At 49.8% G+C, this 70,655-nt stretch overlaps 4 protein-coding genes, 1 long non-coding RNA gene and 1 pseudogene across 13 annotated transcripts; 2 read left to right on the forward strand and 4 right to left on the reverse strand.

Moving 5' to 3' along the window:
- Positions 1 to 23,303: 23,303 nt before the first annotated feature.
- LOC103637439 (serine/arginine repetitive matrix protein 1-like) lies at positions 23,304 to 24,461 on the forward strand (annotated as a pseudogene).
- Positions 24,462 to 29,387: 4,926 nt separating this feature from the next.
- LOC100276636 (uncharacterized) lies at positions 29,388 to 29,934 on the reverse strand. The gene has a single exon (NM_001360441.1). It carries the CDS (start codon positions 29,835 to 29,837, stop codon positions 29,622 to 29,624), a length of 216 nt encoding a protein of 71 aa, NP_001347370.1. The 5' UTR covers positions 29,838 to 29,934; the 3' UTR covers positions 29,388 to 29,621.
- Positions 29,935 to 31,901: 1,967 nt separating this feature from the next.
- On the forward strand, positions 31,902 to 37,317 carry LOC100273772 (uncharacterized). Of its 9 annotated transcripts, none has more exons than XR_002263920.3 (9): positions 31,902 to 32,284; positions 32,382 to 32,479; positions 32,835 to 32,939; positions 33,174 to 33,395; positions 33,561 to 34,058; positions 34,123 to 34,566; positions 34,656 to 34,721; positions 35,810 to 35,896; positions 36,999 to 37,317. XR_002263920.3 is itself a non-coding variant. In NM_001360442.1 (6 exons), the coding sequence occupies exons 1-6, from the start codon at positions 32,059 to 32,061 to the stop codon at positions 37,047 to 37,049; spliced, it is 633 nt and encodes a 210-aa protein (NP_001347371.1). In that variant the 5' UTR covers positions 31,973 to 32,058; the 3' UTR covers positions 37,050 to 37,304. The 9 variants fall into 9 exon arrangements, 1 of the variants encoding a protein (NP_001347371.1); XR_002263919.3 differs by having other exon boundaries at positions 34,135 to 34,566; XR_004851753.1 differs by lacking the exon at positions 34,123 to 34,566 and having other exon boundaries at positions 33,561 to 33,860; positions 33,952 to 34,058.
- Positions 36,263 to 37,015, reverse strand: LOC103636264 (uncharacterized). Its single transcript, XR_557895.2, has 2 exons — positions 36,874 to 37,015; positions 36,263 to 36,729 (listed from the first exon to the last, which is right to left on the reverse strand). It is a non-coding gene; the product is annotated as an uncharacterized lncRNA (long non-coding RNA).
- On the reverse strand, positions 37,299 to 38,210 carry LOC100276807 (uncharacterized). Its single transcript, NM_001150517.1, has 3 exons — positions 37,985 to 38,210; positions 37,544 to 37,882; positions 37,299 to 37,468 (listed from the first exon to the last, which is right to left on the reverse strand). Exons 1-3 carry the CDS (start codon positions 38,093 to 38,095, stop codon positions 37,352 to 37,354), a joined length of 567 nt encoding a protein of 188 aa, NP_001143989.1. The 5' UTR covers positions 38,096 to 38,210; the 3' UTR covers positions 37,299 to 37,351.
- Positions 38,211 to 40,044: 1,834 nt separating this feature from the next.
- On the reverse strand, positions 40,045 to 40,981 carry LOC100285704 (uncharacterized). Its single transcript, NM_001158595.2, has 2 exons — positions 40,600 to 40,981; positions 40,045 to 40,503 (listed from the first exon to the last, which is right to left on the reverse strand). The coding sequence occupies exons 1-2, from the start codon at positions 40,930 to 40,932 to the stop codon at positions 40,291 to 40,293; spliced, it is 546 nt and encodes a 181-aa protein (NP_001152067.2). The 5' UTR covers positions 40,933 to 40,981; the 3' UTR covers positions 40,045 to 40,290.
- Positions 40,982 to 70,655: the final 29,674 nt, after the last annotated feature.

Raw genomic sequence — 70,655 nt, forward strand, 5'->3', positions numbered from 1 at the left:
CTTACGCCTATAAAGGAAGGACCAGGGCCCTCTTACAGAGGGTTGGCCGCGCGGGGAAGAGGACGGGGCAGGCGCTCGCGTGAGGCCGCTCGCTCCCCCTCCCGCGTGGACGCTTGTAACCCCCTACTGCAAGCGCACTCGACCTGGGCGCGGGACGAACACGAAGGCCGCGGGATCTCCACCTCTCTCACGCCCGTCTCCGGACGCCTTTTCCCCCCTTCGCGCTCGGCCTCGCGCCGACCCATCTGGGCTGGGGCACGCGGCGACATTTCACTCGTCGGCCCAGGGACCCCCCCGATCTCGAAACGCCGACAGTTGGCGCGCCAGGTAGGGGCCTGCTGCGTGTTGACGAACAGCTTCCCGTCAAGCTCCAGATGGGCAGTCTCCAGCAACCTTTCCAGCCCGGGACGGTGCTCCATTTCGGGAGCCTTGAGTTAATGTCCCTCGACGGCAGCTACGACATGATACTCCTTCCCCCGCCGTGCGACAGCAACCATGGCGGCCGACAGCCCGCCCGTCGGCGGCGGAATCGACGACGTCTTCCCCGCATGGTGGAAGAACGACATTCGAGCTCACCCCGCCCTCTCCCCCGCCGATGGAGGAGGAGGCGGGGCAACCAAGGCAAAGCAGGAGGCGGCACCTCGTCGGCTGTCGAGCGAGTCGACGGCGCCGGCGTCCCAACGGGGGGCACGTCAGGCATCGACCTCGCGTTTGAGACGAAGACAAGCATCGTCTCCCTGCAACACGCCAATTCCGAGCAAACGGACGACGCTAGCACGCTCGCGAAAGGCTTGCTCGGCGTCACCCTCGTACCTGAGACAACGGTGCAGTCAGTCTCTGACGTGACTTCGTCACCGCCCGTCGACCAAGAGGTACCCACCGGTTCCCATCTCACGCCCTTTGGATTCAGCCTCGACCCGCCAAGCGACTTTGCTTTGGCGGACGCTCTCGTAGAGGTGAGTCCAAACCCTCTGGGGTTTCATATGCGGTCACCCTGGGACCGGCTCGCGGGCGTCTCGACCTACGGGCCCTCGGGGTCCGAGGAAGATGACGAGCCCGACTTCTGTTGGGATTTCTCTGGACTTAGCAACCCCAGTGCCATGCGGGACTTCATGACCGCATGTGACTACTGCCTTTCCGACTGTTCCGACGGTAGCCGTAGCCTCGGCGACGAGAACTGCGGCCCAAGTCGTGAATGTTTCTACGTCGATCTAGGGGGTCCCTCCGAAGGCAACCATCTCGGTATGCCAGAGAACGGTGATCTCCCTAGGCCTGTGCCACGCGTTGACATCCTACGGGAGCTAGTTGTGGTCCCCGTTCCGGCGGGGGTCATGACCCACAGCTCGAGCAAATCCGCGGGGTGCCGGCCAGGCTCGACGAGGGAGCAGGAGCACTTGAGCCGATCCGCCGGGACGTCGGGCAGGAATGGGCGGGCCAACCTCCGGCCGGAGAAGTGCGCCATCTACCCCAGGGTATCCAGCACCGCATCGCTGACGATGTCAGGGTGAGGCCGCCACCCGCTTCCAGTGGGGTCGGCCAGAACCTGGCTGCAGCAGCAATGCTTCTCCGCGCGATGCCGGAGCCATCAACCACCGAGGGGCGGCGAATCCAGGGAGAGCTCAAGAATCTCCTGGAGGGTGCCGCGGTCCGACGGGCCGAGAGCTCCACCTCCCGAAGGCAGGGGTACCCCTCGGAACATCGCGCCGCGACTTCCCGATTCATGCGGGAAGCCTCGGTCCACACCGGGCGCACGCGCAACACAGCGCCTGCGGCCCCGGGTCGCCTCGGCAACGAGCACCATCACCGCGACCGTCAGGCCCACCTCGACGAGAGGGTGCGCCGAGGCTACCACCCCAGGCGTGGGGGACGCTACGACAGCGGGGAGGATCGGAGTCCCTCGCCCGAACCACCCGGTCCGCAGGCTTTCAGCTGCGCCATACGACGGGCGCCGTTCCCGACCCGGTTCCGACCCCGACTACTATCACAAAGTACTCGGGGGAGAAGAGACCGGAACTATGGCTCGCAGACTACCGGCTGGCCTACCAACTGGGCGGAACGGACGATGACAACCTCATCATCCGCAACCTCCCCCTGTTTCTCTCCGACACCGCTCGCGCCTGGTTGGAGCACCTGCCTCCGGGGCAGATCTCCAACTGTGACGACCTGGTCCAAGCCTTCACCGGCAATTTCCAGGGCACGTACGTGCACCCTGGAAACTCCTGGGACATCCGAAGCTGTCGGCAGCAGCCGGGAGAGTCTCTCCGGGACTACATCCGGCGATTCTCGAAGCAGCGCACCGAGTTGCCCAACATCACCGATTCAGATGTCATCGGCGCGTTCCTCGCCGGCACCACTTGTCGTGACCTGGTCAGCAAGCTGGGTCGCAAGACCCCCACCAGGGCAAGCGAGCTGATGGACATCGCCACCAAGTTTGCCTCTGGCCAGGAGGCGGTTGAGGCTATCTTCCGGAAGGACAAGCAGCCCCAGGGCCGCCCACCGGAAGATGCCCTCGAGGTGTCAACTCAGCGCGGCGCCAAGAAGAAGGGCAAGAAGAAGTCGCAAGCGAAACGCGACGCCGCCGACGCGGACCTTGTCGCCGCCGCCGAGTACAAGAACCCTCGGAAACCCCCCGGAGGTGCCAACCTCTTCGACAAAATGCTCAAGGAGCTGTGCCCCTATCATCAGGGGCCCGTCAAGCACACCCTTGAGGAGTGCGCTATGCTTCGACGCCACTTCCACAGGGTCGGGCCACCCGCGGAGGGTGGCAGGGCTCGCGACGACGACAAGAAGGAAGATCACCAGGCAGGAGAGTTCCCCGAGGTCCGCGACTGCTTCATGATCTACGGTGGGCAAGCGGCAAACGCCTCGGCTCGGCACCGCAAGCAAGAGCGTCGGGAGGTCTGTTTGGTGAAGGTGGCGGCGCCAGTCTACCTAGACTGGTCCGACAAACCCATCACCTTCGACCAAGCCGACCACCCCGACCACGTGCCGAGCCCGGGGAAATACCCGCTCGTTGTCGACCCCGTCATCGGCGACGTCAGGCTCACCAAGGTCCTCATGGACGTAGGCAGCAGCCTCAACATCATCTACGCCGAGACCCTCGGGCTCCTGCGTGTTGATCTGTCCTCGGTCCGGGCAGGCGTTGCGCCTTTCCATGGGATCATCCCCAGGGAGCGCGTCCAGCCCCTCGGACAACTCGACCTTCCCGTCTGCCTCGGAACGCCCTCCAACTTCCGAAGGGAGACCCTCACGTTCGAGGTGGTCGGGTTCTGAGGAACCTACCACGCGGTACTGGGGAGGCCATGCTACGCGAAGTTCATGACCGTCCCCAACTACACCTACCTCAAGCTCAAGATGTCGGGCCCCAACAGGGTCATCACCGTCGGCCCCACGTACAAACACGCGTTCGAATGCGATGTGGAGTGCGTGGAGTACGCCGAGGCCCTCGCCGAATCCGAGGCCCTCATCGCCGACCTGGAGAGCCTCTCTAAGGAGGTGCCAGACGTGAAGCGTCACGCCGGCAACTTCGAGCCAGCGGAGACGGTTAAGTCCGTCCCCCTCGACCTCAGCAGCGACGCCTCCAAGCAGATCCGAATCGGCTCCGAGCTCGATCCCAAATAGAAAGCAGTGCTCGTCGACTTTCTCCGCGCGAACGCCGACATTTTCGCGTGGAGTCCCTCGGACATGTCCGACATACCGAGGGATGTCGCCGAGCACTCATTGGATATCCGAGCTGGAGCCCGACCCGTGAAGCAGCCTCTGCGCCGATTCGACGAGGAAAAGCGCAGAGCCATAGGCGAGGAGATCCACAAGCTAATGGCGGTAGGGTTCATCAAAGAGGTATTCCATCCCGAATGGCTTGCCAACCCTGTGCTTGTGAGAAAGAAAGGAGGGAAATGGCGGATGTGTATAGACTACACTGGTCTAAACAAAGCATGTCCGAAGGTTCCCTACCCTCTGCCTCGCATCGATCAAATCGTGGATTCCACTGCTGGGTGCGAAACCCTGTCTTTCCTCGATGCCTACTCAGGGTATCACCAAATCAGGATGAAGGAGTCCAACCAGCTCGCGACTTCTTTCATCACGCTCTTCGGCATGTACTGCTATGTCACCATGCCGTTCGGCTTGAGGAATGCGGGTGCGACGTACCAGCGGTGCATGAACCATGTGTTCGGCCAACACATTGGCCGGACGGTCGAGGCCTACGTCGATGACATCATAGTCAAGATGAGGAAAGCCTCCGACCTCCTTTCCGACCTTGAAGTGACATTCCGATGTCTCAAGGCGAAAGGCGTGAAGCTCAATCCCGAAAAGTGTGTCTTCGGGGTGCCCCGAGGCATGCTCTTGCGGTTCATCGTCTCCGAGCGGGGCATCGAAGCCAACCCGGAGAAGATCGCAGCCATCACCAGCATGGGGCCCATCAAGGACTTGAAAGGCATACAGAGAGTCATGGGATGTCTTGCGGCTCTGAGCAGCTTCATCTCACGCCTCGGCGTAAGAGGCCTGCCTCTGTACCGCCTCTTAAGGAAGGCCGAGTGCTTCACTTGGACCCCCGAGGCCGAGGAAGCCCTCGGGAACCTGAAGGCGCTCCTCACGAATGCGCCTATCTTGGTGCCCCCCGCTGCCGGAGAAGCCCTCTTGATCTACGTCGCCGCGACCACTTAGGTGGTTAGCGCCGCGATCGTGGTTGAGAGACGAGAAGAGGGGCATGCATTGCCCGTTCAGAGGCCAGTCTACTTCATCAGCGAGGTACTGTCCGAAACCAAGATCCGCTACCCACAAGTTCAGAAGCTGCTATACGCGGTGATCCTGACGCGGCGGAAGTTGCGACACTACTTCGAGTCTCATCCGGTAACTGTGGTGTCATCCTTCCCCCTGGGGGAGATCATCCAGTGCCGAAAGGCCTTGGGTAGAATCACAAAGTGGGCGGTGGAAATCATGGGCGAAACAATCTCGTTCGCCCCTTGGAAGGCCATCAAGTCCTAGGTCTTGGTGGACTTCGTGGCTGAATGGGTCGACACCCAGCTCCCAACGGTTCCGATCCAGCCGGAACTCTGGACCATGTTCTTCGACGGATCGCTGATGAAGACAGGGGCCGGCGCAGGCCTACTCTTCATCTCACCCCTCGGAAAGCATCTACGCTACGTGCTACGCCTCCACTTCCCGGCGTCCAACAATGTGGCTGAGTACGAGGCTCTGGTCAACGGGTTGCGCATCGCCATCGAGCTAGGGGTCCGACGCCTCGACGCTCGCGGTGACTCGCAGCTCGTCATCGACCAAGTCATGAAGAACTCCCACTGCCGCGACCCGAAGATGGAAGCCTACTGCGACAAGGTTCGGCGCCTGGAAGACAAGTTCTATGGACTCGAGCTCAACCACATCGCCCGACGCTACAACGAGACTACGGACGAGCTGGCTAAAATAGCCTTGGGGCGAACAACGGTTCCCCCGGACGTCTTCTCTCGAGACCTGCATCAACCCTCCGTCAAGATCGACGACACGCCCGAGCCCGAGGTACCCTCGGCTCAGTCTGAGGCACCCTCGGCTCGACCCGAGGCACCCTTAGCTCGGCCCGAGGCACCCTCGGTTCAGCCCGAGGTACCCTCGGCCCCCGAGGGTGAGGCACTGCGCGTCGAGGAGGAGCGAAGCGGGGTCACGCCTAATCGAAACTGGCAGACCCCGTACCTGCAATATCTCCACCGAGGAGAGCTACCCCTCGACCGAGCCAAAGCTCGGCGGTTGGCGCGGCGCGCCAAGTCATTTGTCTTGGTGGGGGACGGGAAGGAGCTCTACCACCGTAGCCCCTCAGGCATCCTCCAGCGATGCATTTCCATCGCCGAAGGCCAGGAGCTCCTACGAGAGATACACTCGGGGGCTTGCGGCCATCACGCAGCACCTCGAGCCCTCGTCGGAAACGCCTTCTGACAAGGTTTCTACTGGCCGACGGCGGTGGCCGACGCCACTAGAATTGTCTGCACCTGCGAAGGGTGTCAATTCTACGCGAGGCAGACCCACCTGCCCGCTCAGGCTCTGCAGACGATACCCATCACCTGGCCTTTCGCTGCGTGGGGTCTGGACCTCGTCGGCCCCTTGCAGAAGGCACCCGGGGGCTACACGCACCTGTTGGTCGCCATCGACAAATTCTCCAAGTGGATCGAGGTTCGGTCCCTAAACAACATCAGGTCCGAACAAGCGGTGGCGTTCTTCACCAACATCATCCATCGCTTTGGGGTCCCAAACTCCATCATCACCGACAACGGCACCTAGTTCACCGGTAGAAAGTTCCTGGACTTCTGCGAGGATCACCACATCCGGGTGGACTGGGTAGCCGTGGCTCACCCCATGACGAATGGGCAAGTAGAGCGTGCCAACGGCATGATTCTACAAGGGCTCAAACCTCGGATCTACAACGACCTCAACAAGTTCGGCAACCGATGGATGAAGGAACTCCCCTCGGTGGTCTGGAGCCTGAGGACAACGCCGAGCCGAGCCACGAGCTTCACGCTGTTCTTTCTAGTCTATGGGGCCGAGGCCATCTTGCCCACAGACTTAGAATACGGTTCCCCGAGGACGAGGGCCTACGCCGACCAAAGCAACCAAGCTAGTCGAGAAGACTCGCTGGACCAGCTGGAAGAGGCTCGGGGCATGGCCTTACTACACTCGACGCGGTACCAGCAGTCCCTGCGACGCTACCACGCCCGAGGGGTCTGGTCCCGAGACCTCCAGGTGGGTGACCTGGTGCTTCGGCTGCGATAGGACGCCCGAGGGCGGCACAAGCTCACACCTCCCTGGGAAGGGCCGTTCGTCATCGCCAAAGTTCTGAAGCCCGGAACGTACAAGCTGGCCAACAGTCAAGGCGAGATCTACAGCAACGCTTGGAACATCCAACAACTACGTCGCTTCTACCCTTAAGATGCTTTCAAGTTGTTCATATACCTCGCTCCCACGCAAAGTTTAGTCATCAAGGAAGGGTCAGCCTTGCCTCGGCAAAGCCCGACCCTCCCTCGGGGGCTAAAAGGGGGGAACCCCCTCTGCGTCGAAATTTTCCTCGAAAAAAGATCCTTTCTCCCAGAATGTCTTTCGTGCTTTTCGACTACTTCGAAAGTGGATCCTGAAAACGACGGAGTACACATAAGCAGCCAAGGCTGACCGAGCCGAGGGACTCCTACGCCTCCGGGATATGGATACCTCACTCATCACCTTCTGCGATAAGTAACTCACGTTCGGATAAGTGATTCCGCGGACCGAACAAGTCTTCACGTTCGAAAGCTCCTCTGCTGAAGCGATTCTTCGAGCCTTCTCGACCGCGTCGGTGACAGAACCCTATGGATGGGCAAGAGTGCGCGTAAGCGGCAAGGCCGACCGAGCCGAGGGATTCCTACGCCTTCGGGATATGGATACCTCACTCATCACCTTCCGTGAAAAGCAACTCTCGCTCGCACAGACAATTCTGTTACCGACGAAAAAGTCCAGATACTCGAAACGAGAGGAAAAGAAGCGCAGCTTTACAACACGGCGAGGGTGTGTTTGGGCCTCAGCGGCCACAGAAAACACACGCTACAAGATAATCCGATCCTGCAGGCTCGGATCTTGATGGCTGAAGGGAGCAACAGCACCCTCGGCGTCGACTACACCTTCGGCGAGGTCCGACCTAGCCTCGGACGGCGACGCGGTCCGAGGATCTCCACTCTGAAGGATGACATCATCATCTCGCCCGGGCCATCGCCGCCAGGGTCTACTCCAAGAATCCGGCTCGAGCAGGCGGCTCGGCTGGTCACCCCGAGGCCTCGGCCAGTTGTCCCCCGAAGACATCAGCCCGGCCCGAGGCCTCGGCAGATCAACTCCGGCGTCGGTCTCACTAACAGACGACCCAGCCAGGCTCCGACCGACCAAGTCTTCCTTTCGAGCCAACTCTGCCTCTGTCCGTGCTGACATCGCTACCCGTGGCTTCGGCTCATCGAAGAGCGGCCGAGGGGTTCCTTTAACTAAGCAGGAGAAGCCTCGGACAGCAAGGCCGACCGAGCTGAGGGACTCCTACGCCTCCGCGACTCGAGGCAACCCCGCGTACGACCCAGCAGTGCCAGCCAGGCGCGACGGTCGATACGGCCAAAAATGGGCCGGTAGTGATGACGGTGGCAGGCGGGCGGGAGCAGCGGTCACGTCGTCACCCAAGCTTACGCCCCATCTCGGGGCAGTGAGAAAACCCTCTCTCACGGCGCGAAGACGGCGCGCCCGTGTTCCGTTCCTCGAACGGCTCGCGCACGCGCAACGGCCGCCCCGCGAACCGTAAGCCCCGTGGCATTAACTCCGCGGCGGGAAAGGCGGCGCCTCTGGCAGGGGAAGTGAGCAACGCTTCGCCTTCGCCATAATGACCGCATCAAAAAAGGTATGCCACGTCATTCGATTTCGTATCCTTTTCCTTTTTCCTCTTTCTCTCTCTTACAACAGGGACCGGGAAAGGGGGATACCCCGAAAAGGATCCTTCTCCGTGAAGGAAACAGGCTCCGAGCCTCCCTACTGATCAGGGGTTCGAAGGCTGGCCCCTCGGAGGGGTTCGACAGCCGCCTCAGAGCGCGTGGGCTCCACACCCACTACTGGTCAGAGGTTCGAAGGCCAGCCCCTCGGAAGGGTTCAACGGCTGCCTTAGGCCACTCGGGCTCCGCGCCCACTACTGATCAGGGGTTCGTAGGTTGGCCCTCGAAGGGTTCACAGCCGCCTCAGACACAGAGCGAGGGATGACCATGGGTACGTTTGATACATAACCAAGGCTCGGGCTACGCTCCCGAGGTACCCTGGACATTTCCAAGACCAGCGGGAACGATCTTGTAACGAAATCCCATCAGAGGGAGGCATCGAGCCCTCGGACCCCGTCGACAGGGGACCAGGTCCGGCAGATCACCCGCAGGTACTTTTGGGCGCGCCACTGGGCCTCTAGCCGACCCCTAGCAAATGGGGCACGGGCGTCCACTCGGACTACCCGCCAGCAGCTCACCGGAGACACCATGTTCGGCGCCCTCCGAGGGCAACATGGCGCTTTCCCCCCCTCCTCCTTGCGGAAAGGCGACGCAGGGGCGTATGTAAAAAAGTCGAGTCTGTCCCTGATCGTCCTCTCGCCCTGTGCAGAGGCTCGGGGGCTGCTCTCGCAAACTCGGCTCCGGCCAAACCGTTGACAGCGTCAACATACCAGCCCGAGAACTTGGAACCCGACCGTGCACCCGGGCTACGGCCAGCTCGCATGAGGGAACGACCAGACCAGCCGAAGCATTGCGCGAGGCATTAAGACCTCGGAGGAGTCAAACCACTCCTCCGAGGCCTCGGGGGCTACACCCGGCGGGTGCGCTCGCGCGCACCCACCGGAACAAAACGCAACCGAGAAAGGCTGGTCCCCTTGCAAAAAAGTGCGACAAAAGCCTCCAAGCGAGTGTTAACACTCCCTTCGAGGCTCGGGGGCTACTGTCGGGGACCATAATTAGGGGTACCCTCAAGGCTCCTAATTCTCAGCTGGTAACCCCCATCAGCACAAAGCTGCAAAGGCCTGATGGGTGCGACTAAGTCAGGGACCGGTCCATTCGACGGACTCGATCACGCCTCGCCCGAGCCCAGCCTCGGGCAAGGGCAGCCGACCCCGGAGGATCTCCGTCTCGCCCGAGGCCCCCCCAGCGACGAACATACTTCCGGCTCGCCCGAGGCCCAGTCTTCGCCAAGAAGCAACCCTGGCCAAATCGCCACGCCAACCGACCAAATCGCAGAGGCATTTAATGCAAAGGTGGCCTGACACCTTTATCCTGACGTGCGTCCTCCAGTCGACAGAGCCGAAGTGACCGCAGTCACTTCGCCGCTCCACTGACCGGCCTGACAGAAGGACAGCGCCGCCTGCGCCGCTCCGACTGCTGTGCCGCTCGACAGAGTGAGGCTGACAGGCAGTCAGGCCCGGCCTCAGGCACCATAGGAAACTCCGCTTTGCCCGACCCAGGGCTCGGACTCGGGCTCAGCTCCGGAAGACGGCGAACTTCGCTCCGCCCGACCCAGGGCTCGGACTCGGGCTAAGCCCCGGAAGACGGCGAACTCCGCTCCGCCCGACCTAGGGCTCGGACTCGGGCTAAGCCCCGGAAGACGGCGAACTCCGCTCCGTCCGACCCAGGGCTCGGACTCGGGCTAAGCCCCGGAAGACGGCGAACTCCGCTCCGTCCGACCCAGGGCTCGGACTCGGGCTAAGCCCCGGAAGACGGCGAACTCCGCTCTGCCCGACCCAAGGCTCGGACTCGGGCTCAGCCCCGGAAGACGACGAACTCCGCTTCGCTCGACCCCAGGGCTCGGACTCAGCCCTAGCCTCAGCCGACGGTCTCCGCCTCGCCCGACCCAGGGGCTCGGACTCGACCTCGGCCACAGAAGACAGACTCGACCTCAACCTCGGAGGAGCCTCCACATCGCCCAACCTAGGGCGCGGACCGACCACGTCAACGAGAGGCGCCATCATTTCCCTACCCCAAGCTGACTCAGGCTACGGGGAACAAGACCGGCGTCCCATCTGGCTCGCTCCGCCACAAAGTAATGATGACGCCCCGCACGCTCTATGACGATGGCGGCTCTCGGCCCCCTTACGGAAGCAAGAGGACGTCAGCAAGGACTCGATAGCCCCGACAGCTGTCCTTCCGCCAGGCTTCAGCGCTCCTCCGACGGCCACGACACCACACGAACCGGGTGTCAAAACCTCTCCGGCTGCCACGATGGCATGTACTTAGGGCGCTAGCTCTCCTCCGCTAGACACGTTAGCACTCTGCTACACCCCCATTGTACACCTGGATCCTCTCCTTACGCCTATAAAGGAAGGACCAGGGCCCTCTTACAGAGGGTTGGCCGCGCGGGGAAGAGGACGCTTGTAACCCCCTACTGCAAGCGCACCCAACCTAGGCGCAGGACGAACACGAAGGCCGCGGGATCTCCACCTCTCTCACGCCCGTCTCCGGCCGCCTTTTCCCCCCTTCGCGCTCGGCCTCGCGCCGACCCATCTGGGCTGGGCACGCGGCGACATTTCACTCGTCGGCCCAGGGACCCCCCGGTCTCGAAACGTCGACAAGATTAATTGTAGTTGGTTAGTTAATTGGTTAACAGCCAGTCCACGATTTATCTAACAAATTAGGCGTCGTTTGGTTCATAAAATGTAATGCAAATGGTTATGATAATGATTCATGATCAAGTACCAACGATAATAAGTTTGAATAGAACGGTATCACTTTCTAGTGTGGTATCCGATTACAGTTGGACTTAAACAAACACGGTGTATCAGTTACCCATTATGTTACAAATATGCGAACCAAACAACACCTTAGTGCATTTATCGATTCTTTTGTTTGGATGCGACCGAGCTAGTTTAGAAAGTTTTGTTTGGAAACTTTAGAGCTAATAGTTAGATGCTAAAATTAACTATAGTGTCTTCAAAAACTCTATACTAATACTTTAGCTAACTATTAGTTAATCCTAACTAATAGTTAGTTCATTAACCGGTCTAACTCATCTTAAACTTTACAAAAGATCTCCCCAACAGTCTCTTTCAGCTCTGGTTCATTCAAGAGGTGTTTGGTTTATAAAGATTATATTTTAGTCCTTTTATTTTATTTTATTTTAGTCCACAAATTACCGAATATAAAAACAATAACTTTATTTTAGTTTTTATATTTAACTTAAATAGAATAACTAGAAACCAAACACCTCCTCTGTCGTCCGTATACGGCGACGAATTATGTGGCCGCCGTCCTTTTCTTGCGAGGAGCTACCAGTAAACAATTACATCGTGTCGCGCAGATGTCTCCCGTGTGCCGGCATATCACACTATCACCTTGCTTCAATAGCTTTTGATTTGAAGTAGTTGTGTTTGTGTCTGCCTACTATACCTAATATGCTAGTATTATTTATTCCAACAACTCGGCGCAGGTACATGTTTTTTTAATTCCTATACACTTCTTATACAGGTACACGCAGTACAGTATATGCTGTGATGTACATCCTCTGTTCGAATCAAAATCATTAGTATTATAAGCGATCAATCAGATTGTTGTTCAAAGATGGATCTATATTTTGCTCTCTCTCTCTCTCTCTCTCTCTCTCTATATATATATATATATATATATATATATATATATATATATATATATATATATATATATATATATATATATATATATATATATATATATATATATATATATATATATATATATATATATATATATATATATATGGAAGAGGTAATGGGAGCCCTGGGCTTCCGTTAGTGGGGGAAGCCCCAGCCAGGACGCTAACCAGGTCGCGGTCGGCCCACTGTACGTCAGCATGCGTCATCCATGCATATGATAGCCACGAATCCTAGATGAGATGTGACAGGCAATATACGCATGCATAAATATATGTAGAAATGTGCATAAATCATGCATAGAAGGAATCTTTCGGGCCACGAATCACGGGAACGAATATTACCATGTGTACACCGCTTATGACTGCATAACGCTGTGTAACATGATAGCGTAAACCATGCAACATTTAAATATCCACCGGTTTGAGATAAGGAAAGACGTGCCCCACGTTCGCGTAAATAAAGGCACAGTTACGGGAGGATTTTTTTTTCATTTACAGCCGCTCGTCCACGTTCGTATCTGTGATATTGGCGGCGGTTAACAACTGCATAACGATGCATAAATAAACCGTTTACGACTGCATAACGATGTGTAACATGATAGCATAAACCATGCATTATATAAATCTTGACCGGTTTGATATAAGGAAAGACGTGCTGCATAATCGCGTAAATAAAGGGACAGTTACGGTTTGAGAGCATTAGTAGAAGGAAACAAATTTTAATTTATAGCCGCAGTTCGCGGGTTCTGCTCGGGCGGATTCTAGCGTAAAACGTGAGCTAAAACAGCGTAAATGAGTACGAAATTTAGCGTAAATCATATATCTGTTTTGTAACAGCGAATGGGGTCCGAAAATTACGGCGTGAAAATTGATCACGTTCGATCATGCACGGATTTTGGCTTGCTCAAATTTCAGCGTAAAACGTGAACCAAACAGCGTAAATGGGTACAAATTTTATCGTACATCATCAATCTATTTCGTAACCACGAATGTGGCCTAAATTACGGCGTGAAAATCGCGCTCCAATCGTGCTCGGGTTCTAGGTCAGGTGGATTTAAGCATAAGTCGTGGTCCGAAACAGCGTAAATGGATACAAATTTTAGCGTAAATCAATGATCTGTTTTAAAACGACGAATGTGGTACTTGCTTTTTAGTGGAAGCGTAAAATGCAATAAGAAAGAACCCAAAGACAAAATCTTTTTTTTGCCGACCTATACATGCGACATGGGGGTGAATTAATAACTGAACGAACCCAGGACAAGAAAGAAAACGATGAAGCCATTTGCTGTTCCTGAATCTTAATCTGTCACGTTCACGCCCGGCCATGGAACTGAGGTCAGAAGAGTAGCCACTAGACAATACAGAGGGCACGGCGGTCAGAAAAACAAGAGCTTGGACTTGGAGCTGCATCTGAAGGGGAGCACGGTGCCGTTGGGCCAGAAGAAGCGGAGCTGGCACGCCAGGCGCGTCCACTGGTCGACGCCCGACGATCCCCGCGACCTTCCATCGCGTCCGGGCCTCCCCCTCCACCCGGAACGACACCACGCCGTCGCGGAGCGCGGCCTCCATGGCGGCGCTGCCGGCGGCGCCCAGCGGGGCGCCCTGCGCGCGCCCCACGTACGCCAGCGGGAGGACGCCCCTGGCGGGCACGCAGAACGGGTAGGACCGTGACCTGCACGTCGTCCAGTGCCCCTGTCTGCCCGTACACCAGCGCGTACAGGCTCGCCGCCTGCACCGCCACGTACGGTGCGCGGGGCTGCAGCAGCAGCACCACCACAAGGACGGCCACGACGCCCAGCAGCACCACGACCGCCAGCACCATGAACAACACCACCACCGCCTACTCCGCCGCGCCCGATCGGTGCCTCCTGAAGCTGTACCGCCGCGGACGCTGAGGCTCCTCCTCCTCGCGCCCCTCCACGTCCGCCAATCCGCCGGCTGGAGAGCGCCGCGGCGGCTGGGGCTCTCCTGCTCACGGGCGCCTGCTCGCACGCCCGAGGGAACCGCCGCCGCCGCTAAAACCTAATCTCTGACGGCGTGGGGGTGTTTTTATAGTGACGGCGTGGGACTGGATAATCGTGAGCGTGTGGGCAGGATCGTGGGCCCGATTCACGTAATATGCGCAGACTATATTTGCATAAACTGATACACACATCAGCATAATTCGTATTATAATTTAGCGTAAGCACAGGTAGGTACAATAAGCCAAAAAGGGTCCGGTGCGGTCTGCACACCTGGTCGGGGCTTCCTGTAGTTAAATAGAGTCCAGAGCTCTAAATACTACATCTATATATATATATTCTTCACTATGTCTAACACATATAGTTCGAAATATTTTACAAGTTTAGAATGGAGAGGTCGTAATAATTGGAGAGAATGAGCTAGAATTCCACTGCAGCAGCTTGTGCACGCAACGTAATAATTATGCTCCCAGCACCTAACGATATGTGTATGCGTGCGCGCGTTACGTTTGCATCAGCATAATCGTACAGTACGGTGCTGCCACTTGAACAAAAAAAACTTCATTTAGCAACCGATCGTGTTAGATTAACGTGGACTTGGTCCAAATTAATATTTAATAATAATCAATACTAAAGGGATACTTTAATACTATTGTTGGAACTTGCTATCAGTCGCAAGGAGGCCAACAGGGGTGAACAGTGTAGACAGTAGGGTTACGCGTGAGATGACAAATAGCTCTGTTAACCAGGCCTCTCACAGGCACTGTGCGGGGGTATTTATAGGTACCTGAACGCCCAGCGCCTTGTGCTAAGGACACATGTGCCCATCGCGGGTGGTTTTGTCGTAGCACGAACGGTGGGCGCCAAATGTTGGAACTTGCTATCAGTCGCAAGGAGGCCAACAGGGGTGAACAGTGTAGACAGTAGGGTTACGCGTGAGATGGCAAATAGCTCTGTTAACCAGGCCTCTCACGGGCACTGTGCGGGGGTATTTATAGGTACCTGAACGCCCAGCGCCTTGTGTTAAGGACGCATGTGCCCTCAGCTACCTAGGTTATCCCCAGAATATTCCCATAAAGCAGGGTTACAGACTGTAATTACAGGGATGCCTTTACAAATTAGGCCCGTAACACGCGGCGGCCACGCAGGGCCTGTTACAATGGGCCGGATCGCACGTGGGCCTATGAGCTGGACGAGGCCGCACTGTGGGATGCCTTCGTCGCCGGTCTTCGTCTGGTGTCGATCAAGCGAAGGGTGTCCCTGCCTGCTTTGTCTCTGTCAGAGCAGCGACTATGGAGCGGAGACTTCGAGCGAAGGGTGGCGTTTCTGCCTTCGCTCCAACAACTATGTTATACTAATATTTTAGTATTATATCGAAGGTTCAAGAAATAAAACAATCAACTTAAATAAATGGACTATTGGTGCATCTATTGAGAAGTTGAGAAAATTATGAAGGACTGTCACACGCACGTGCCGCCGACCGGGCAAGCCCGAGGTTCGTGTTCTGAATATTATTTTCTAACGGTTGCGCATTTTGTCTAGAGTGATGATCGTCCGTTACTGTTCGTTCTATGTCTTATGGCTAGTAACAAACGAGCTCTAATGACTGTCATTTTCTGGTTCTTATGGCGACCGTCACTGTCCGTTCTCCTCCCTCTGTACGTGTATAAATACGGAAGGGTGGACGCTCTTTTGATTACGCGAACATCTCTCAGACGCGTTGCACTCAACTCATCCTCGTTCCACCTCTTGCGAGCACAGACATAGTAGGAGAGCAGACTTCTGAAATTGTCGTCTGCAAAGCTACACTTGCACGGATGTGTGGGCGATCAGTTTTTTGGGGAGCGTACTCGCGACTGCTCGCTTTATCTGCGCGACCAACGCTGGTCCGGTTCCTCGGCGTCGACGCCGTTCGAGGGACTGCATTGCGTACGACTACATCGAACATACACACGAGATGCCTCGTGTGAATGGAGCCACTGATACCTTGAACATCGGTCCCTCCACATGGTACATTATTATGTTCTTAGTAATTGTGCATGTTTTACCGTTGTTTACTGCTTATGCGAGTAGTCATACACACATGCACATAAATGTCGTCACATATATCACACTGGTTTTCTGCATTAAATTAAAACTGATAATGCCTAATTCTCTAATAGATCGAAGATTTTTCTATAGTTTTATGAGTGGTTTAGTTTTTTCCGATGAGTTTTTTCTAAGGATCTGGCTATGAAGAAAATCTAAGTATCGTAGAGATTACATACGGAGAAAGATAACAGACTATGTAGAAAAGTGATGGGTTCCTACTATCACAACGATTCGACCGATTTTGTGTTAATGCTAATTTTAAACGGTTTTGACTAAAGTTATTCTCATAGAAACGAACCGAAAAACTAGGTACTTGGCAGTCTGATCAGAAGCTGAAAAGGTCTTAGTTGGTTGGTTGGTGGGTTGTTGAACTGATGCTTTCTTCTAGTTATAGTGACACAAAATTAATTTGGTATCGGACAAAGGTTTCTTGGCGGCAAATGATGGTTTTGGTTATCCATCGGATATAATTTTTTTTAATAATTCAATATCATAATTAATCAAATTTCTTCGTAATTCACCATCATACACAATTGAAAACTAAAAAAAATATTTTTATGGGCTTGTGGGCTACGTACAGGGGCACTGGAGTCTAGAAGAGATAGCCGCCAGCTGTACTGTAGCGGTAAGAAATTCAAAGCGTTACGCGTGGGGTACCGTGCGGGATGAGGAGCGTCATCCTGATGCTAGAATGGCTCGTGATCCCCATTCCCGTCCGGATGCACGTGTAGGATTAGAGCTGAAAGTTGGGTCGTATCGTTGCTAGTATGGCCCGGACCTACCGTGCTTCAAGCTATTTGTTTTGGCCAGCACGATACGAAATAATTTTGGCTGCGCCGTATCGTGCCTAGATACTAAGGGGGTGTTTGGGAACAAAGTTTTTCTGCAGTTTTGTAAGAATATTGCAGTATTCTCAAATACTGTAGTATTATATACAGAATGGTGTTTGACAAGTTGGCTAAAATCTCTGTTTTCAAAACTGAAGTATTGCAAATACTATAGTTGTTTTAAGGTATTCTAAACTTAGGTCTGGACCTCAGTTTCCAAAACTGTGGTATTGTAAACTGGGGTATTGTCATGACTAAAGTATACTGTAGTATTTGAAAAACTGTGGTTTTCAAAAACTTTGTTTCCAAACAGGGCCTAAAAGTTAGGCTCGGCCTGAAGCACAGTGGGTTGATGATCGTGCCTTGTCGGCCCAACCACGACACGGATAAAAAACCTATATATATCCTCAAAATATTTATAACTTTGCTATAGACTAAAAATCACATAAGAAAGAGAAATCAATGTTTTCTATAACTTTTGTAAATAGATAAAAAATATTGTAGCATAAAACAACCATTTAAATGTCACACCCGGATTTTAGGGGCACCAAGACCCGGGCGCGAACATAATCACCAGGTGTGCTGGGACCAAGTCTCACACATATGATGATTCATGGCACAGGATCGAATGTCACATCTTTACTACATAACGGGAGTTCTGTACAAAATAAATAAATAATTACATTATAAGGAGACAACGGTCCAGCAACCCAAAGTTGACTGGGAGACGACGACCTAGACCTCTCACGAACTCGTCACAGCATCCTCCATGCGCCTCCTCCTGTGGTACCTGTTCTTGACCTGGGGGGTGTGAGACAGCAAGAGTGAGCTCACATACGTTCATCGCTCAACAAGTTGTGGGGAATAATGTGCATGAACTCGCCAAAGGTGGGAGCTCACGTGAAGTGTAAGGCTTACCAAAGAGGATGGTTAGAGCTGAGCATTGCTTTTAAAGTTGGTCAAAATTTTATTAGCAGTTACTAAGTATAAGTAAATACCAACCCAATTAAGTAGTAGAACAAAGTAACAACATCACCTGCAATGCAATGCATATGACAAATTGAATTTAATTCCATAAATTAATCATCAGAGAGTCCTGAGCTGCTCATGACCGTGAGCTCGGCTAGTATACCAGTTTTACACTCTGCAGAGGTGGTACCCTTTACCCACAAGTCATGTTACCCATCTGCCAAGGGATCGCGACTTCCCATACACCTCTACCGAGGAGGCGAGGCAGGGTAACACTACGAGGCCTTTACAAAGTTCCACTAGCTTCAGAAAACCCGCTACAGTTTATAGGAAGCTCCAATGCAGGGTTCTTGCCTGACCACCATCGCAGCAAAATCAAGCAAGGACCTCCCTACACTGACCACTCCCCTACTGCCCTTGCCCCTTTCGGGTAAGGTAGTCCTCCACTAGCTTTCCTAATTAATCAGCCAAGGGCGTCCATAAACCCTTGTGGTGGCACGTGTTTCTCAAGTTAAGCTCTATGTTCCAATTAACATTTAATGATCTTGTTATGAACATAAATAGAATAACAAAATAACTGGAACATAGATATAATGAAATATTAACCCAAAACCATGTAAAGCAGTAGCAGAACTACCCAAGTGATTCAAGGGTAAACAAGGTATTCAGGATAAACAAACTAGGGTGACCTATTGGGTCCCATCAAAATTAAACCTATGCATGGTAAATGATTATAAAGAACATTATTGGGTACAAAGTGGACAAGGGCACAACTTGCCTGAGACTTGAGATTCCAGGTACCAACTTGCTCTTCGGGTGGCTCGTAACCTCTCGCTAGTCGTAGTAATACAAACAAACACGGCATAGGCAAAATTAACATTGCACCAAACATAAGAATAACTGCGTAATAATAATCTGCGTGTCGCTACGAGATCGCGGGGACAAGAATCACTAAATTCGGAGCTACGATTCAAAAGATACGGTTTTATGAGGTTTTAGGTGTTTAGTACAAAATTAATTAGGATATCATTTTTAATATGGCTTTCATGTCAAAACATTGAGAGAAAATGATAAACAATAGTATTACAAAATTATAGAAACTGGAATGAATCAATTTGGACTTAATATGAATTTTCTATGAATTATACAAGTTTCTAGCATTTATTTTCTCATTAAAAATCATTTTCTAAATTAATTTCTCCTATTTTCCTGAGTTCTGGGTTGTGCACACAATAACAGAGAATCCGGGGTCTAACTCATAAAATTTCTTAAGACTCATTTTCCCCCCGCACTGGACGGCGGGTTTATTTTATAAAAGCGCAGGGACTCTTTTGAAAAGTTGCAGCCGCGAAGGGGTACGGTTAACTCTCGGCCGTCCGATCAAATATCGAAGGCCAGGATTAGATCGACATTAAGTCGAACCCGCACGTGATACAGACCATCGGATCGAGATCTGATGGCCCCGAGGCCTCCACGACCAAATACTATCTCGATCGCACATCATGCGATCGACGACTCAGATGCAATCGACAAAGGGACATTCTAATTCTAATATGAGCCATTCATTACCGATCCGAAGGCCGGAGTTCGTTTCTACGTGAGTTAATCTCGGCCCTTAGCTACGAGATCCACGGTGGAGACGCCTTCTTCTACCCCTCGACCCCCAGAGCGGCGACGCAACAAAGTTCTGCGGCGGAGCTCCACCGGTACATTGCATGGCCGCGATTCCAAGCCCCATGGTTAACTTCCTCGATACTACACCCAGGCATCGTACGAAGATCGAGATGAATGGTTCCTTACCATCAACATGACAACGGACAACGCGGTCATGGGCGTTTGGCGGATGCGCCATGGAGTGCGATGGCGACGAGCAATTGCTCGGCCGCGGCCTGGCAGCAACGAGGGCGCGCACCCAGGAATCACTTTGAGTCACACCGGACGCTGGTCGTCCAACGGCGGGCCGAGGTCGAAGTAACCCCACGACGGATGGCTCTCGGACTCAGTTCACGCCACACCCGAACTCTCTCTCCTTTGCACAATCGGGGGTGGCTCACAGTGAAGGGAGGGAGAGACAGCAACCTCGGCGTCCTGCCTTATAGCCCGAGGCAGACCGAATCTAGGAGGCCGAGTCCGCGGGAGCGCGTGTTTTGGAGCAGCGTCAGGGAGCGCCCGCCATGGATCTCACGGAGGCGAAATTAGATGGAATCCCACGACAACTTGTTGGATGGGCAACGGCGTAGGCGTTCTGTATTTATCCCAAGCGAGGAAGATCCAGAATCCGACGATCACGGCGTTCAACCGCGGATTCCGCACACGATTGCCACAGTTCGATCCGAACCTCACGGACGTGAGCGAGAGACGAGAGATTTGCGGCGTCAGTTGGAGGAGGATGAGTCCGACTAGGTGGTCCCAGGCGCGGAGCGATTTCCTCGGCTCTCTCTCACTCCGTGCTCTCGAGTTCGTGCTATCACTGCATGGCGGCGGTGGTTTCGCGCGGCAGATGGGAGCTTCGTACTACCCGGCGTCTGATACGGCACGAAGCGCCCGAGATCCCTGGATTCGTTTGATACGCAGAGTCCGCGTCCGCTCTGGCCGCGAGGTAGAAGACCCAGCCGCATGGTGGGCCCACCCGCTGGCTGTAGAGAGGTTGAAAGGAGGGTCCCAGAAGTCAGAGCGGGGCACAGGAGAGCCAAGCGCGCGATGCAGAGCGAGGGCGCGGAGCGGCTGTAGGAATTCGTGAGGACTGGGGAGGAAGAGGAATAGTGGAGGCGCGGGTCCCACACGCAGAGAAGGTAGGGTGCGGCTGGGTGGAGGGAGTATGGGCCACGCAGGAGTGAATGAGTGAATGGGCCGAAAACGACGTCTACAACCCATGACGCCATTCCTCCCTTTTTTTGATTTTAATTTCTGTTTTTCTCTACTCATCATTCATTTGAATTTAATTTTTGAATTCAACTTTAAGTGTAAATTCAATTTCATATTAACTATGCAATTTGGTCACACCATCATGTGGTGGAGTTAATTAATAATATTATTTTATATCGAATAACATTTCTCTCCTACCTTCTCTATTTTTATTATATTTTAATTCATTTTATTGTTATTCTTATTAAGTGCACAAACAAACAAAACTCATCATGATGCACAATTTAATGGCATGTCCTTTATTAAGTATTTTTTTAAATGAGGTGTTCACATGAGATAATAAATAGGGACAACACACATATATAAAGGAATATAATTTCTCCTTTTAGACTTTTCTTACAAAGTGGGTATTACATTAAATCTAAACGTTAATTTTCTAATTTGTGCCTTCTTTCGTGTTGTATCGATTATCGTGCCAAAGTTTAAAGCGCGGCACGACACGATCATTCGAGCCGTACGAGATCAATCTATTTTTCTTCGTATTTTAGACTCTTGTTTTCGTGTATTTATCAATTCTTTTGTTTGGAAACAACACCTTAGTGCATTTATCAATTCTTTTGTTTGGATGCGACCGAGCTAGTTTAGAAAGTTCTGTTTGGAAACTTTAGAGCTAGTAGTTAGATGCTGACATTAATTATAGTGTCTTCAAAAACTCTATACTAATACTTTAGCTAACTATTAGTTAAACCTAACTAATAGTTAGTTCATTAACTGGTCTAACTCATCTTAAACTTTACAAAAGATCTCCCCACCGGCCTCTTTCAGCTCCTGATTCATTCAAGAGGTGTTTTTGGTTTATAAAGATTAATTTTTAGTCTTTTTATTTTATTTTATTTTAGTCCTTAAATTATCAAATAAAAAACAATAATTTTATTTTAGTTTCTATATTTAACTAAAATAGAATAACTAGAAACCAAACACCTCCTCCGTCGTCCGTATACGGCGGCGAATTGCGTGGCCGCCGTCCTTTTCTTGCGAGGAGCTACTAGTAAACAATTACACCGTGTCGCGCAGATGTCTCCCGTGTGCCGGCATATCACACTATCACCTTGCTTCAATAGCTTTTGATTTGAAGACGAAGTAGTTGTGTTTGTGCCTGCCTAGTATACCTAGTATGCTAGTATTATTTATTCCAACAACTCGGCACAGGTACATGTTTTTAATAAATTTCCTATACACTTCTTATACAGGTACACGCAGTACAGTATATGTTGTGATGTACTTCCTCTGTTCGAATCAAAATCATTAGTATTATTAGCGATCAATTAGATTGCTCTTCAAAGATGGATCTATATTTTGCTCTCTATATATAGTCTTCCTCACTATGTCTAACACATATAGTTCGAAATATTTTATAAGTTTAGAATAGAGAGGTCGTAATAATCGGAGGGAATGAGCTAGAATTCCACTGCGGCAGCTTGTGCACGCAACGCAATAATTATGCTCCCAGCACCTAACGATATGTGTATGCGTGCGCGCGTTACGTTTGCATCAGCATAATCGTACGGTACGGTGCTGCCACTCGAACAAAAAAATTCTTCATTTAGCAACCGATCGAAGTTCTTTCTATAGATTTCTGAGTGGTATAGCTTAATTCTGAGGAGTTTTTCTAAAAATCTAACTATAAAGAAAATCTGATTATTTTAGAAATTACATACGGATAAAGATAAAAGACGATAAAAGACTTTATAGGTTAATACGTAGAAAGTGACGGTTTCTTATTATCACAATAATTTGAACGAGTTTGTGTTAACGTTAATTTTAAATGCTTTTGATTAAAGTAATTCTCATATAAGAAAACCAAAAAATTAAGCAGAAGCTGAAAAAGGTCTTAGTTGGTTGGTGGGTGGGTTGTTCAACTGATGCTTTCTTCTAGTTATATCAAACGAAGTGACACAAAATTAATTTGGTATGATGGTATCGGGCAAAGGTTTCTTAACGGCAAATGATGATTTCGGTTATCGGATATGACAGATACAATCATTTCAATAATTTAGTAGCACAATTAATCAAATTTCTTCCTAACTTATCATAATACACGATTGAAATCTAAATAAATCTCTACTACATAAGTATGTAGTGTAGACGTCCACAACCGGTGGTGCACAGTTCTGCCACCCTCCTCCCCACCGCCGCCGCGGTTTCCTTGCATCCTGCCCGCGGCGCTCCTTTCCATCCTCGAGCAGTCGCAGCTTCCTTCTATGGCGCTCCTTTCCATCCTCGACCGCGGTTTCCTCGCCACTGCGCTCCATCTCTCTCGCCCTTTCCGGATCACTGCCCCCTGCCATCTCTCTCGCTTCCTCTTCTCCCAAGATCCCATCGCTGAGAGCACGCAAGCACAAGCAGGGGGCCCTTCCATCCATGGCTCGCCCCGCAGAGGCAGGGGGCCCTTCCAACGATGGAGCACCTCGCCCCGCACTGGCAGGGGGCCCTTCCATCCATGAGAGCACCGAGGAGCCGTGGAGCCGCGCCCGAGGAGGACCGCCGAGGCCGGGCGGCCGGGCACACGCCGCGCCGGGATGCACGGGTGCTGGGGCCAGACCGCGCCCGCCCCTGCGCCGGATCCGAGGCCGAGGCCGCGCCCTTGCCTGGAGGACCGCCGAGGAGCCAGTTGTGGAGCCGCGCCCGAGGAGGACCGCCGAGGCCGGGCGGCCGGGCACGCACCGCGCCGGGATGCACGGGTGCTGGGACCAGACCGCGCCCGCCCCTGCGCCGGATCCGAGGCCGAGGCCGCGCCCTTGCCTGGAGGACCGCCGAGGAGCCAGCCATGGAGCCGCGCCCGAGGAGGACCGCCGATTTGGGGCCAGATTTGGGGGAAGAGGAGAGGAGAACAGGGTAGTATGGCAATGCCGTCGTCCCCGCCGGCAATGTCGTCGTCCCCGCCGCTGCGGACGAGCGGAAAGCGGAGAAGGCGAAGAAGCAGGACAGCGTCGATGCCGCGGCGAGCGATGTCGGCAGCTGCGTGTCGCTCTCACTCGCCACCGACGAACGGTCCGAGGCGGCGTCGGAGTCGTCGGTCGCGACCAGCTCGGTGGCCGGGCCGGAGCGCTCACCAAGGACGAAACCGGCCAGGAGGCGCCCAACGTCCGCCGATCTGGGGTCAGCGCGGCACGAGCGCGACCGCGACCGCGCCGTCGCGGCCTCCTACGGCGTCCGCTCCCGCAGCGCGCGGGCATCGGCGTCCCCGCCGCCGAGGCACGTGCCGCGGGACCGCTCCGTCCGGCGTTCGCCCTCGCCGGCAGCGAAGCGGCGGGCGTTGTCTGAGCCCCGCCGCGCTGCCAGCCCAACTCCGTCCGTACAGTGCAAGCCACCTGTCCCGGCAAGGCCGGCCGGCCGTGTCTCGCCGCGGCGGCGGGCACAAGAAGCGACTCCTCCTCGTCTCGCCTCCTCGCCGCCGCCCTCGTAGCTGGAAGACGACGCCGTCACCGTGGCAAGTGAGTCCAGCATCCCCGACGGTAGCGACGGTGGCGATGTTCAAGGTGGTCGCGGCGGCGACGACGGCAAAGAGTCGTTGGACAACCCGCTGGTGTCATTGGAATGTTTCATCTTTCTGTAGCGCTGTGCTGATGCAGTAATGCTAAACTGCATGTTCTCTTATCTCTTTTTTCTCATCTTATTCCTAATTTTCATTTTGCAAAGATTTGCATGTTCATTTATTTGTTTGATAGGCCCTCAAATGCATATTTGGTACCATTTGGTTGCTTCAAAGACTAATTTTCATTTTGCTTAGATTATTCTTTTGTTTTCTTACATTTTTATTGTTATGTCCCACTGCAAGCTAATGGTAGTAATTGATGCACAATATTTTGAAAATCAGGAGCCAGGGTGTCAAGCATGGTTCTGGTAATACTAAACAACAGGTTCTCTTAACTCTTTTTTCTCATTTTATTCCTATTTTTCATTTTCCAAAGATTAGCATGTACATTTATTTGTATGATAGCCCTGAATTGCATATTTGGTATCATTTGGTTGCTTCAAAGAGGTGCATCACCGGCCAAGGCTTTCATTGCCGAGAGAAAGTTTGCTGTTGATCCTGTTTATAATTGTTGCCTCCTCTCCTATTGCTTTGCTCTTTCACATTTTGTTGATGGGCTAGCTTTTGTTCATGACAGCGCACAAGAGTTTAGGTATTGTTGTAGGTGTGAATTCAAATTTTGAAGTAGATAGTGGGCACCCAGTTCTGATATGAGGTTTCAATATGGAATATTCCATAATTTTATTGTGTGTGTTTGGCTGAAGTAGGGCACATGATTGGAATATGAATTGAAAAACAGCTTGGGCATTTTGCAGCTATAATACGTCATGCTAACAAAACTTCGTACAATTGTTTTCCAGCTATAATACGTCATAACCAGCCTGAAGTTTGGGCATTTTGCTTGGGAAATGGCTATGCTGGATTGAAGGATGCTCTTGGTTCAAATGATTCCAGACTTCAAAGGTATGACATGATAATAGCACATTTAGCATTCTGCAACACATGTTATGCAATCAGGTTATTTTCTTAAAATGGTGTCATAGACTATAGACATGGGGTAGATGGAGTGATTCGTTCGTCGCTGCCACAAAAAAAACTAACAATGTACGTCACACCGTTTCCTTTTTATACTGTAAGCACTAGCTGGTACATAAAGAATAAATGGCACCCAGAATTTTGCTAAATAAAAGGCACCCAGGACTTTACTGAAAGAACATGATGTGATATTGTGATGTTACACTTTAGCTTGAAATCTTGCAGAAATGCAGCAGCAATGAGTCCATGTATTTTAGTTTTCACCAATATCTTACTAAAGATGACTTGCCAAAAATATTCTCCATTTATGGAGCTTACCCATGAATATTGAGATTCAAGACTGAAGAGTAACAAATGGCTATTATGCTAGCTATTTCACTGCTTACAGTATGAATCTTCACTCTTATGATGTTTTTTCTATATTTTTGTAGAATTTGCTAAAGTGTAGGGCATTCATAAAATGCAGGTATAGAAAATAGATTGGAGCTCAATATACATAATTACTACAAAAATGCTGAAAATGAGTAGCTTCTAGAAACATTAGACCGATTACTCTGACTAAGGTCCTAAAAGTCGTGCTAGCAGAATTTATGGTCCCATTTACAAGACATTAAAAAGGAAAAACTGGAATACCTGTTTACACATGCATCGAGTTCCTCAACTATGAGTAGGAAAAATGTTTGTTTCTTCTAATAAATGTGCATGTTGGCTTCAATTATCTACCTGGAATGAATTGTGTCCTTAAAACTGACACATGCCTGTTAGATGACCTTTGTTTGGGTTACCTGCTACACTTTCTTAGCTATGTTGTGGAATCATTTTTGTGGATCTTTTTAATCAGTTCTATCAGATTTGTTTATGGATTGGGAAAATTGTTTCTTGGTGTATCATGAAATGACTTACAAATGCATTTTAAAGAGTTTTGGCACTACTACACGAAGCCTTGATATGTTGTGCACTTGCATACAAACACTATCCAGTTAACTGATCATAGATTTTTTTTTCTTTAATTGATCTGCTGCACTTTACTGATCACACTTGCTCTTATATATTTTTTGCTTGAGTAATGATGCTTACTTGCTTAGTACTCTTTCAGTTCCAAATTATATTTCACATGCATGTCGCTAGCCGGGATGCTACTTCAGTGAGACATTGAAGCCCATATCAGAAGAGGTGCGCAATCTCGATGTTGTACTATCTAGATTTCATTTCAAGGAGCACCAGTACAGTAGTTCCAAAATTTAATTTCTGCATGAATCTGATGGTTTGTTTGAATTGCAATTTGGACCGAGGCGAAATCTACTATCTCATGCCAAGGTGACACTGGTGTTTGAGGTTCAGTAACTTGAGTTATTGCTAAAGGTCATGTGATTATGATTGTCCCAGATTACTAATTGCAAATAGTATACCATATGTACATGATAGGGATTAGATTTACAGAGAATGATAGAAAATTTTCTAGCTGTTAATTTTTTTACTTGTGCCAATTTGTATATACGTAGAATTTACAGACTGATTAAAAATTACAGGTTACTAGACTATGAAATAAAAACCTACAGAACCTTTAGTCAAATATATATGAAAAAAAACTTTAGTACAAATATATATATGAAAAAATGGGATAGAGAAACTGGTAATTCGAGTTACTGAACTCTTTGTTGTTTTGGAATAGCAGCACCAGGCAAGAGTTGGAGAACTAGGAGTCTTCGGTTGTCGCTACGGCCTTCGGATTGCTCCTGTATTCTTCAATGGACAATCCTTGACACGGTCACATAAGCACAACAAGAGGAGAACCCCAACCACAGTTCCCAGTCCAAGGGCGACGATGGCGGATTTGCTTTTATTGCTGAACAATGGGAACCCTCTGTGGGTGACCGCTTGCTCGAGCCATTATTTGAATTCAAGCTCCTCATCTGTGTGAAGCTAACAGGTAGCTTACCGCTGAAAGAATTGTTTGAGAGATCAATGTTGAAGCAGTTGTCTAGCTTCCCCAGCCATGGCAGGATATTCCCATCTAACTTGTTACATGAAATTTCCAGCACATTGAGGCTTCCCAAGCTCTGCAGCCACGGGGGAATTACGCCGATGAGTAGATAGTTTGTCAGGATGAGCACCTGCATTGTCTCACCACCGCGGAAATTCCTGGTCAGCACCAAGCTTGTCAGGTTGGGCAGGTGTTGCAAGACCTGCAATGTCTATGCCAGGTTGTGAAACTATTCCTGGTCAGCGAGAGGTACGACAGGGATCTCAACTCCTTGAAGCTCTCCGGTATCCCCCACGAGCTTGTTCCTTGTAAGATTTAGTGTCCTCAACTTGGTGCACACACTGATGCCAGGAGCTATAGCACCACTCAGATAGTTGGTTCCAACATCAAAAGTATTAAGCTTCGGCAGCAAGCTGGAGTCGATAGCAATCTCACTAGAGAGCGAGTTGTTCCTCAAGCTGATTACCCTCAGCAGTGGAGAACTTTACAGGGAAGCGGGCAACTCACCATCCAGCCTATTGGTGGCCAGGTTTACGGACTCTAGCCTCCTCATCTCTCCAAAGACATCAGGGATGGAGCCTGTGAACTTGTTATAGGACAAGTCAAGTTGCATGATCTGAGAGAGGTTACCAAGGTCACTGCCGAGGTTGTCAGTGAACTGATTTTCATGTAAGCTCACTCTCCTCAGGTTGGGCAACGTGTACAGGTCGTCGGGATCCCGGTGAAATAGTTGTCGTCGAGGGAGAGCTCTGTGAGCACCCTGCACCGACATCAGAGATGCAGGATGTACATCGATACATGTGTGTTGGTTTTTTGTTTAACCTTCTTTATAATATTTGCAAGTTGCTTTAAAATTGAGTGCTCATAAGATGCATCAAAATGTTTCGTATCCAAAGCTCGTATACTATAATTGTTTCATGAACTTAATTTGTTGACACATGACTACTATAAAGTTCTAGATACAACTTAATTTTGGTTAATACTACAACACAGGATCATATATATATTATTGTTGCAATATTTTTTCCCGTCGCAACGCACGGGCATTCACCTAGTTTATTATTATGGGTCTTGGGGCTACGTAAAGAGACACTGGAGCTTGAAAGGGTAACCACCCATCATCCGCCAGTTGTAATGTAGCGGTGAGGATTTCAAAGCGTTAGGCGTGGGGCACCGCGCGCGTAGGATGAGGAGCGTCATCCGATGCTAGAATGGCTCGTGGTCCCCATTCCTGTCCGGATACACGAGTACTGGGAATTAGAGCTAAAAGTTGTGTTGCGTTTTGCCGGTCTGGGTTGGATCATCGTGCTTCGAGCTAACTTTTTTTTAACCAGCAGGACACAAAATATTTTTGGGCTGGGTTGTGTTGTGCCTAGATACTAAAAGTTAGGCCCAGCCCGACGAAGCACAGCAGGGCGATGATCGTGTTGTGTCGGACCAAACACGATATGAACAAAAAACTTATATATATCTGAAAAATACATCCTCAAAATATTTATAACTTTACTATAGCCTAAAAATCATATAAGAAAGAGAAATCAATTTTTTTATAACTTTTGTAAAGAGATAAAAATATTGTAGAATAAAATAACCATTTAAACGTTAGTTTTATAATTCGCGCCTTTTTCGTGTCATGCCGACTATCGTGCCTAAGTTTGAGACGCGGTATGACACGACCGTTCGGGCCGTGCCAGCCCACCCATTTTTCTTCGTGTTTTAGACTCTTATTTTCGTGACGTGTCGTGCCGGTTTTAAATGACCCAGTCCAAACTCTATGGGATGCATGCGCGGGCGGCATCTTTCTTTTATTTATTTATTTATTTCTTTTTTCTCTCTCTCCATCAGAGATTGACATAAATTTAGTAGACTAGTAGTACTAACGGATTGACAGAATGTATGTGGTAATAATATATAGTTATATACAATACATCCAGAAAAATGAAAATCAGATCGAGGCACAACACAATAACAATTTTTTTAAAAAAAACTGAATCATGCATATATAGAGAGGTCATCTCACTTAATGGTAGTAGGAATTACAAAAAAGGATGAGTGGATCGATGTATGAGAACGAAGACCTGCAACAAAGAGATACTATAGTAGAAGGAGAAGATTCAATGGGCCGGGTCGAGAGATTATGCATGGGCTGACGTGAGCGACGGAGCAGCGATTGTATATGATGATATCGAGCTGAGCCCGCGCGCCGATGAAGCCCGGGTCGATCAAGCCGGCGCGCCGGCGGCGGCGCCCTTGTCGGTGCTGCCGCACGCCTGGTTGCACATCTTGGTGCAGGCGGGGTCGTCCTTCTTGCCGTTGGCGCACCGCTCGTAGCAGTCGTCGTAGCAGCCGTACGCGGTGGCCGTGGGCACCAACGCCGTCGCCGCCACCAGGAGGACCACCAGGGCCAGCGCCACCATCCTCGTGCTCTGGGCCGCCATTGTATATCACAGGGCTAGGGTGGCGTTGACACGGGCGGATGGGATGATGGTGTTTTTTGTTCTTGTTACTAGCTGGCTAGCTTTCGTCGTTGTGTCCGTCCTGGCTTGCATCGAGACGTTGCATGCATGTGTATATATAGGACGAGAGAAGAGAAGAGAGGGTGGACGTGCGAGCTTCACGGCCGGCCGGCACATCGATCAATGGTCGCATGTTCCAGCTGCCATGCAGGAGGAGTTGGTGTCAAGCACAAGCCACACACGTGGCGCCGCCCGCGTTCAGCAGGAGAAGGGAGCTCCATTAAATTAAAGTTTGTTCTTCATGGAAGACAACGCAACCGAAGGTTTCGAATCAGCACGTCTTCATTTAATTTGAAGAATAAACAGGCCAGCTCGTGATAATGTTCCAATTGTTTGTCATCCTCCTCACTCCAGGCCTCTAGCCAAATGATTTTAGGGCAGCAGCTGTGTGTGTGTTTGGTAGGGTGTGTCTTAGGGTTAACGTGGCCTGGCGTAGCAGGGAGGCAGGCTGGCCGGCCTAGGGATTACATTTTCATTTTGTAATTTTAGAAAACCGATTTGTTGACTAAAGTTTAACTTTTATATTTTTAAAATTAAAACTATAATATATCAAAAACTTGATCGGTTTTTTATCTCGAACTACCCAAAAACGATAAATTTTACCGGGTTTTGGCGGTTCCCGACCGAGACCTTGATCACCGGGGAAAACACAGGTAATATAGTTTGATACAGTATAAAAGGAAAGGGCCTATTTCAAATCATGTATTCATGTTATCTAGAAATGTCAATGGGAATTTTTCGATTGAATTTGGGCACACTATCGCGACCCCATGAAGCCATGTCTATTCCTATCCCTAAATCCATACCTATCATGGGTGATCATATTCCCATCTCAATTCAGGTATTGGATCTTTGATATATCCCCATCCCCACGAGAAAAACATGGTCACATTATATTTTATAGGACATTAACAACCACATGACACACAACAACAATACATCACAAATAGATCTAACTTTTAACAAACAAAAACATTGTTTAGCCATATAAAAACAACAAAACTTTAGAAATAGTAACTTATTGCACATTGGATGTATTGTCTATTGGGCTGCACATCTAGATGAATATTATTTAAGGTTAATCGGGTTCAGATTCTTTTTTCCAATACCATACCCACCATACCCAATGGATTAATAATTTCTCTTAAATCTGTAGCCATGAGAATCAAAATCTCCCCATATACACTCTAAGGAATTTCCCATATGTTCTCGTGTCTCCATTGACACCTCTAAGGCTGTCTCCAGCAGGAGACTGTAAAGGGTCCTGTACTTTAAATGTAGGGGACAGTCAGATCCTTTATCCCTCCAGCAAGGAACTCTAAAGCGTCCTCTAAAATTTAGAGGATGACATGCGTCCCCTATCTGTAGAGGGTGCTCTATACACTGTACACCTTTTTGTGTCTGTACGCTCACATGGTGACAAGTAGTAAAAAATAATATAGAATGTCAAATCTAGTACACTGTTGATATAGAGGATGAAATTTAGGGGATATTGCTGGAGATGAAGAAGATATAGAGTACAGAATCTTTTAGAGAGTGTTGTAAAGGACAAAGAATATTCTTTTAAGGAATCAAATTTAGGGGACGTTGCTGAAGATAGCCTAAGATTATTCGCACGGGTTGCCACGCGAGCTCCCCATCCCCTTACATGCAGGCTACAGGAGCTCCCTACGCGTGCATCGCTTGCCCCTACAATGCCTCTAACGAGTGGACCACTTCTCTCCCTCCGTTCTTGGCGTGCCATTGCTCACCCGTGCTATCACTGTTTGGTACTGTAGTCGTGGGCCCGTGAGTAATTATTAGTAGATGAAAAAAATGATATTGGATGAAAAGTAAGTAAAAAATTGATATTTTATTGTTGTAGTGAGATATAGGAAAAATATTTAAGGAAACTGTTGTGAGAGATAAAAAAAAATATGAGATAAAATATTGATAATGTGAGATATTATTATTGTGCCCTTTATCCTTCCTTCCCCCACAAAGAAATTAGCGGCATCAAAACGCACCGCATTCGTATTCGCCGCTTCAGAATTCGCTACTCCCCCCCGCACGCCACGCCACCGCCGTCGCCCCGTGGACCCAATTCGCCTCCCTTCCTCCTCCGCCGCCGCCCCGACCCAACCCTCGCGGCCCGGATTCTGCGATGAAGATCACGGCGCTGCTGGTACTCAAGTCCCCGGGCGATTCCTCCACCTCCGCCTCTGGCGTCGGGGAGCAGCAGGAGGAGGCCGTGGTGCTGGCCAACTCGTCGGACGTCAGCCACTTCGGCTACTTCCAGCGCGCCGCCGCCCGCGAGTTCATCCTCTTCGTCGCCCGCACCGCCGCCCTCCGCACCCCCGCCGGCACCCGCCAGAACGTCCAGCACGAAGGCACGTTACGCGCCTCATGCTCACGTCTGCCTCCTTCTCAGCCGTAGATTGCGCTGAACCGACCTCGATCGCTCACCCCTCACCCCCTGCACTGCAGAGTACACGGTGCATTGCTACAACCAGAATGGACTCTGCGCCATCGCCTTCACCGACGCCCACTATCCCGTCAGGAGCGCCTTCTCCCTCCTCAACATCGTACGCTACCGCCCTTCTCCCATCCTGATCCTACCTCTATCAACTTCCCTGTCACGCGGAATGCTGACGATTTAACCTGTGGCCAGTTAGCCCTCATCATCTATATTTCTGCCAATTGGTTTTCCTCTCTGATATGTCTATCGTTACTTTCCAACCTTGTACTGTTGTCATCATGCTATTGATTGTTACTGTTGTTATCATACTATTGATTGTTGTAATGCCGCCCCTTTGTGACTGTGTTTTTGCTGCAGTGGTTGTGGTAACCTGATAATCCATGACCTCCCTCGTTATTGTCATATGAGTAAGACGACGCATCAGTCTCACACAGGTTATCCATGTCCAATATCTTCTACAGGTGCTGGAAGAGTACCAGAGAACTTTTGGGGAGTCATGGAGGACAACCAAAACTGATGTGACCCAACCTTGGCAATACTTGGATGATGCCTTAACCAAATACCAGGTTTGGTTCGTTTGGACCCATACACATGTGTGACGGGTTTTTTTTTGTTCTAAATCGGCACTTCTAGTTAGGGAGTAAAGATTTTTTAAGAGAAAAACACGAAGCTCTGCTGTCTACCTGAGCACGCTGAGTCGCTGACTTTCACACGTCCAGGACCTATTCGAGGGTAAATAGCAAAATAACACACGCTCTTCCTCCAACCCGTACATATCACTTGCCAATTGCCATGCTCAGGCTGGTTCCAGTGCGGGCGGAGCACGGGCGGGCGTGAGGGAGCCGCTGCCGCCCGGACGTGGGCGAGAATGCCCCCCGGCCACGGCGCTCGCGCTCGGCGAGAGCGGGCGGTATCGCCCCACTCTCGTCCGCGCTGGAGCGCGCGCCCGGGTGAGAGGTGGCGAGAGTGAGGCATTGGCCAGGCGCGTGGACGTGCGAGAGCAAGCTGACGCGAGCTGATTGGTAAGTGTGCTAGCCGTTGTAACTAGTCGTTTTTAACCATTTAGAGTAAAAAATCACAATTTTTGCAAAAAATCACAAATTTTATCTCCAATCCCTCTATAAATACCTCTATCCGGCTCATTCCACACGCCATTTCATCTCATTTTTCTCTTCACACAATGTCAGGTTGGTCCCCATTTGAACACCTTCACAGATCTCTTGTAGTCCGATGGGTCACCTACAACCCTTCCGTTTGATGAGTCTTCTCCACTACATCGTCGCTCCGATGTTTCAGCCTCAGTATCCCGTGCAATATTTCCGGCTGCGCGTCCACCACCATACCCTTATCCCTATCATTTGTATCAATATCCACCGTCTTCATATGGTCAACCTCCAACTTCCGAAGCTGGAATTCAAGCTTCATTCCCGATACGTCTGTATGCCCCTCCCCCACCTGCTACCGATGGAAGTCAAGCTTCTTTCCAGGTACCTCCGTACGCCCCTCCTCCATATGCTCCACCTCCGCATGAAGCACCTCATCTATATGCTCCACCTCCATATGGAGCACCTCCTCCAGTTGCACCTTTATTTGTTGGATCTGAAAACCAAGCTGAGGAAAATCTTGTGCCGAAGGAAAATCGTCCAAAAAGGCTAGAGTGGACGACTGCCGACGAGAAAAAGCGGGTGAGTGAATCATTTCTCATTTATTTAATCTTGATTTGTTAGTTTACTTTTATATATATTATAGGTTTTATTGTAGGTTAATGCTTGGATTCTGCATTCTAACGATCCCATCTCCGGCAACAATAAGAGCAGATCAAGTTTCTTGGGCCAAATAGCGGCAACATATAACTCCACCTCCGAGCAGTCTATGCACTTAATTAAAAAATATTATGTTGTGCACTTAATTCAATAAAAAATATTATGTTGTGTGATTTCTGAGCATTGAAATAAATCCACGTCAATTACTTAATTTTGAAATAGAAAATCTGATGTGGCTATAGGCTGAGGCTGTAGCCTGCTGCAGTCTGTGCACTGTAGCAGCAGAGGTGAGAGTGGAGTCGGGAGATGACGTGGCAGGGGCGATATGGAGGCTGTGAACTGGAACCAGCCTCAGGCTGTTATATATTGAAAATGTAGCTTATCCAGGAATCAGATCTTTGTATGCAACGAAATCGGGAACTCTATGCGTGTACTTTCTTTCCCCTTGTTGAGCACATTATTGTGCACTGACTAATAAAGCTTGATTTGTTTGTCTTCTAATTCCTTCTTTTCTTGTAGGATCCTGCAGAGGCTGACAAGTTGTTGAAAATTCAGAGGGACTTGGATGAAACCAAGATTATTCTTGTAAGTAACTTCATGTTTGTTGAATCCTCAGGAGCATGACTAACTAACTTACCAAATTCCAAATGATGTTAGGCAAAGCTAAAATTACGTGAACGGGTGTTTTCTTTTACCCTGTTTGGTGTTCCGAGCGAAGGGGCGTGATGTTATTACTAGGGATGGCAACGGGTGTATACCCGTCGGGTAATACGATTCGGTACTCGTACCCATCAACAAAAATTGTACCCATCGGGTTGTCCATATACGCTCGCGGGTAAAAAATCTTACGCATACTCGTGCGGGTAATTTTACCCGTCGGGGAACCCGTACCCGCTAGGAAGGTCTCAAATTATAATATTCCAATCACTTAAAATGCCAAATAAACATACAAATATAAGTTCTAATTTTAAATATAGCAAACCATATGATTTCATAACTTAATAGTTAAACAAATAATAGTCAGGAAGGATTTTCTTTTAGCTAACATATGCTTTATTATTGATAATAATGGTATAATGCGGATATATTTTACCAACGGGTACACAGGTATGGGTAGTACCCACCCATACCCATACCCCTTTATCCAAAGGGTAGAGATCTTTACACACTAACATACCCGCGGGTATAGAAATCATCACATACTCGCTTTCATATCGAGTAAAACCCATCGGGTTTTTGGGTACCCATTGACATCTCTTTATTACACTACAGAACTGGTGCTAGACTGTGTTTATAGAACAGTAGTGTCTGTCTTATTCTCTTTCTCTATGGTTCATTCTTTACTTTTTGCCCATAAAGTTTGATGCTCTTCTCCTGCTTGCTGTTCAAAACTAGTAGCTGATAGAATGTGTGGAACCAGTGTCGGCTGTATGCTCAGTAATAATATTACAAATTCTTGTGGAATAGCGCAATATCTGGATTCTTTATTGTTTGCTGGCACTTCGACCAAGTGCCCTCCACATGTGCTTGGATAATCTTTCAGCCAACTGCCTTTTGAGCTATTTGCTATTGGTATGGCTGATGAAAGGTGTCATGAGTTACTACTGCCGAGGTTAAGGCTAGTCAAGGCTACTTTCTTCTTTCGCAAACTTTAATTTATGTTCTTGATGCAGCACAAAACCATCGATAGCATGCTTGCCAGAGGTGAAAGGTTGGACAGCCTAGTGGCGAAGAGTTCGGATCTAAGTATTTCTTCACAGGTACGGAAATTTCTGCTGTATGTTATTTTGTCCAAACACATACGATAAGTTATGGCATGTGGGCAATTGGTCAAAATGATTCTTCTGTCCAGTTGCATTCCCTTGTGTTAAATACTGATCGAAAGACAAGTTCTGAAGTCGTGGAGTACTGTAGTGTCTAGGGTGCGTTTGGTTGCAAGACAGAACGGGACGGGATGAGACGATCCCTCCAACAAGATTGTTTGGTTCAAGATTAAGGATTTGGACAGAACTATACCAGTGTTGTCCCCAGTTGTTCCTCAAAATTGGAGGGACAAAAGAGAACGACATGGGACGTCCCTGTCCTGGCTGAATCTGTATAAACCTTCACAATCGAAAATCGAAAAATGAGATCTATGACGCCACAGGCTGCAGCCTTAAATATTAATACCACCAAAACATGCCATAGTTTGGGATTTTGATCACCCACGCTTGTGTTTTTGTTATGCTTTGCACTGTTCCCATTTTTCTTTCTACAATTTTTGGGGCCATATTTGCGCTGGGTTTGGGTCGATATTATCACTTGAGGGGGCCCGTTTATTCAGAACGAGTTGAGCAGAGGGGCATGGTGTGTTGCCCCTCTCATCAGTATGTGTCGCTGTTCTTCCAAAGCTGCCACAACACACGAGATCCGTCTGCCCCTGCTCCAGATCAACACCACGGACCAGGTAACTGGAGCCAAAACTCTGCACCTGGGACCGATGCCCCATGGGATAAAGGGGACCATGTTTCGGCGTAGATCGACTCAGGAGGGCTGGGGCAAAATGGTTAACAGTTCCGCCATAAATGCCTAATTTGGACATACCTCCTTGTGTCTAAGAAAGAAAATGGTGTCAGTGTGTCACTGATAAACTTATCCTTGCAAGTTTGAGCATATATAGGACCAAATCTTTTGGTCTACCTCCTTGTGTCGAGGAAAGAAAAAAGGTGGGATGCAAAACAGAACGAAATCCCCATACCTGTAGAATCAGTTATAGCTGTTCCATTGTTTGCCTGGATAACTTGCTATCCTAGGAAATGATAGCAGCAGTGTGTGGAGTCCAGGCAGCAGCATGAGGCTGACATTCCCTTAACTTGTATGCAGATGTTCTACAAGCAAGCGAAGAAAACCAACTCTTGCTGTACCATCCTGTAGAGGAAGCTGTGCATCCTTGTAGGCAGTGATGCCAGACAGACGTGTATGTATTTCATGCCATGCCCTTCACTTTGCTCTCGTAACTGAAGAATGGATGGGATGAGCCGGCCTGATCGATCGTTCGTTCTTCTTTTCTTTTAATATTTGTAACGTTGTGTGTGGCTGTGGCCTGTGGGAGTCGAAAGGGATAATGCGGCCTGCTGGTTTTGTTCGCCAAGGCAGAACAATGAATTCACTGGAAGATGAAAGTTGAAAGGAACTGGTAGCAGATCTCTAGATTAGTTCATGCCAAGAGCTCAAGGCTAGTACAAGTGTATTATATGATTAGATGTTGCACACAGGAACAGGGTGGCGAGGAAAACCCCAAGCCCAATCATGGAGGAGACGGGAGCACGAACGGACGCTGCCAACCCCACCGCCTGCAGCGAAGCGAAAGCATGAGCAATAACGTGACGAGCGAAAGGAAAGAAAGCACAAACCAATTATAAAAGCACCTTGGTGGTGGCGTCCCCGGTCCCCGTGTCCGGCAGCGGCAGCACGGTGGAGGTGTCGGTCATGCCGGTGGGCAGCGGCACCGTCGGGTTGCTGCCGATAAACGGGTACCCCTCGCTTCCGGACGGGGCCGCCGCGGACGCGTCGCCCGGCTGCAGAGGGAAGCCGAAGTGCGGGGCGGCCTTCTGCACGGGCGCGCGGCTCGGCGGCGGCAGCAAGTCGTCGTCGGCTCCCGCGGTGGGCGGCGGTGCCGAGAGCGGCGAGAGGCCGGCCGCGTGTTCGTGGGGCGCGGGGGCACCGTGGCCGACGGCGCCGGCGACCGGATGGGCATGGGCGTGCCACTGCCAAATTCAAATTGTTTGCAGCGTAGGACACGAGCAGAACAGTTGGCCAAGAGACAAGAGGCAGCCGAGAAGCGGAGAGGAGAGGGTGCCGGAGATTACCTTGGCGTCGTTGGCAGCTCCGGCGGACCGCGGCAGCAGGAACGCCATGGCGGCGGCGGTGCCGAGGAGGTGGAGCAGGGTGCAACCTCCGCCGCCGTGTCGCTTCTCCATTTCCTCCTCTTGTTGCTCGCTCTCACTCCGAGTCCGAGACTGCCGAGCACACAATGTCGCCAGATGCGGGGAGTGTGGACTGTGTGAGTCTGGATAGTGGGAGCGAATGACCAATGTGGCCTGCGACTGCCCTGGGTTTATTTATTAAAAATCGGGCCTGTCTGGTGAAGTGAATGGTGAATGAGGGGTGATGACGACGCTACAGTGGCTGGAGGAGGGAGAAGGAACAGGAGGACACGCACTGCTACTGGCTACTGGCTACTGCTACGGCAACACAGCAAAGCAAAAGGCTCTCTCTGTTTCCGTGTGGTGGGTGGGGTTGGCAAGGGCCAAGGACGGGGCGGGGCGGGACGGCTGCAGTAACGTAACGAAACGAGGCAGCAGGTAGGCATTGGAACGGAGGAATCCAATGCCGCCTTGCCATGTCAAGTTTTGAGGCTTCGACAAACATTCCATCGTCGAACACAGGAGGCGGACATGGTCGCCGTGACAGAAATTTAGAAATGTCCTTTCCAGGAAACCGAGACCGATGTTGGGAGAAAGAATCATATTTTTTTTTCGTTGCATCTATCTTTGAACTTGCAGTTGCTAAAGCTAGGCGTAGAAGCATCGCCGGCGCGTGGTTCCTAAACAAACACTGTACAACTTTGTAGAGATGTTACTCCTGCTGTGAACGAAGCCTTCCTGGGGTGCGTGCATGTCGTTGAACGGGAGCACCGACCGATGGCTCCTACCGTTACGTCTTTTCTTTTTCTTTCTACACATTTTTAATTTGCAACAACCAAGACACAAGGATAGGGTGGGATGACCTTTTTAATTTTTCCACCCAAAATAACCTTCCCATCTCCCCTGGATATTTTTAAAAAGACCCTCCTATCCCACCCAGCCACCCTTGTGTCTTGGTTGCACCGGTTATTAATGAATAACATAGTCTAAAATTTCAAATATATATATGAAGTTTGTCAAACTGATAAAAGGTTCGATTCATGACCCATAAAGAGGAACGATCACTGATCGACACGGGCGAACAAGGTCAAGAACTAGGGCTCTGATTCACAACAATCGATCTTGGTGATAGAAATGCTATAAAATACATATTTCATGAGGAAAGAAAAAAACACAATAAAACCCTAACCCTAATGAGTGTGGTAACGGCTAATTATAAAGTCTTGAGCGTGCAAACCCCTGGACGCACTCCCTAATAGGTTCTAGGACGATATAAGGGGTACGAAAGTCGACCAGCTGAAGGTGATATGTCCTAGCTAGCACCTTCTGGCAGATTCTAGATGTTGACTCGTTTTCGACAATTTTTGATGACTCTACTAGATAAATTTTGACATAAACTCAAACCCACTGGTTAGCTTATAGAATTAGCTTTTCATGAGTACATGGATCATTGAAATAAAGCGGAGTTCGTATGACGTCTGTTTTACCTGCTAGCTAGGAGCCTAGGAATGCTTAAGTTGGAGGATAAGCCTTCGTCACAACTTGGAAGACTTAGTTAGATGCCCATGCATGTTAGTACAGATGATTATAGAATTTTTTTAGGAAACAGTATATTCGTTTAGTTTTCTGATAGCGATTAGCTATCATCAACGGTTTAGGAAGTCGCTCGACGAAATAAATTCCCCAAAAAAAGGTGCATGTCTTCGTAGCATGCAATGCAACCATGTGGAATTTGGTATATATATATATATATCATGAAAGCATATTTTTTCATTAAAGCGATTTTATATTCTGAATTTGTTTAAAAGTTTATATATAGTTTTATTATATAAATTTGGGCAATCCTTGAAAAAACTGAACCGGATGGTGAAGCTGTAGAATATATCATATATTTTTTCCCCGGACGATAGATAGAGATATATACTACCTAGCTAGCTAGTTGTATAGAGTAGCTTTGTGAGATTACGTTTGACATTATTAACACGCATAGAAGAATACATATATAGCTTAATTGCATGCATGCATCATTAGATATAGTAACAGTGATGGATCGTTACACGCTGCAGAAGCATGCGCTTAGTCGTTATTTGCAGACGATAATAAGTAGATCGATGGAGTAGTGATCGAGCAACACACACGTGACGACGTTTGCTCTTATTTACTTACACGCACGCACGTGTACGGCGCTAGGGGCCGTATATATATCGAGTTCTGCATGCATATCTCGATCGATGGGATGATCAGTCGTTTCAGTCGCAGTAGTAGGAGTAGCCGTGCCCGTGCCCGTGCCCGTGCGGCACCCTGTGCTCCTGCTGCCTGCTCTCGTAGTGGGCCTCCTTCTGCTCGCGGTGCTCGTGGTACGCGTAGCCGCCGGCGCCCAGCGCCGCCGCCGTTGCCACGCCGGCCTCGATCTTGTGCCTCTGCGCGTTCGCCGGGTCCTTCTTCGCACGGTGCCCCTCGTACTAATTTCCACATATTATATTCCATCAACAACACATCACCACATATATAGATCGTGCATGCACATATATATATGGTAACTGTATTATATATATTACCAGAGCAAAGGCGCCGCCCGCGAGGGCGCCCACCTCGCCGAGGCGCTCCTTGTGCTTATGCTCCTTCTCCTCCCTCTTGAAGTGCTCCTGCTCGACGCCGTAGCCTTCGTAGCGGCCGCCGCGGGAGTACTCGTCGGCGTACACGGCGGTCTGCCTGCCGCCGTAGCCGCAGTCGTCGGCGCCGTACGCGGGCCTCCTCATGCGGTCGTCCACGTTGTCGTAGTACTCGTCGGTGCGCGAGTACGCCCTCACGCTGCCGCCGTGCCTGCCGGCGTCATAGCACTCGTCAGTGTTGGAGTACATGGCCCTGCCGCCGTGGTAGTAGTCGGCCATCGTCTCAGGCTCTCAGCTACGCTACTAGTGTTGGGCCGGGCCGGATTTTGCTTTGCTTGCAAGGATGGAGCGCACCTATTTATAGCCCGCGATGACGGCCGACCCACGCCGCGCGCACAGGTGGGCAGGTGATGGACGGTCAGGATTATATTGCCGGACAAACTAGAACAATTTCATGATATATATGGACGAGGCCTTTAATTTATTCCCTCATGTTGATTGATGCCCTTCAAACGAGCCTTTAATTTATTGGAATGTTACATCAACTCGAATATATATAATATATTGTTGGAAATGAAAGAAAGCCCTAATTAATTAATAAGCGGTTTGGTTAAGATTATTGTGACATTACTCGAACCTGATGCATGCGCAAGCTCCTCTTATATTACAACAGCCAGTTCTAATTTAAGAACTATAATGTGAAAAAGGCCCAAAATTCTGTCGTCAGAAAGTTTAACAAATTCATCAGCAGGCTTTACATCTCCGAGAATGTAAAATTTAAATGGTATTCTGAAATCCAGCTTATTAACAAGTTTTGGTATACGATAAACCATGAACGACGCTACAAAAGATATATTATATACGTACATAATAAGATTTTCATGTTCATCGCAATTCGCACCATGTTTTGGAAGGACAAATTAAGAAATAGCTCACACTAAAAGCTAAATCTACTACTAAAGGCATGTTTGTTTTAGCTTATAGATTATATAATCTGGATTATAATCTAAATTATATAATCCAGATCTAGATAGATTATAATTTATATGTAGCTGTTTGGTAGTATAAATTATACAAATGTAGATTATTCATAAAGACAACAATACTCTTGTTTGTTTATTTAAGGTGAGGAAAGTATGACATATATTGTAATTTTTATTTACATAACCATGGGCAGTGAGTGTTTTGCCAAAAATAATCTCAAAATAAGCTACCTTTGAGAAGATTATGGGATTATCATAATCTGGACTTTAGATTATATAATATGTACCTATAATCTAGGTGTTTGTTTAACTGCTGGATTATATAATCTAGAGAGATTATAATCTGAAACAAACAGGTCTAAGAAGAATCAAGATAGATGAAGATTACATAGATGATATGCACAATTGAAGGCGTCAAGATTCCAATGCGCGTTGTTTTCTCTCTTTCTGAAAAGGGAATGCGATATTTAATATATCAACTGGCTAGGAGCATTTTGTTTTTTTCTAGCATTCATGTAAAGTTATTCTTCTTTCAGGGAATAGTTTTGCTGTCAAGAAATGACGACATCAATTCCATTTCTACTTCTTTCAGCCTCAGAGATAAGTGTACTACACCCTTTGCTTCTTTAAACAAACAAAAATAAAGAAATGTAAAAACTATCCGGCCTATCTCTACAGATTTCATTTTTTTGGCGGCATTTCTCTCTACTTTAGGTTGTTCTTGCCTTGTAGAGGCGGTTTTTCGATCATGTCTTCTAGAGATGACTTGGAAGAGATGAGCTGTCTCTAGAAATAAGTTTATATTTCCAAAAAAAATATATATGCCGCTGGCTTGAGAACCGCTGACCTCTACCGGTCTAGCTACCCTCACATGTTTCATTGAGCAACCCCACTAGTTCTCTAAAGAAGCTCTCTTAACTCATGTTTAGCAAGTTGCTAAATAGCTATTGTAAGTAATTAATAGTTTGGTCACCAACAATTCTTAATATTTGGGGGAGTAGTTCAATTTGAACCTAGTTTTGTTGGCCTATTTTATTTTTTTCTAAAGTTGCATGCGCTAGTGAAGGATCGGATCAAGACTCCGTCTCCTTGACGTCATACCTCCCCTAGCTAGTAGCATCGTGAGCGCCGACAATCTTCAATAACTTCATCGGATATAACAAGGTGGAACTAATCACAGCTTCATCTAATGCTAGTAATCAGCTTGGTGTCGGGTCATGGGTGGAGAAGCAGACCTGCTCCTGTCACACTTGGCTACGGGGTCATGGGCAAAGGACATAAGGGGTGGAGAGAAGATTGGTTGACACGACCTATAGAGGAACGGTGGTATAACGACGGATGAGAAGCTTGTGTCACATACGTCGGACCTAGTCGATGTGCAGAAAAGGAGAAAAAAGAGCACGTCAGACCTATCTACCTCACTGCGTGGGAAAGGGAAAAAATAAGCACTTGGTGTGATGAAATCAGCGTCAACTGTGTTCAGAGAGTGTCTATGGAGTTGCCAAATCCAAAGAGAAAATGGATTTGGATAGCAAGTAACTATATTTAACAAGTTTATTTAGAGAACTATTGGAGAGACATTTTTCTATTCGCTTCTTAAATTTAAGATTCAAGGAGTTGTTTAGAGAATTATTAGAGTTGATCATCAATAAGATACTTGTGTCCATTCAAGATATTTACTCTTCTTATTTTATGTTCACCTAGTTTTAAAATGAATGTTTGAGACCTTCAACAATTTCAAATGAAAAATTACTACAAAAGGTTTTATTACTTTTCGAGATCTTAAACTTTTGATTTTGGTTGTTTCTCAATCCAAGATCATTTTAAACTTTTGAATTTTAATTATTTGCATCGATGATTTCAAGTTTTAAAATTATTAACTACAAAGTTAAATAAATTTTGAAGGTCTAAAGCTTTTCCATTGGTCATTCCTCCATTAGACGTCATTTAAAATTTTGAATTTGAAATATGGCAAATTCAAACATATGTTTTCCATGTATGGATGATATTAAATGAAAGGTTGTCAACTACTAAGTCACATAAATTTTCAAGATCTAAAACTCTTATTTTGTCCATTCTTCTATTCAAGGTCGTTTGAAAAATTCTGATTTTAAATGTGACAAATTCAAACATATGTTTTTCATACATAGATGATATCAAATAGAAAAAGTTGTCAACTAAAAAGATGCATAACGTTTCAATGAATCAACTAGTTATAAGTGTCAATGAAGTTCTTGGACACTTAGAGTAGTGATAGGACCTTTATTTTCCTTTAGCCGCACTACAAAGAAGGGTATGAGATGGGTAACTTGACCTAGGTGAGTCTAGTGTGGTGGTGCACACTCGTAAAAACTAGTGCTCGGTAAAACCAAGAGAGCCCAAAACAAGTTTGGAAGAAAAAGAAATCAAAAAATACTTGAAAAATACAAGTTGGATAGTCTCCAGTAGCACTGGACGTGTTCGGTGCTTCACCGAATACCGTATTGGATAGAACTTGTGTGCTATGCAACTTCATACATGCAAGGATGTGTGTAATGTGCATCAGGTATTGTGCATTGGACAGGGCACCCAAAGAGCCTGTAAATAAGTCTAGAAATAGTTTACGCTCACCGACGTGCCATTAGATGTGGCAATGGACAGGGCATCTAGGGAGCATGTAAACTATGTAAGATTAGACAAGTACTCACCTCATATGTCTAATGTGTCACCTCAACATTGGACTGGGTACTCAGAGAGCATGTTTATTGTGCTAATTCGATTTATACTCAATGGATGTGTCTCATGTGGCACTAGTTCTCACACTGGATGTGAGACATAGTAATGGATAGTTTGGGAAACTAGCCATTAGAGTGGCACGATGTGTTCGATGTAGTGGGAAAGTTGGAAATCTTGCACCATGGGAGGCTTGCCCTTAACAAAGTTGTAAATCTTGTTTCCATGGGCATTGACTTTGATGTTGGAAACCAATGCCATCCTTAATGCCAGGGCGTCTCCCATTGTAAAGCATACTACGAGCAAATTTAAATTTCTCATTTTCAAGCTCATGCTCGGCAACTTTGGCATTCAACTTATCAATGTGATCATTTTGTTCTTTAATCGTAGCAAGGTGATCATTCACAACATTAACATCGACATCTCCACATCTAGTGCAAATAGTAACATGCTCAACGGTAGATGTAGAGACATGACGAGCATTTAATTCATCAATATTGGCAATTAAACTAGCATTTTTAGTTTTAAGACAAGAAATTGAATCATTGCTTATTTTTAGCTCTTTATTCAAGTACTTGAATTTTCAACTTCAAGAGCAAAATCATATTTTAGCTTAACAAATTTTTTATTATCCTTAACGAGTAGATCTTCTTTGCATTCCAAGACTTCATCCTTCTCGTTAATGGATTTTATCAATTCATTGATTTTCTCATTTTATTCTATGGTAAGGTTTGCAAAAAGAGAAGACAAACCATCATTCTTTTCAATAGAGCTACCTTCATCATCGGAAGTAGTATATTTGGGGGTGTCTCTAGAGTATACCTTCTTATTTTTGCCCTCCTTGGTCATAAGACACTTGTGGCCCACGTTGGGGAAGAGGAGATCCTTGTTGATGGCAATGTTGGTGAGAGCACCTAGAGAGGGGGGTGAATAGGTGATCCTGTAAAAATCAAACACTAATAGCCACAAAACTTAGTTATAAGTGTTAGTACAGCTAAGTAGCTTAAAGCGAGTTCTTGTGAACACAACAATCACAGAGAAAGCAACACAAGACACACGATTCTTATCCCATGGTTCGGCCAAGTAGCACTTGCCTACTTCCATGTTGTGGCGTTCCAATGGACGAGGGTTGCACTCAACCCCTTTCAAGTGATCCGATGATCAACTTGAATACCACGATTTTTCCTTTAGAGTATTGTTCCCGTTTGCGAGGAATCCCCACAACTTGGAGCCTCTTGCCCTTACAATAAAGATCTCAAAGAATGCACAAGAGTAAGGCTAGGAGAGCAACACACACAACACACAAATCCGCAGCACACACGCACACAAGCCAAGACTTGAGCTCTAAACGTAGCACAAAGAGTTCACAACTCGAACGGAGCTCAAATCACTAACACAATTGATCAAATACGTGGAGACGGAGTGTGGAAGTCTTAGAATGCTTAGTGAATGCTTGGATGACTCCTCCATGCGCCTAGGGGTCCCTTTTATAGCCCTAAGGCAGCTAGGAGCCGTTGGAGGCCAACTTGGAAGGCCAAACTTGCCTTCTGTGGGTGGTGCACCGGACAGTCCGATGCACCACCGGACAATCACTGTAGTTGTCCGATGCGCGATCGCCTTCCAAATCAGGTGCATCCGACCGTTGGTCCTCGGGGTCGGTTGGCGCACCGGACACTGTCCGGTGCACACCGGACAGTCCAGTGTGCCCAACCGACCGTTGCTGCAGGCCACGCGTTGCCCGCGGATTGCGCGGCCGACCATTGCGCTAGCGATCGTTGGCTCACGGGACAGTCCGATGCACCACCGGACAGTCCGGTGAATTATAGTCGTATGCCATCGTCGAATCCCGAGAGCGGCGAGTTCACCGCGGACCATCCTGGCGCACCGGACACTGTCCGGTGCACCACCGGACAGTCCGGTGTGCCAAGCCGAGCTGGAGTTTGCTGCACATAGCCAACTCTTTTTCCAATTCTTTTCTCACTATTTCTAGCACTTAGACAAAACACATTAGTACTCAAAACAATGTACTAAGTCTAGAAACGTACCTTTTTCTTTGATTTGCACTTCTCACTTTACTTGGCATATAAGAACTTAATTAACCGTGTTGGGCACTTAATCACCAAAACATTATTGAAATTGCCCAAGGGCACATTTCCCTTTCAATCTCCCCCTTTTTGGTGATTTATGCCAACACATCCAAAAGCAACCAAAAGAAGTGCAACATCAATGCAACTGAGGACCAAATCATTTTTGCACAAGATTTGACATATTTGGATCATTCTTTGCCACCACTTGGTTTGTTTTTGCAAATCAAATTCATTTTCCTATCTCTAAGTCAAACACGCTTGTATGGGCACAAAGAGAGATAATCCAAGAGTGAAATTGATCAAGTGCCAAAAACTCCCCCTTTTCCCATAATCAAAATTCTCCCCCACGAGAGACCAAACTTTGCAATAAGAGTATTTTGGACAAATCAAAAGTTCTAACTCTATTGTTTTCAAAATTCACAAGTGGTAGCTGATCCATTTGCTTTGGCCTTAATTTCTCCCCCCTTTGGTATTAAGCACCAAAACGGGATCATTTTTGGCCCTCTAACCTCATTGCCTCACCAAAATGTCAATTAAGAGCAAAAAGGCAAATAGAGCATAAGAATGAACTTGGAATTAATTACACTAATACCGGAGTGAAGTGGAAGTCTTTGCATCGTCCAAGTCCACATTTCCCTTTCAATGCACTTTTGAGACTACATCAAGTATACTCAAACACAAAGGTTAGTCTCAAAGGGTCAAATTGTAGCATATCTTCCCCTAAATATGTGCACCATTTGCATATGGACTTGTGAGGTCCGGGGAGGTCTTGTACAACTTGAGCACCACAAATATACAACGAGTAATGTAAATGCTTCGAAGTATCATGATCAAAGGGCATATAACATATGTATGCTATAGATCAATCCAAGTTACGCTAATCTAAGACATTTAACTCACTACACAACTTGCAAAAAGTTTTCTCATCCAACGGCTTGGTAAAGATATCGGCTAGCTGGTTCTCGGTGCTAATATGGTACACCTCGATATCTCCCTTTTGCTGGTGGTCTCTCAGGAAGTGATACCGGATGTCTATGTGCTTAGTGCGGTTGTGTTCAACAGGATTATCCGTCATGCGGATTGCACTCACATTGTCACATAGGAGTGGGACTTTGCTCAGATTGTAGTCAAATTCCCAGAGGGTTTGCCTCATCCAAAGTAGTTGCGCGCAACACTGTCCTACGACAACATACTCGGCCTCAGCGGTGGATAGGGCAACAAATTTTTGTTTCTTGGAACTCCAGGACACCAGGGACCTTCCTAGAAATTGGCACGTCCCTGATGTGCTCTTCCTATCAACCTTGCACCCGGCATAATCGGAGTCTAAGTATCCAATCAAGTCAAAGGTAGACCCCTTTGGATACCAGATCCCGAAGCAAGGCATAGAAACTAAATATCTAAGAATTCGCTTAACGACCACAAGGTGACATTCCTTGGGGTCGAATTGATATCTAGCACACATGCATACACTTAGCATAATGTCCGGTCTACTAGCACATAAATAAAGCAAGGAACCTATCATAGACCAGTATGCCTTTTGATCAACGGACTTACCTCCTTTGTTGAGGTCGACATGCCCGTCGGTTCCCATCGGTGTCTTCGTGGGCTTGGCGTCCTTCATCCCAAACCTCTTGAGAAGATCTTGAGTGTACTTCGTTTGGGAGAGGAAGGTGTCGTCCTTGAGTTGCTTCACTTGGAACCCAAGGAAGTAGGTCAATTCGCCCATCATCGATATCTCGAACTTTTGTGTCATTACCCTGCTAAACTCCTCACAAAACTTTTGATTAGTAGAACCAAATATTATATCAACATAAATTTGGCACACAAAGAGATCACCATCACTAGTCTTTGTAAAAAGAGTGGGATCGGCTTTCCCAACCTTGAAGGCATTAGCAATTAAGAAATCTCTAAGGCATTCATACCATGCTCTTGGGGCTTGCTGAGAGCACCTAGAGGGGGGTGAATAGGTGATCCTATAAAAATCAAACACTAATAGCCACAAAACTTAGTTATGAGTGTTAGTACGACTAAGTAGCTTGAAGCGAGTTCTTGTGAACACAAAAAATCACAGAGAGATCAATACAAGACACGCGATTTTTATCCCATGGTTCGGCCAAGTAACACTTGCCTACTTCCACGTTGTGGCGTCCCAATGGACGAGGGTTGCACTCAACCCCTTTCAAGTGATCCGATGATCAACTTGAATACCACGGTATTTTCCTTAGAGTATTTTCCCGATTGCGAGGAATCTCCACAACTTGGAGTCTCTCGCCCTTACAACAAGGATCACAATGAAGGCACATAGTAAGGTTGGGAGAAGCAACACACGCAAGACTCAAATACGCAGCACACCCACGCACACAAGTGAATACTCGAGCTCAAATGACAACACAGGGAGTTCACGACTCGAATGGAGCTCAATTCTCTAATACAATAAAGCGAATGCGCGTGAGCAGAGTCTGGATGCCTTAGAATACTTAGTGAATGCTTGGGTGACTCCTCCATGCGCCTAGGGGTCCCTTTTATAGCCCCAAGGCAGCTAGGAGCTGTTGAAGATCAACATGGAAGGCTATCCTTGCCTTCTGTCGAGTGGCGCACCGGACAGGTCCTGTAGACTGTCTGGTGCACGATCTCCTTCCAAATTTGGCATATCCGACCGTTGCTCCTCTAGGCTGATTGGCGCACCGAACAGTCCGGTGCACACCGGACAGTCCGGTGCACCAGCTGACCGTTGGAGCAGTCCACGTGTCGCGTGAAGATTGCGTGGCCGACCGTTGGCTCACCGGACAGTCCGGTGAATTATAGCCATACACCATCGTCGAATCCCGAGAGCGGCGAGTTCACCGCGGACCAGCCTGGCGCACCGGACACTGTCCGGTGCACCACCGGACAGTCCGGTGTGCCAAGCCAAGCTAGAGTTTGCTGCACATAGCCAACTCTTTTTCCAATTCTTTTCTTACTGTTTCTAGCACTTAGACAAAACACATTAGTACTCAAAACAATGTACTAAGTCCAGAAACGTACCTTTTTCTTTGATTTGAACTTCTCACTTTACTTGGCACATAAGAACTTAATTAACCGTGTTGGGCACTTAATCACAAAAACATTATTGAAATTGCCCAAGGACACATTTCCCTTTCAATCTCCCCCTTTTTGGTGATTTATGCCAACACATCTGTCAGGAACCATAATTAGGGGTACCCCCAAGACTCCTAAACTTGGCTGGTAACCACCATCAGCACAAGCTGCAAAGGCCTGATGGACGCAATACAGATCAAGGCTCCGTCCACTCAAGGGACACGATCTCGCCTCGCCCGAACTCAGCCTCGGGCAGGTACAATAGACCCAGGTGGATTCACGCCTCGCCCGAAGGCCTCCTCAAGCAACGGGTGCACCTTCGACTCGCCCGAGGCCCAGCTCGGGCAGGCTTCGCGGAGAAGCAACCTTGGCCAGATCGCCTCGCCAACCGACTGTATCGCAGGAGCATTCAATGCAAGGATCGCCTAACACCTTATCCTGATGCGCGTTCCTCAGTCGACAGGGCTGAAGTGACCGCAGTCATTTCGCCCCTCCACTGACTGACCTGACGGGAAAACAACGCCGCCTGCCCTGCTCCGACTGCTGTGCCACCCGCCAGGGTGAGGCTGACAACAGCCGAGTCCAGCCTCAGGCGCCATAGGAAGCTCCGCCTCGCCCGACCCCAGGGCTCGGACTCAGCCTCGACCTCGGAAGACGGTCTCCGCCTCGCCTGACCCCAGGGCTCGGACTCAGCCTCGACCTCGGAAGACGGTCTCCGCCTCGCCCGACCCTAGGGCTCGGACTCAGCCTCGACCTCGGAGGAGTCTCCGCCTCGCCCGACCTTGGGCTCGGACCGACCATGTTACAGAGGGGCCCATCATTACCCTACCCCTAGCTAGCTCAGGCTACGGGGAACAAGACCGGCATCCCATCTGGCTCGCCCCGGTGAACAGGTAACGATGGCACCCCGCGTGCTCCCATGACGACGGCAATTCTCAGCCCCTTACGGAAGCAAGGAGATGTCAGCAAGGACCCGACAGCCCCGACAGCTGTGCTTCTACAGGGCTCAAGCGCTCTTCCGACGACCACGACATCACATGAACAGGGCTCTAGCACCTCTCCGACTGCCACGATGGCATGTACATAGGGCTCTGGCTCCTCTCTGCTAGACACGTTAGCACATCGCTACACTCCCCATTGTACACCTGGACCCTCTCCTTACATCTATAAAAGGAAGGTCCAGGGCCCTCGTACGAAAAAGGTGGCCGCGCGGGAGGACGAGCTGACGAACAGGCTCTCTCTCTCTCTCCCTCGCGAACGCTTGTAACCCCCTACTGCAAGCGCATCCGCCCTGGACGCAGGATAACACGAGCCGCGGCTTTTCCCCCCTTGTGTTCCATCTCGCGCCGACCCATCTGGGCTGGGACACGCAGCGACAATTTACTCGTCGGTCCAGGGACCCTCCGGGGTCGAAACGCCGACAGTTGGCGCGCCAGGTAGGGGCCTGCTGCGTGTTGACGAACAGCTTCCCGTCAAGCTCCAGATGGGTAGTCTCCAGCAACCTCTCCAGCCCGGGACGTTGCTCCGTTTTGGGAGTCTCGAGTTCATGTCCCTCGACGGCAGCTACGACATGGTACTCCTTCCTCCGCCGCGCGACAACGACAATGGCGGCCGTCAGCCCTCCCGCCGGCGGCGGAATCGACGACGTCTTCCCCGCGTGGCGGAAGAGCAGCATCCAGGTCTGTCCCGTCACCTTCCCCGCCGATGGAGAAGGAGGCGGAGAAACCATGGCCAAGCAGGAGGCGGCACCTCGTCGACTGTCGAGCGAGTCGATGATGCCGACGTCCCAGCGGGGGACACGTCGGGCGTTGACCTCGCGTCTGAGACGAAGACGAGCGTCGTTTCCCCGCAACACGCCAACCCCAAGCGGACGGATGACGCCAGCACGCTCGCGAAGGACTTGCTGGGCATTAGCCTCGTACCTGAGATAACGGTGCAGTCCGTCCCTGACGCGACTTCATCACCATCCGTTGATCAAGAGGTACCATACGTTTTCCACCCTGTGCCTTTTAGATTCAGCTTCGACCCACCAAGCGACCCCGCTTCGGTGGACGCTTTCATAAAGGCATATCCTAACCTTCCAGGGTACCATATGTGATCAACCTGGGACCGACTGATGGCCGTCTCGACCTACGGGCCCCCAGGTTCCGAGGAAGATGACGAGCCCGACTCTGGTTGGGATTTCTCCGGGCTCGATAACCCCAGTGCCATGCGAGACTTCATGGTCGCATGTGACTACTGCCTCTCCGATTACTCCGATGATGGCCACAACCTTGACGATGAGGACTGTGGCCCAAGTCGCGAATGTTTCCACGTCAATCTAGGGGGTCTCGACGAAGGCAACCATCTTGGTATGCCGGAGGACGGCGATCCCCCTAGGCCTGTGCCTCGCGTTGACATCCTTCGGGAGCTAGCTGTGGTCCCAGTCCCTGCGGGGGGTCAGGACGCACAGCTCGAGCAAATCCACGAGATGCAGGCCAGGCTCGACGAGGAAGCAGGACAACTTGTGCAGCTCCGGCTGAACATCGGGCAGGAGTGGGCAGGCCGAGCACCAGCCGGAGAAGCGCATCATCTGGCCCAGGACGTCCAGCACCACATCGCCGACGATGCCAGGGCAAGGCTGCCCCTGGCTTCCAGTGGGGTCGGCCAGAACCTGGCTGCAGCGGCAATACTACTCCGAGCAATGCCGGAGCCATCCACCACCGAGGGACGGCGTATCTAGGGAGAGCTCAAGAATCTCCTAGAGGATGCAGCGGTTCGGCGGGCCGAAAGCTCTGCCTCCCGAAGGCAGGGGTACCCCCGGAGCATCGTGCCGCGACTTCCCGATTCATGGGGGAAGCCTCGGTCCACACCGGGTGCACGTGGGACACAATGCCCGTAGCCCCAGGTCGCCTCGGCAACGAGCACCACCGTCGCGACCGTCGAGCCCACCTCGACGAGAAGGTGCGCCGAGGCTACCACCCCAGGCGTGGGGGACACTACGACAGCGGGGAGGATCGGAGTCCCTCGCCCGAACCACCCGGTCCGCAAGCTTTCAGCCGGGCCATACGACGGGCGCCGTTCCCGACCCGGTTCCGAACCCCGACTACCATCACCAAGTATTCGGGGGAAACAAGGCTGGAACTGTGGCTCGCGGACTATCGGCTGGCCTGCCAGCTAGGTGGAACGGACGATGACAATCTCATCATCCGCAACCTCCCCCTGTTCCTCTCCGACGCCGCCCGAGCCTGGCTGGAGCATCTGCCTTCTGCGCAGATCTCCAACTGGGACGACCTGGTCAAAGCCTTCGCCGGCAACTTCCGGGGCACATATGTGTGCCCTGGGAACTCCTGGGATCTCTGAAGCTGCCGCCAGCAGCCGGGAGAATCCCTGTGGGACTACATCCGGCGATTTTCGAAGCAGCACACCGAGCTGCCCAACATCACCGACTCAGATGTCATCGGCGCGTTCCTCGCCGGCACCACTTGCCGCGACCTGGTGAGCAAGCTGGGTCGCAAGACTCCCACCAGGGCGAGCGAGCTGATGGACATCGCCACCAAGTTCGCCTCTGGTCAGGAGGCGGTCGAGGCCATCTTTCGGAAGGACAAGCAGCCTCAGGGGCGCCAGCAGGAAGACATCCCCGAGGCATCCGCTCAGCACGGCACCAAGAAGAAGGGCAAGAAGAAGTCACAAGCGAAACGCGACGCCGCCGACGCAGACCTTGTCGCCGCCGCCGAGCACAGGAACCCTCGGAAGCCTCCCGGAGGCACCAACCTGTTCGACAAGATGCTCAAGGAGTCGTGCCCCTATCATTAGGGTCTTGTCAAGCACACCCTTGAGGAGTGCGTCATGCTTCGGCGCTACTTCCACAAGGCCGGGCCCCCGGCGGAGAGTGGCAGAGGCCATGACAACGACAAGAAGGAGGGCCACAAAGCAGAGAAGTTCCCCGAGGTCCACGACTGCTTCATGATCTACGGTGGGCAAGTGGCAAACGCCTCGGCTCGGCACCGCAAGCAAGAGCGCCGAGAGGTCTGCTCGGTGAAGGTGGCGGCACCAGTCTACCTAGACTGGTCTGACAAGCCCATCACCTTCGACCAAGGCGACCACCCCGACCGCGTGCCGAGCCCGGGGAAGTACCCGCTTGTTGTCGATCCTGTCATCGGCAACGTCAGGCTTACCAAGGTCCTCATGAACGGAGGCAGCAGCCTCAACATCATCTACACCGTGACCCTCGGGCTCTTGCGGATCGATCTGTCCACGATCCGGGCCGGTGCGGTGCCCTTTCACGAAATCATCCCCGGGAAGCGCGTCCTACCCCTTGGGCAACTCGATCTGCTTGTCTGCTTCGGGACTCCGTCCAACTTCCGAAAGGAAACCCTCACGTTCGAGGTGGTCGGGTTCCGAGGAACCTACCACGCAGTGTTGGGGAGACCATGCTATGCCAAGTTCATGGTCGTCCCCAACTACACCTACCTCAAGCTCAAGATGCCGGGCCCCAACGGGGTCATCACCGTCGGATCCACGTACCGACACGCGTACGAATGCAACGTGGAGTGCGTGGAGTACGCTGAGGCCCTCGCTGAATCCAAGGCCCTCATCGCCGACCTGGAGAGCCTCTCCAAGGAAGTGCCAGACGTGAAGCGCCACACCGGCAACTTCGAGCCAGCAGAGGCGGTTAAGTCTGTCCCTCTCGACCCCAGCAACGACGCCTCCAAGCAAGTCCGTATCGGCTCCGAGCTCGACCCCAAATAGGAAGCAGTGCTCGTCGACTTTCTCCGCGCGAACGCCGAGGTTTTTGCGTGGAGTCCCTTGGACATGCTTGACATACCGAGGGATGTCGCCGAGCACTCGCTGGATATCCGAGCTGGAGCCCGACCCGTGAAGCAGCCTCTGCGCCGATTCGACGAAGAAAAGCACAGAGCCATAGGCGAGGAGATCCACAAGCTGATGGCTGCAGGGTTCATCAAAGAAGTATTCCATCCTGAATGGCTAGCCAACCCTGTGCTTGTGAAAAAGAAAGGTGGGAAATGGAGGATGTGTGTAGACTACACTGGTCTAAACAAAGCATGTCCGAAAGTTCCCTACCCTCTGCCTCGCATCGATCAAATCGTGGATTCCACTGCTGGGTGCGAAACCCTGTCGTTCCTCGATGCCTACTCAGGGTATCACCAAATCAGGATGAAAGAGTCCGACCAGCTCGCGACTTCTTTCATCACACCCTTTGGCATGTACTGCTATATTACTATGCCATTCGGTTTGAGGAATGCAGGTGCGACATACCAAAGGTGCATGAACCACGTGTTCGGAGAGCACATTGGTCGAACGGTCGAGGCTTACGTCGATGACATCGTAGTCAAGACGAGGAAAGCCTCCGACCTCCTCGCTGACCTTGAAACGACATTCAAGTGTCTCAAGGCAAAAGGCGTAAAACTCAATCCCAAGAAGTGTGTCTTCGGAGTCCCCCGAGGCATGCTCCTGGGGTTCATCGTCTCCGAGCGGGGCATCGAGGCCAACCCGGAGAAAATCGTGGCCATCACCAACATGGTGCCCATCAAGGACTTGAAAGGAGTTCAGAGGGTCATGGGATGCCTTGCGGCTCTGAGCCACTTCATCTTGCGCCTCGGCGAAAGAGGCCTACCCCTGTACTGCCTCTTAAGGAAGACCGAGCGCTTCACTTGGACCCCCGAGGCCGAGGAAGCCCTTGGGAACCTAAAGGCGCTCCTTACAAGCGTGCCCATCCTGGTGCCCCCTGCTGCCGGAGAAGCCCTCTTGATCTACGTAGCCGCAACCACTTAGGTGGTCAGCGCCGCGATCGTAGTCGAGAGACGAGAAGAAGGGCATACATTGCCCGTCTAGAGGCCGGTCTACTTCATCAGTGAGGTACTGTCCGAGACCAAAATCCACTACCCGTAAATTCAGAAGCTACTGTACGCGGTAATTCTGACACGACGAAAGTTGCGACACTACTTCGAGTCTCATCCGGTGACTGTGGTGTCATCCTTCCCCCTGGGGGAGATCATCCAGTGCTGAGAGGCCTCGGGTAGGATTGCGAAGTGGGCGGCGGAGATCATGGGCGAGACAATCTCGTTCGCTTCTCGGAAGGCCATCAAGTCCCAAGTCTTGGCGGACTTTGTGGCTGAATGGGTCGACACCCAGCTTCCAGCAGCTCCGATCCAACCGGAACTCTGGACCATGTTTTTCGATGGGTCGCTGATGAAAACAGGAGCGGGTGCAGGCCTGCTCTTCATCTCACCCCTCGGGAAGCACCTCCGCTACGTGTTGCGCCTCCATTTCTCGGCGTCAAACAACGTGGCCGAGTACGAGGCTCTGGTTAACGGGTTGCCCATCGCCATCGAGCTAGGGGTTCGGCGCCTCGACGCTCGTGGCGACTCGCAACTCGTCATCGACCAATTCATGAAGAACTCCCATTGTCGTGATTCGAAGATGGAAGCCTACTGCGACGAGGTTCGGTGCCTGGAAGACGAGTTCTACGGGCTCGAGCTCAACCACGTCGCTCGACGATACAACGAGACTGTGGACGAGCTGGCTAAAATAGCCTCGGGGCGGACAACGATTCCCCGGGCGTCTTCTCCCGAGACCTACATCAACCCTCCGTCAAGATCGACGACACGCCCGAGCCCGAGGAGGCCTCGGCCCAGCCAGAGGTGCCCTCGGCTCAGCCCAAGGCACCCTCGGCCGCCGAGGGTGAGGCATTGCGCGTCGAGGAAGAGCGGAGTGGGGTCACGCCTAATCAAAACTGGTAGACCCCGTACCTGCAATATCTCCACCGAGGAGAGCTACCCCTCGACAGAGCCGAAGCTCGGCGACAGGCACGACGCGCTAGGTCGTTCGTCTTGCTGGGTGAAGAAAACGAGCTCTACCACCGCAGCCCCTCAGGCATCCTCCAGTGATGCATATCCATCACCGAAGGTCAGGAGCTATTGCAAGAAATACACTCGGGGGCTTGCGGTCATCACGCAGCACCTCGAGCCCTCATTGGAAACGCCTTTCGACAGGGTTTCTACTGGCCAACCACGGTGGCCGACGCCACTAGAATTGTACGCACCTGCCAAGGGTGTCATATCTACGCAAGGCAGACACACCCGCCCACTCAGACCCTGCAAACAATACCCATCACCTAGCCGTTTGCTGTGTGGGGTCTGGACCTCGTCGGTCCCTTGCAGAAGGCACCTGGGGGCTTCACGCACCTGCTGGTCGCTATCGACAAATTCTCCAAGTGGATTGAGTTTCGACCCCTAAACAGCATCAGGTCCGAACAGGCGGTGGCGTTCTTCACCAACATCATCCATCGCTTTGGGGTCTCGAACTCCATCATCACCGACGACGGCACCCAGTTCACTGTCAGGAAGTTCCTGGACTTCTGCGAGGACCACCACATCTGGGTGGACTGGGCCGCCGTAGCTCACCCCATGACGAATGGGCAGGTAGAGCGTGCCAACGGCATGATCCTGTAGGGACTCAAGCCGAGGATCTATAACGACCTCAACAAGTTCAGCAGACGATGGATGAAGGAACTCCCCTCGATGGTCTGGAGTCTGAGGACGATGCCAAGCCGGGCCATGGGCTTCACACTGTTCTTTCTAGTCTATGGGGCCGAGGCTATCTTGCCCACAGACTTAGAATACGGCTCCCCGAGGACAAGGACGTACGACGACCAAAGCAACCAGACCAGCCGAGAAGACTCACTGGACCAGCTGGAAGAGGCTCGGGACATGACCTTACTACACTCGGCAAGGTATCAGCAGTCTCTGCGATGCTACCACGCCCGAGGGGTTCGGTCCCGAGACCTCCAGATGGGGGACTTGGTGCTTCGGCTATGGCAAGACGCCCGAGGGCGTCATAAGCTCACACCTCCCTGGGAAGGGCCGTTCATCATCGCCAAGATTGTGAAGCCCGAAACATACAAGCTAGCCAACAGTCAAGGCGAGGTCTACAACAACGCTTGGAACATCCGACAACTACGTCGCTTTTATCCTTAAGATGTTTTCAAGTCGTTCATATGCCTCGTTCACTTTACATACACAAATAAAGTCTAACCATCAAGGAAGGGTCAGCCTTGCCTCGGCAAAGCCCGACCCTCCCTCGGGGGCTAGAAGGGGGAACCCCCTCTGCGTCAAAATTCTCCTCGGAAAAAGTCTTTCTGCCAGAACATCTTTCGCGCTTTTCGACTACTTCGATAGCGGGATCCTGAAAACGATGGAGTACACGTAAGCGGCAAGGCTGACCGAGCCGAGGGACTCCTACGCCTCCGGGATACAGATACCTCACTCATCACCTTCTGCGATAAGTAACTCACGCTCGGATAAGCGATTCCGTTGACCGAACAGGTCTTAATGCTCGAAAACTTTTCTGCCGAAATGATTTTTCGTGCCTTCTCGACTATATCGATAACATAATCCTGCGGACGAGTAAGAGTACACATAAGCGGCGAGGCCGACCGAGCCGAGGGACTCCTACGCCTCCGGGATACGGATACCTCACTCATCACCTTCCGCGATAAGTAACTCTCGCTCGGATAAACGATTCTGCTACCGAAAAACAAGTCCTGATACTTGAAAAAAGAGGAAAAGAAACACAGCTTTATAACGCGACAATGATATGTTTGGGCCTTGGCGACCGCAAAAAACATACGCGCACTACAGATAAACTGTTCCTGCAGGTTCAGACATCAGTAGGGGGAGCAGCAGCACCCTCAGCATCGACTCCACCTTTGGCGGAATCTGACCCGGCCTCGGACAACAACACGGTCGGAGGATCTCCACCTCGAAGGAAGATGTCAGCACCGCGCCTGGGCCATCGCCGCCAGGGTCCCCTCCAGGAACCCGGCCCAAGCAGACGGCTTGATCGGCCGTTCCGTAGCCTCAGCCAGCTGTCCCCCGAGGACCTTGGCCCGGCTCATGGCCTCGGCAGCCCGACTCCGGCATCGGTCCCGCCAGTGGACGACCTGACCAAGTTCCAGCTGCCGCTGATATGCCTCTTCGGCCTGGGAAGTCACTTGCTCCTGGGCCGACGAAGTTTCTTCTCGAGCCAACTTCGCCTCTGTCCACGCTGACACCGCTGCCTCCGGCTCCGGCTCATTGCAGAGCAGCCGAGGTTTCCTTTAACTAAACAAGAGAAGCCTTGGGTGGCAAGGCCGACCGAGCCGAGGGACTCCTACGCCTCCGGGATACGGATACCTCACTCGTCACCTTCCGCACAGGGCAACTCACACTTGGTTAAGCGGTCCAGCTAGCCGACAGGCGAGTCCTGGTGCTTGAAATGAGGAAGAAACACAGTATTACACCCAAAATACCTAGATGTTCAGGCCCCGACAGCCACAATGAACATACACCGGCACTCAAGGTGCCATTATAAACGGAACTCCGGTTCCACTCCCGCGGGTATGAACAACCTCCACATCGGAGAGCCTGCGGGACGACAAGCTCCGGGTGGCTCGCCGGCGACCTCTGTAGCAGCAGCGATGGTCCCAGGGCGAACGCTACCGCTGGAAGGCTCTCGTTCGCGTCCCCACTCGAGGGACGAGAACCAGACATTAAAGCCAAAGAGTCGGGGGTCGGTCCGCAGCTGGCGCTGACGGTCTCATCGGTGGAGAAGCTTTCTCCAGCTGCCACCACCTCAGCATTGGCGGCGGCGTCCACCTGCCCACCAACACCGCACCAGCGGGCGCCGGGCGCCCCAAAGCGCACCGGCAGGTCCTCACTCCCGTCCTCGCCACAAAAACGAGAATGGGACCGCCCTAGAACACGAGTACCGCCCTCGCGGCGTACGACGTGTTGTGAGACCCCCCGGTGCGGCTGGCCACCATCGCCCGGACAAAGGACGGAATGTGAAAGGGAAATGTGCCCTTGGGCCATTTCTAAGTGTTTTGGTGATTTAGTGTCCAACACAAGTATCTAAGTGTCAAATGGTGGACAAAGTACAAATCAAGTATAAAGGTATGTTTCTCAGACTTAGTACATTGTTTTAGAGACTAATGTATTGTGTCTAAGTGCTGGAAACAGGAGAAATCGAATTGGAGAAGAAATGGATTTGTTCAGCCAAAGTCTGCGCATTCTGGGTGCACCGGACTGTCCGGTGGTGCATCGGACAGTGTCCGGTGCGCCAAGCAGACTCAGGCGAACTTGCTGCTCTCGGGAAGTAATTAACGGCGTACGACTAAAATTCACCGGACTGTCTGGTGTGCACCGGACTGTCTGGTGAGTCAACGGTCGGCCGGGCCAATGGTCGGCCGCGCGATCCGCGCGGGACACGTGGCCGAGCCAACGGCTAGTAGGGGGCATCGGACTGTCCGGTGCGCCAACGGCTCCAAGGCTGCCAACGGTCGGCTTCGCCAAATAAGGAAAGAGATCCGCACCGGACAGTGTCCGGTGGTGCACCGGACTGTCCGGTGCGCCAGGCGACAGAAGGCAAGAATTGCCTTCCCAGATTGCTCTCAATGGCTCCTAGCTGCTTTGGGGCTATAAAAGGGACCCCTAGGCGCATGAAGAAGAACACCAAGCATCCTTTGAGCATTGTTGATCACTCACACTCCATTCTTGCGCACTTGTTCGACATTCTTAGTGATTTGAGCTCCGTTCTAGTGTGAAACTTGTGATAGTCTCTTGAGCTCAAGTCTGGATCTTGTGTGTGCGTATTTGCTGTGATTTTTGTGTCTTGTGTGAGTTGCTCATCCCTCCCTTACTGTGTGCTTCTTTGTGATCATCAAAGTGTAAGGGCAAGAGGCTCCAAGTTGTGGAGATTCCTCACAAACGGGATATAGAAAAGCAAAGCAAAACACTATCGTATTCAAGTGGGTCTTTGGACCACTTGAGAGGGGTTGATTGCAACCCTCGTCCGTTGGGACGCCACAACGTGGACTAGGCAAGTGTTGGACTTGGCCGAACCACGGGATAAACCATTGTGTCTATCTGTGATTGATCTTCTTGTGGTTATTGTGTTTTGCTAAGACTCCTTTCTAGCCACTTGGCATTATTTGTGCTAACTCATAATCAAGTTTTGTGAGTTAAGTTTCAAGTTTTACAGGATCACCTATTCACCCCCCCTCTAGGTGCTCTCAATTGGTATCAGAACCGTTCTCTTCAAGAAAGGGACTAATCGCCCAAAGAGATGGATCCTAAGGGAAAGGGGATTGTGATCAATGATAAGGAGAAGGAGTCCTTCGCCAACGAGCCGAAAGATGACAAGCCTACCGACTCGGGCTCGGGTCACAAACGAAGAGATGGGAAGAAGAAGAAGACGAGGCGCATCAAGGAGATCGTCTACTACGACGACAGCGACGAGTCCACTTCTTCCCAAAAGGACAACGACGACAACGACTACGACAAAAGAAAGACGGTTAATTCAAACTTTTCTTTCGATTACTCTCGTATTCCGCAAAGTACAAATACTCATTTGCTCTCCATTCCACTTGGCAATCCTCCTCACTTTGATGGAGAGGACTACGGATTTTGGAATCACAAAATGTGTAGTCACTTGTTCTCTCTCCATCCAAGCATATGGAAGATAGTAGAGAGTGGAATGAAATTTGATAGTACTGATAGTCCCATGTTCATTAACGAGCAAATTCATAAAAATGAACAAGCTACTACTGTGTTGTTAGCCTCATTGTGCAGGGATGAGTACCATAAGGTGAGCGGCTTGGACAATGCCAAGCAAATATGGGACACCCTCAAGATCTCACATGAGGGGAACGACGTTACCATACTCACCAAGATGGAATTGGTGGAAGGCGAACTCGGGAGATTCGCGATGATAAGAGGGGAGGAGCCAACCCAAACATACAACAGGCTCAAGACCCTCATCAACAGGATAAGAAGCTATGGAAGCACACAATGGACGGACCACGACGTCGTCCGCCTAATGCTAAGGTCCTTTACCATTCTTGATCCACATCTTGTGAACAATATTCGTGAGAATCCTAGGTACACGAAGATGACGCCCGAGGAGATCCTTGGAAAGTTCGTAAGTGGGCGGATGATGATCAAGGAGGCAAGATACGTGGACGACGCGTTGAATGGTCCAATCCATGAGCCTCAACCCATTGCTCTCAAGGCAACGAGGAGCAAGGAGGCGCCACCTAGCAAGGTAGCACAAGTTGAGGCGGCCGGGCTCAATGATGAAGAGATGGCCCTCATCATCAAGCGCTTCAAGATGGCGCTTAAGGAACGCAAAGGACAGCCTTACAAGAACAAGACGAAGGGGAAGCGCTCATGCTTCAAATGTGGTAAAGTTGGTAATTTTATCGCTAACTGTCCCGATAATTATAGTGACCAGGAACAAGGGAACAAGAGGGAAAAGAAGAAAGCTTACAAGAAGGCTAAGGGCGAGGCACACCTTGGCAAGGAGTGGGACTCGGATTGTTTGTCGTCCGACTCCGACAACAAAGGACTCGCCGCCACCGCCTTCAACAAATCGACCCTCTTCCCCAACGAGCGCCATACATGCCTCATGGCAAGGGAGAAGAAGGTATGCACTCGAAATACTACTTATGCTTCTTCAAGTGAGGACGAGTCTAGTGATGATGAAATAGATTATTCATGTTTATTCAAGGGACTAGATAGAACCAAGGTTGATAAAATTAATGAATTAATTGATGCCTTGAATGATAAGAATAAGTTATTAGAAAAGCAAGAGGATTTGTTATATGAAGAACATGATAAATTTGTAGAGGCACAAAAATCTCATGCTTTAGAAGTTAAAAGGAATGAGATGCTTTCTTGTGAACTATCTACTTGCCATGAGACAATTTCTAGCTTAAGGAGCATAAATGATAATTTGAATGCTAAGTTAGAAATAGCTAGTAAATCAACATCGTGTGTAGAAAATGTTGTAACTTGCACTAGGTGTAAAGATGTTAACATTGATGCTTGTAGTGAACACCTAGCTCGCATTTCTAAATTAAATGATGAAGTGGCTAGTCTTAATGCCCAACTTAAGACTAGCAAGAGTGATTTTGATAAACTAAAATTTGCTAGGGATGCCTACACGGTTGGTAGACACCCCTCAATTAAGGATGGGCTTGGCTTCAAGAGGGAAGCCAAGAACTTGACAAGCCATAAGGCACCCATCTCCATCAAGGAGAAAGGGAAGGCCCATATGGCAAATAGTGTGCAAAAGAACCATGCTTTCTTATACAATGATAGGAAATATTCTAGGAATGTTCATTGCAATAATGTTGTTTCATATGCTATGACTGCTTCTAGTTCCCATGTTGTGCATGATAGAAATTTAGCAAGGAGAAATGTTATTAATCACATGCCTAGAAGAAATGTTGTTCATGTTTCTAGGAAAACAAGTAGTGAACCTTCTACAATTTATCATGCTTTAAATACTTCCTTTGCTATTTGTAGAAAGGATAGGAAGATAGTTGCTAGAAAATTAGGGGCAAAATGCAAGGGAGACAAAACTTGCATTTGGGTCCCTAAGGATATTTGTACTAACCTTGTAGGACCCAACATGAGTTGGGTACCTAAGACCCAAGCCTAAATTTGCCTTGCAGGTTTATGCATCCGGGGGCTCTAGCTGGATTATCGACAGTGGATGCACAAACCACATGACGGGGGAAAAGAAGATGTTCTCTTCCTACGTCAAGAACAAGGATCCCCAAGATTCAATAATATTCGGTGATGGGAACCAAGGCAAGGTGAAAGGGTTAGGGAAGATTGCTATTTCATCTGAGCACTCTATTTCTAATGTGTTTTTAGTTGAGTCTCTTGGATATAATTTGTTATCTGTTAGTCAATTATGCAATATTGGATATAATTGTCTATTCACTAATGTAGATGTGTCTGTCTTTAGAAGAAGTGATGGTTCATTAGCTTTTAAGGGTGTATTAGACGGCAAACTTTATTTAGTTGATTTTGCAAAAGAGGAGGCCGGTCTAGATGCATGCTTAATTGCTAAGACTAGCATGGGCTGGTTGTGGCATCGCCGCTTAGCACATGTGGGGATGAAGAACCTTCACAAGCTTCTAAAGGGAGAACACGTGATAGGTCTAACCAATTTTCGAAAAAGATAGACCTTGTGCAGCTTGTCAAGCAGGTAGACAAGTGGGAGGAGCGCATCACAGCAAGAATGTGATGACCACATCAAGACCTCTGGAGCTGCTACATATGGACCTCTTCGGACCCGTCGCCTATCTAAGCATAGGAGGAAGTAAGTATGGACTAGTTATTGTTGATGACTTTTCCCGCTTCACTTGGGTATTCTTTTTGCAGGATAAATCTTAAACCCAAGGGACCCTCAAGCGCTTCCTAAGGAGAGCTCAAAACGAGTTTGAGCTCAAGGTGAAGAAGATAAGGAGCGACAATGGGTCCGAGTTCAAGAATCTTCAAGTGGAGGAGTACCTTGAGGAGGAAGGGATCAAGCACGAGTTCTCCGCTCCCTACACACCACAGCAAAATGGTGTGGTAGAGAGGAAGAACATGACGCTTATAGACATGGCGAGGATGATGCTTGGAGAGTTCAAGACCCCCGAGCGCTTTTGGTCGAAAGCCGTGAACACGGCTTGGCACGCCATCAACAGGGTCTACCTTCATCGCCTCCTCAAGAAGACGTCGTATGAGCTACTAACCGGTAACAAACCAAATGTTTCGTATTTTCGGGTTTTTGGGAGTAAATGCTACATTCTAGTGAAGAAGGGTAGGAATTCCAAATTTGCTCCCAAAGTCGTAGAAGGGTTTTTGTTAGGTTATGACTCAAATACAAAGGTGTATAGAGTCTTCAACAAATCATCGGGTTTGGTTGAAGTCTCTAGCGACATTGTATTTGATGAGACTAATGGCTCTCCAATAGAGCAAGTTGTTGATTTTGATGATGTAGATGAAGAAGAAGTTTCAACAGCCGCAATACGCACCATGGCGATTGGAGATGTGCGGCCACAGGAACAAGATGAACAAGATCAACCTTCTTCCTCAACAATGGTGCATCCCCCAACACAAGATGATGAACAGGAGGCGTGTGATCAAGGGGGAGCACAAGATGATCATGTAATGGAGGAAGAAGCGCAACGGGCACCTCCAACCCAAGTTCGAGCGATGATTCAAAGGGATCATCCCGTCGACCAGATTTTGGGTGATATTAGCAAGGGAGTAACTACTCGATCTCGATTAGTTAATTTTTGTGAGCATTACTCTTTTGTCTCTTCTATTGAGCCTTTCAGGGTAGAAGAGGCCTTGCTAGATCCGGACTGGGTGTTGGCCATGCAGGAGGAGCTGAAGCGTCCCGATCCTTTGGGACTCAAATGTGATACAATTACTAGTCCCAGGAGGCTAGTAACCACATTCATTACTTCAAATAGTTACAGAGTCTGAATAATGTTATTACAATACCGGGGATACAAGCTCGAAAGTGAGCCAAAAAACATAAAGTGCAGTGGAACATAAAATAGCCCAGGCCACAGGCAGAACTGGGTGAAGACACAGCCCCATCAATCAAGCATAGCAGAAAAGAAGTCTTCGGCTGCTGAAAAACATAAATAAATCTGGGTGAATACACTAGGTATTCCGCAAGCCCACCCGACTCCCGTAAAGAGAAAGTGACCTATATTGTACATGCTTTATATGGTGGAGTTGAAGTCACTCATACTTTTTCATAGAAAGGCGGTACTCAATGTTTAGGGTTTTCCCAAGACAACAGAAGTAACACTTGCTTGACCACCACTGAGCTTCCCGCTCCCGTGGTACCATTTTCTTTCCAGAACATACACACGCATTTCCCTATTCCCAGTTGTAGTAGAAACACTAATTGTCATACCATACCAGACTCGTCCATACCAGTGGACACGGATATTCGAATAGGTTTAGACTATGCGCAGAGGGGTACACTTTACCCACTAGTCCGGCTCTGCGATCTCATGGCCAATGAGACCCGAATCCGAAACTCTTTCCTTCCTTGTACGTCCGAACCTTAACGGTTATACCGGAAGGAGTCAGGCCACCACTATGTCCAAACCGGACAAAACATTCCCCCTCCTTATCCTCCCGGTGCTACCCCAGCCTTCATAACCCTGGGGTGGGACCGTACGAGTTCAGATTGAGTGGCTGCCCACACAGCCTCGAGTGGTTGTACTTTTTGAGAGTACAGGTAATGAAAGATGACAAACTGGTCCTTATATGAGAGGATGATCCTTCTGCTCACGCCTAAACCAGCTGAGCCAACACCTTAGGCCCTCCCCTAAACCAGGGAGTCTCTAATCATCCTACTTCACCAGGTGATGAGGGTGAGTACCCTTCATCGCACTCTTTTGGAAAACATTTCACTTACCCCTTTTTACTTGTCCCATATCTTTTAATCGAAGTAATAGTTAATGCGGGCTCTCTCATGCTTACCATGCAATTCGATTCCCATCCCATAATCCAGGCTTAGGCAGTGGTAGAGAGAAATAGGTAAATAATGCATCAAGGGAAAGATGGACTTGCCTTCGTCGAAGCTTTCCTGGCACAAAAGGTTAATCTTGGAGGGGTCGGGTTCCTGCCCTTCTTCCGGAGCTAAGAGTTCCGGAGGATCGGATCCCTCTTCCGCTAATTAAACAAGACAATAACAATACATCAAACATAGTGACCTTTGTGGGGTGTGCAAATTATTATACTTTATTATTTTTGTGCCCTAATAATTTATTTAGACAATTTTTGGTGCATAAAATATTAGTATCTAAATATATATGTGAAAATGGGAAAGGAAAATAGGAAAAAGAAAAAGAAAAGGGATTCTCCATTCAACCGAGCCGGGGGGGATTTTGGCCCAGAAGGCGTGCGGGCGAGGGCGCGGGCGCGCTTTGTGGCCCAAACGGGCCAGCAGCGAGGGGACGGCGGCGGGGACGGCGCCGTAGCGCGGGCCCACCAGCCAGGGAGAGAGGGGGGCTGACGGCGCTACTGGTAACGGAGGGGAAGGGGGGCTCGACCGGGCCAGTCGGCGGCGAGCTCCATGGCAGTTCTCCGTCGTCGGTCCGGTCCTCTGGCGGGGAAGGGGTGGCGAAGCACGGGCGGTTGGAGTGGGTCACGATGGTGGGGCGAATTTGGCCTGCGGGGGCCTATGGCGGCCGGTCCACGGCGCAGTGGCGGGCGCCCGCGGCGGCGAAGCCGCCGGTGAGGTTTCCGGCCACGACAGGGGGGCAAAGTGGTGTCGAGTGATCGCGAGTGTGTGGCGGAGCTTTGGCCATAGCTTAATTGAACAGAGAGACGCTAGAGAGGGGGAAGGGAGCTCACCGGAGCAAGGCAGGGGGCACGGCGGCGCTCGCTTGAACGACTCAGGGAGGAGGGCAGTGAGGATGGTTGGTGTTGTGTGGCGAAGACGGTGCTCGAGCGGGCCCTTTTATAGGCGCTCGGGGGAGGGAGGGGGATGGGGGAGACGGCGAGCACCGGCGAGCTCGCCATGGGTACGGGAATGGGGCTAACGCCGATTGGGACGGCTCGGGTAGGCTGAGGGGGTGAGTGGTCGGCTCAAGCACAGTGGCGGGGTTGTCGCGGGGGCTGGCGGGCATTAATGGCGAGGCGACGAGGCGAGGGGCGCTCGGCGGCGATCGCGCCGGTGAGGGATGGGCGAGGGAGAAGGAGCTGACGGGTGGGGTCGGGCTGCCAGTGAGAGAGGTTCGCGCGAGGGAGAGAGCGGTGAGGTGCTGACAGGCGGGGCCCAGTGGTCAGGGGGCGGGAGTGACACGCGGGTTGGGCCGCCTGGGCCGGAAGAGAGGGGGGAGCGGGCGTGCGCGAGCTGGGCTGAGATTCGGCCCAGCCGAGGGAGGGGAGAGGGTTTTCCTTTTCCTTTTCTTATTCTATTCCTTTTTCTTTTTCTTTTCTACTTTTGTTTCTTTTTCTCTTATCAAAATTTCTCTAAATGAACTTGGTGATAAATATGGTCTATGTGAGGTGCTTCAAATCATTTTAAGTGCATGCAAATGATGGGGTGACCTAGGGGTAGGGTTAAGGGAGAAAAATAAAATGAAGGAGGGGGGGGGGGAATTAGTGGGGTTAGGGTTTCAAACCTGGGTTGGGATTTTGGGATGTTATAGAAGCTCAATAACTTCAAGAGGAATGAAGTTTGGACACTGGTGCCTCGTCCCAAGCAAAATGTTGTGGGAACCAAATGGGTGTTCCGCAACAAACAAGACGAGCACGGGATTGTGACAAGGAACAAGGCTCGACTTGTGGCAAAAGGTTATGCCCAAGTCGCAGGTTTGGACTTTGAGGAGACTTTTGCTCCTGTGGCTAGGCTAGAGTCCATTCGTATTCTGCTAGCATATGCCGCTCACCATTCTTTCAGGTTGTTCCAAATGGATGTGAAGAGCGCTTTCCTCAACGGGCCAATCAAGGAGGAGGTGTACGTGGAGCAACCCCCTGGCTTCGAGGATGAACGGTACCCCGACCACGTGTGTAAGCTCTCTAAGGCGCTCTATCGACTTAAGCAAGCTCCAAGAGCATGGTATGAATGCCTTAGAGACTTTTTAATTGCTAATACTTTCAAGGTTGGGAAAGCCGATCCAACTCTTTTCACTAAGACTTGCGATGGTGATCTGTTTGTGTGCCAAATTTATGTCGATGACATAATATTTGGTTCTACTAACAAAAAGTCTTGTGAAGAGTTTAGCAGGGTGATGACTCAGAAATTCGAGATGTCGATGATGGGCGAGTTAAGCTACTTCCTTGGGTTCCAAGTGAAGCAACTCAAGGATGGGACCTTCATCTCTCAAACCAAGTACACGCAAGACTTGATCAAGCGGTTTGGGATGAAGGACGCCAAGCCCGCAAAGACTCCAATGGGAACCGACGGACACACCGACCTCAACAAAGGAGGTAAGTCCGTTGATCAAAAAGCATACCGGTCTATGATAGGGTCTTTACTTTATTTATGTGCTAGTAGACCGGACATTATGCTTAGCATATGCATGTGTGCTAGATTTCAATCCGATCCTAAGGAGTGTCACTTAGTGGCTGTAAAGCGAATTCTGAGATATTTAGTCGCTACGCCTTGTTTCGGGATCTGGTATCCAAAGGGGTCTACCTTTGACTTGATTGGATATTCAGACTCCGACTATGCTGGATGTAAGGTCGATAGGAAGAGTACATCGGGGACGTGCCAATTCTTAGGAAGGTCCCTGGTGTCATGGAGTTCTAAGAAACAAACTTTTGTTGCCCTATCCACCGCTAAGGCCGAGTACGTTGCCGCAGGACAGTGTTGCGCGCAACTACTTTGGATGAGGCAAACCCTCAGGGACTTTGGCTACAATTTGAGCAAAGTCCCACTCCTATGTGACAATGAGAGTGCTATCCGCATGGCGGATAATTCTGTTGAACACAGCCGCACAAAGCACATAGACATCCGGCATCACTTTTTGAGAGACCACCAGCAAAAGGGAGATATCGAAGTGTTTCATGTTAGCTCCGAGAACCAGCTAGCCGATATCTTTACCAAGCCTTTAGATGAGCAGACCTTTTGCAAGTTGCGTAGTGAGTTAAATGTCTTAGATTCGCGGAACTTGGATTGATTTACAGCATACATGTGTTTATGCCTTTGATCATGTTCCTTATGCATCTTTGTTGTTTACTTATGGTGCTCAAGTTGTACAAGCACTCCCCGGACCTTACAAGTCCATTTGCAAGTGATGCACAAATTTAGGGGGAGATGTGCTACAACTTGACCCTTTGAGACTAACTGTGTGCTTGAGTTTGCTTAATTTAGTCTCAAAGGTGGGTTGAAAGGGAAAAGGTGGACTTGGACCATGCAAGACTTCCACTGCACTCCGATGAAAGAGTAACCTTTTCCAAGTTCATCTTTGCACTCTTATTGCCTTTTTACTCTTAGTTGAAGATTTTGGTGAGGCAATGGGGTTGGAGGGCCAAGATTGATCCCGTTTTGGTGCTTGATGCCAAAGGGGGAGAAAATAAGGCCAAAGCAATAAATGGATCAGCTACCACTTGTGAAATTTTGAAAAAGTAGAGTTAGAGTTTTTGTTTGTAAAAATACTCTTGTTTGTCTCTTATTGTCAAAAGTTGGTCTCTTGTGGGGAGAAGGATTAATTATGGGAAAAAGGGGGAGTTTTTGAAATCTGTGATCAATTCTCTTGAAAAAAACTCTTGTTATGTCTCAATAAGTGTTTTTGACTTAGAGATAGTAATTTGAGGTTGATTTGCAAAAACAAACCAAGTGGTGGCAAAGAATGATCCATATATGCCAAATTTGATTCAAAACAAATTTGAGTTCTTATTTAAATTGATTTTGTACTTGTTCTACTTGCTTTATGTTGTGTTGGCATAAATCACCAAAAAGGGGGAGATTGAAAGGGAAATGTGCCCTTGGGCCATTTCTAAGTGTTTTGGTGATTTAGTGTCCAACACAAGTATCTAAGTGTCAAATGGTGGACAAAGTGCAAATCAAGTATAAAGGTATGTTTCTTAGACTTAGTACATTGTTTTAGAGACTAATGTATTGTGTCTAAGTGCAGGAAACAAGAGAAATCGAATTGGAGAAGAAATAGATTTGTTTAGCTAAAGTCTGCGCATTCTGGGTGCACCGGACAATGTCCGGTGCGCCAGGCAGACTCAGGCGAACTTGCTGCTCTTGGGAAGTAATTAACGGCGTACGACTAAAATTCACCGGACTGTCCGGTGTGCACCGGACTGTCCGGTGAGTCAACGGTCGGCCGGGCCAACGGTCGGCCGCGCGATCCGCGCGGGACACGTGGCCGAGCCAACGGCTAGTAGGGGGCACCGGACTGTCCGGTGTGCACCGGACAGTGTCCGGTGCGCCAACGGCTCCAAGGCTGCCAACGGTCGGCTTCGCCAAATAAGGAAAGAGATCCGCACCGGACAGTGTCCGGTGATGCACCGGACTGTCCGGTGCGCCAGGCGACAGAAGGCAAGAATTGCCTTCCCAGATTGCTCTCAACGGCTCCTAGCTGCCTTGGGGCTATAAAAGGGACCCCTAGGCGCATGAAGAAGAACACCAAGCATCCTTTGAGCATTGTTGATCACTCACACTCCATTCTTGCGCACTTGTTCGACATTCTTAGTGATTTGAGCTCTGTTCTAGTGTGAAACTTGTGATAGTCTCTTGAGCTCAAGTCTGGATCTTGTGTGTGCGTATTTGTGGAGGATTACGGGGAGTCTACACTAGCGCAAAACAAAATTTTCAACCCCATAATACCAAGAAC

The sequence above is a fragment of the Zea mays genome, chromosome 8 (assembly GCF_902167145.1).
Source record: "Zea mays cultivar B73 chromosome 8, Zm-B73-REFERENCE-NAM-5.0, whole genome shotgun sequence".
Taxonomy (NCBI): Eukaryota; Viridiplantae; Streptophyta; class Magnoliopsida; order Poales; family Poaceae; genus Zea; species Zea mays.

What these genes read in the sequence shown, in the direction of transcription:
- LOC100276807 (NM_001150517.1), bottom strand. Translation starts at nt 38,095, where the DNA reads ATGGAGAAGCGACACGGCGGCGGAGGTTGCACCCTGCTCCACCTCCTC. An exon ending in GAGCTGCCAACGACGCCAAG is followed by an intron (nt 37,883 to 37,984) that starts GTAATCTCCGGC and finishes TGAATTTGGCAG; the next exon opens with TGGCACGCCCATGCCCATCC. An exon ending in CCGGGGACGCCACCACCAAG is followed by an intron (nt 37,469 to 37,543) that starts GTGCTTTTATAA and finishes GCTTCGCTGCAG; the next exon opens with GCGGTGGGGTTGGCAGCGTC.
- LOC100276636 (NM_001360441.1), bottom strand. Translation starts at nt 29,837, where the DNA reads ATGGCGGCCCAGAGCACGAGGATGGTGGCGCTGGCCCTGGTGGTCCTC.
- LOC100273772 (NM_001360442.1), top strand. Translation starts at nt 32,059, where the DNA reads ATGAAGATCACGGCGCTGCTGGTACTCAAGTCCCCGGGCGATTCCTCC. An exon ending in CCTTCTCCCTCCTCAACATC is followed by an intron (nt 32,480 to 32,834) that starts GTACGCTACCGC and finishes TATCTTCTACAG; the next exon opens with GTGCTGGAAGAGTACCAGAG. An exon ending in ATGCCTTAACCAAATACCAG is followed by an intron (nt 32,940 to 34,655) that starts GTTTGGTTCGTT and finishes CTTTTCTTGTAG; the next exon opens with GATCCTGCAGAGGCTGACAA.
- LOC100285704 (NM_001158595.2), bottom strand. Translation starts at nt 40,932, where the DNA reads ATGGCCGACTACTACCACGGCGGCAGGGCCATGTACTCCAACACTGAC. An exon ending in CGGGCGGCGCCTTTGCTCTG is followed by an intron (nt 40,504 to 40,599) that starts GTAATATATATA and finishes TGTGGAAATTAG; the next exon opens with TACGAGGGGCACCGTGCGAA.